At 43.7% G+C, this 72089-nt stretch overlaps 1 protein-coding gene across 2 annotated transcripts; it reads right to left on the minus strand.

The window, feature by feature from the left end:
* Nucleotides 1–4835: 4835 nt before the first annotated feature.
* LOC125543966 (transducin family protein / WD-40 repeat family protein) lies at nt 4836–28875 on the minus strand. Of its 2 annotated transcripts, none has more exons than XM_048707482.2 (16): nt 28392–28875; nt 25704–28301; nt 21110–21560; nt 20724–20952; nt 19677–19841; nt 18830–19102; nt 18467–18712; nt 18012–18383; nt 16581–17918; nt 16427–16483; nt 14882–15310; nt 12504–12727; nt 12286–12395; nt 5931–6131; nt 5675–5853; nt 4836–5583 (listed from the first exon to the last, which is right to left on the minus strand). In XM_048707482.2, exons 1-16 carry the CDS (start codon nt 28735–28737, stop codon nt 5470–5472), a joined length of 7332 nt encoding a protein of 2443 aa, XP_048563439.2. In that variant the 5' UTR covers nt 28738–28875; the 3' UTR covers nt 4836–5469. The 2 variants fall into 2 exon arrangements, with proteins under 2 accessions (XP_048563439.2, XP_048563438.2); XM_048707481.2 differs by having other exon boundaries at nt 12286–12419.
* Nucleotides 28876–72089: the final 43214 nt, after the last annotated feature.

The raw sequence follows: 72089 nt of genomic DNA on the forward strand, positions 1-72089 counted from the left end.
GACTCAAATCACAACTCAAGTAACCACAAATGCAATGGGGAACAAAATGGGTTAATTTGCAGAAAGCAATGGTGGTAATGTGGATGATATAGTCGAAGTCCTAGGCAAAGATGCCAAATTTCCAAAAATCTGATGGAGTCAGATGATGTTGCTGGTATTTTTGTGGGATGGGGGATGTCAATAGCTACAAAACGAGCTAAAGAACATCAAAACGGACTCCGAATGAATTAGTTATGCCCAAAACAAAAATTCAGCACATTCGGTTTCAGGGGTATCCGAACATCCGGGCGTAGGTCCGGATGATCCGGGTAACTGTACCAGATTAGGGTGCATGGGGTGTCTGGATGTCTGGGAGAGGGTCCAGCTGATCTGGGTTGGTCCGGATGATCTGGGACCTTGTCCGGATGATTCGGGCAGGTCAATCCACTTGGGATTTCCTCTTGGGGACGATTTTTTTGGCGGAATTTTCGATCTTATGGGTCAAGATTGTGAAGATTTCATGGATGGAAGGTGGGGAAACTTGTGGAGAAGATAGATCTATCTACAACACATCAAATCCATGGATCAAATCCAACAAAACATCATCAAACCAATAAATCACAAAAAAATGAGGCTATTCTTTGGTGGGGATTTTCGAATTTAGGACAAAATCAACCAAAATAGGCTAGAAAATGAGGGGTAGGGACTCCAAATTCGTGATCAACCATGGCTCTGATACCAAGATGATGTAGAGTGGAACCCTAGGGCCGATCTTTCATGATGTGGAGGGGGATTCCCAAAGAACACACAAGGGGGAAATAGTCAAATTGACTTGATCCAATCACACATGTGCTAGATCCAAACACACAAAGAGAGATACAAAGGTCCAAATCCAACACAAGAAGATACAAGAGGTAACTAGTTCATCCAATCCTTGGAAGGAGTTGAGGTCTTGAATCCTAGAAGGATCTTCCCTAAGATGGGGTCTTGAATCCACTATGGGATCTTCTCCAAAGGAGGTCTTGAAATCCAATGGAGTGTATCAATCTCACTCGCTCAAGAGGAGATGGGGTAAGGAGCAAAGCTCACATACAAATGAGCTATCCTATTTGCTAACCTAGAAAAGAGGGGGAGCAGGTCTATTTATAGTCTAAGCCACGAAGGGGTAAGTGAGGTGGTGAAACGGGTACATGGGCCTCGGCCCGGAGACATGCACGCAAGCAAGGCCGGATGATCCAGACGGGGGTCCGGATGATCCAGGCATCTTCCGAATGATCCAGGACCTGGTCCAGATGATCCGGCTCCAATGAGGGGCTTCTGCATGGTTCGGTCGTCAAGGCTGGGGGTTTACCCCGATGATCCGGGGGGCCGTCCGGATGATCCAGCTGAGCCCTGATGATCCGGCTCTGCGTCTGGATGTCTGGCTCCAGCTCAGCAGCCGTGAAGCCTTCTTCTCCTTTCTTCCGTCTTCTCTTCCACGCTTCCCTCGCGAACGTTGTAGTTGTTCCTTGGCGCTTGCACTCCTCCTCGACATTCGTGAAGCTCCGACAATACCTATGCATGCACGATGGAGGGTCAAGTAGTATACCATCCTCGAAGGGGTCAAGCGAGCACGTGTAAAGGAGATGATTCACCTTTGTGAATGTGAAGTAGATGTCGCATGTGTCACTTGCCAAACGGAATCTTGACATGGTGATGTACATAGGATGCTCTGCATCACATTATCTCTGTGAAAAGTATATCGTTAATATAATTACATCTACTACTAACACTCCACCTAAAAAGTGCTATCCATCATACATCTCAAGGTATTAAGTTTGCAAGAAGCAGAGTATTGCAATAAGCAAGATGACATAATGTAGATAGGAAGACGTCAATCAATATGACAAAACTCCGTCATTTTATCGTTAGTGGCAACAATACAATGCGTGCCTTAGCCCCTTTTGTCACTAGGTTAGAGCACTGCAATATTGAACCCACTACAAAGCACTGCTCCCTCTAAAGAAAAACACATCAAACCTGGCCAAAGAAGATAGATAGATCAGAGAGCATGCAAAGCTATTTAATTATACAACAAGAAAACCTCAAAATATTCAATTGGTTACAATGAACAATCTGAGCATGCATAAAGTGACAATTCAACATATCCCAACAAAAAACACCAGTGATTACATTGAATTGATCCCAATCATGTGAGGCAGCTCACGGGAACATGATATTGAAGATGAGAGAGAGAGAGAGAGAGATCCATCTAGCTGCTACTATGGACCCTAAGGTCCTAATGGAACTACTCACACATAATCACGGAGGCAGCAAGGTTGATGAAGAAGACTCTGACAATGGATTCCACCTTCGGGAGAGCTCTAGAACATACCTCCAGATTGGATCTTTGAGAAACAAGAACTTGCGACGGCGATAAAATTCTTCTAAAAATACGACTAAGGATTATGGTATTTATAGGGATTTATGGCGGTGGAATCGAGGTAAGGCGGTATCTATGGGCCCCACATGTCCTGGTGGCGTGCCCTAGGGCCAGGGCATGCCACCTGGCCGTGTGGGCCCATGGTGGGTTGTCTTGTCCTCCCACAGAGCATCTAGGGTCCTTCATTGTCCTGAAAAATCGTCAAAAATTGGCATCATGTTTTGACCTTCCTAGATGTTGATTTCCTGCTAAACCAAAAAAACATGCAGAAAATAGGAACTGCGTTGGGCACTAAATTAATAGGTTAGTCCAAAAAATTTGGTATAAAAATATATACAAGTTATACTATAATAGCATGAAATAATAATAAAAATTATAGATGTTTGAGACGTATCAGCCTCCCCAAACTTAATTCATGCTCGTCCTCGAGCAGGTAAATGATAAACAAAGATAAAGTGCGATGTTGAAGGATATCTAACATAAGCTTGATCAAATGATGTAGGGTGGTATGAACTTAAGATAAAAGTTATTGAAGGCAATAGTTTATCAATTTGATATAAAAACAATGATACACAAGCATGCAAATAAACAGTCATTGCCTTTCAAGAATACAAATGCTAAATATCTGATTCCGTACCAATTATTAGTCAAGTGTATCACAAGAACATAGCAGGCTTGGGACAGGCATAGAAGCTACACCTGCCTTGAGACAACTAGGGCGTGTTTGGTAGCCCAACCAGGCCCGCGCAAAGAAGAAAATGGCCTGTTTGGTTGCCTGGGCTGCATCTGCTTCTTGGGCCGCATGGAACTTAAAGCATCCTGAGGCCTATCCACGAAAGAACGGCCGAATCGGCAGTTTTTTGCGAGACAGGCTCACTACGGCCACACGTGCCTCTTCACTACATGCCTCGGGAGCGTGGGAGACGGACGGGACGTCTCATAACTCCCCTTCCTCTCTTGTGTCACCACTCACTCCTTCATTCACACCACTCCCTCTCACTCTCCTCACAGCCCCTTGCTCTCCTCCGATGGTTCGCCCACCACCGCGCCGCCCCCTGACCCGCATCATTGCCGGGAGTAACAACGTCCATGACCGGTGGGTGGCCGGCCTCACCAACTCAGGCATTGACCTAATGGCAGCCATCCGCGCGCCCTCGCCCTTCTGCACAGGGCCCCTCGTCATGCCGATGAGGTGTCGGCCGCTCCAGCTCCGCATTGTGGTCCTGGGTTCGGTTGCGTCGTCGGAGGGGGACATTGGGTGCGCTGCTACTCGAAACCCCAGTGGGCGGAGGTTTTTTTTAACCCCATTCGAGGGTTTTCTCCGGGCAGTGCAACAAGGCCACGGACAACGCCCTCTTCCTCGACCTCCCGCGTGACCAGGAGCATTGGCGCATCACTGATGGCCCTCGGCATTGTCGGCTCGTCCTCTTTGGCCGACCCCTCCTTCTCGTCGAGGTTTTCTCCTCGGCCAGCGTATGCTCCAACGTCACCCGCTCCGGTAAGTTGCATTTTCCCCCTTTGCTCATAGATGTAGATTAGGGTTTGCTATACTAGGCATGGCTTGGCTTGGATTAGATTCAACTCGATTCAATCCACTTCCTATCGAATCGATTTGAATCCAATTGGTTGCTTCTTGACTATTACTGTAGATTAGTGCACTGCCCCGTCGTTGTTAGATTGGTAGACTAGTGCACTGCCTTGATGAAAACTAGGTGTTGTTGTAGATTTGTGCTTGCAAGTGACATTGGATTGATGTTCATGCTAGGTTGGTACTGAGATTTGCTTGATGTTCATGACAATTGCTTGATGGTCATGCTGCATGATTCCACTTGTAAGTTGTGTTAATTTTGTCCCCAAAGAGAAAGGGATGATGCAGTACAGTAGAGGTAGGTATCTTCTTCCGTTAGAAACCAAGCTTATCAATCCAGTAGGAGAACTAAGCAACAACTTGTTAGCAACACCTACAACAAAATAACAAATACTTGCACCCAAATAATTCACAGCCAAATCTACGGTTTCACAGTTGTTTCAACCAAACTGCTTCTAGCTTTTCCACAACTGGAAGTTTACAGCAGCTTTGTCGTAGCTTACAGGCAGCTTTTTCAGAATCTAGCAGCATACAATGACTTGAATATGTAGAGCTGAGGAGTAATCAGGAGTACTGCTGTTTCAGAATCTAGCAGCATACAATGACTTGAATATGTAGAGCCGAGGAGTAATCAGGAGTACCGCTTCGGCAGGAACAACTAAGCAGCAACATAATCAACTAAGGTTTGATTTGTCACCACATCAATTTCCTCAGTAAGCACCAAATTAGTTGAATAGAGCACAGAAAAACACATCAAACACATCCAGCAATATAACATGACAATTACCAGAAATTGTAGAAGCGTGATGGTAAAAAATAATTATATGGAACACCAGCAGGAGGGAATGATGGAAAATAGTACCAGGTACAATAAACAATAATGATTGGACCAGCTACATGTCAGATCATATGATAATTACACACAGAAGACTTTAATATCTTAGCCATACAAATATACAGAGTAACCTGATGTCCAGTTGCCACATTGATTTATGTCATGAATCGGGCAGAGAATTCAGCACTTCTATATTGGGCGAACAGACAACCAAAGAGAAGATTTTGTAGTTGGATGTCACTCTACACTTCACAATTTTACACCCTTCCTGTTGTGCTTTCCTTATAGAGTATATTCACCATGGTCAATAAGTCAAGACAACTCTGCTGCCCTGGTATACAGAAACTCTGCTTGCAACATGTGATGCAAAGTACAAAGAGTATAATTGCCTGAAAACAAACACCAAAGTGACCCACGGTATATACAGCTTGAGAATTGCCCTGTGCCAGGTAGGTAACGAGGAACCGGGGACTACTTGAGGTTCATATAGCTTCCACTAAACTATTCATATTTTTCTCACCGCTTAATTATGGCATCATGTTGATGTGCATCTCATGAAACAAACAATGCATCACGACATTAAATCAACAAGCACTTTCACCAGGACAAACCATGCATAACAACACATCTCCTGTCTTGCTTGTTCTAGTCCTGATGTACTGTGGCAAACTCATTCTTTATCTGCACAAGCTTCACAGAACCATCGCCACCACACGAAACGAAACCATTAGTCAAGACATGGATATCTGTTACAGCAGCCTGCAATAAACATGCAGACATGGATATCTGTTACAGCAGCCTGCAATAAACAAGGTTGTTAAAATTTATCTAATCTATTGATATAGCATACCCTAACAACACCACCAAAGCCCCTGGAGGTTGGTTGAAAAAAAGTGTGCCGCTCATGCAACTTCGGCCAATGAAAGACTAGCTGGGAATTTTTAGCATCCCAAAGCTTTACATCTCCATCTTTGCTTCCAGTCAAGAATAAGGTGGTATCTGGAATGGTCGATAGACTGGTGACACTCCCTGCAGATACAAGACAAGTGATAAGACAGAAAATCAACTTTAGAATTGATGAGTGTCATGGCAACGTGAGAGCTTACCTAAATGAGCCTTCGGTATATGCCAAATCATCCCACGGGAGCTACCCCCAGCAGAAGTTTTGTGATGCTTACTCTTTCCAGTAGAAACGAACCGGAAATCATGCAATGCCACATCTCCACTTTTCCCACCAGTTACAATCAGCGGTGAGATGGATCCACAGCCTATGTTGTTGTCGAACACAGTAAGAGAACGGGCTCCTCCTACAAGATGAAGTCCATGGTCAGCCATCCCTACTATATCTATAGAAAAAAGTGCACCATAACCTTCAACTATTGCGAGTAAACCTGGGAATAGTTTGTAATCCAGATTAAACCCAGCCCAATCCATACAAGTATAAGTCCAACAATCAGACCAGACCAGACCAAACTGCAAATGCTATAATCCAAACCAATCCAAACTGTACATATTTTCAAGCCAAACCCATCCAACCCAGTCCCCACATACAATTTCAATCTGAAGTTTCAAACCAAGGGCGTGTCCAATTACTATGGGAAGAGAGGCGTTGGAAGGGTGATTAGCTGCTGCTGCATGTTACTCACCACCACAACGTACGTACATAGAACAAGCTATAATGCTAGATACTATATATGACTAGCTGCACTCCGTCCATCACGGTATAAGACGATCTTGTTCGCACTGTCCGACCTCGTCGGCCAACTCGCCGGCGCCGTCGAGCGGGAAGAAGGGGCACCTTGTAGGGCGCCATGTGACTGTTGTATATCACACTGTCTGGCAGTAGTTGAGCAGTTCGGCCACGGCCTGCGCCACACACAGCCTGCAGTTCGCCACCGCCTCCGCCGCCACCGAGCTGCGCCATGTCCATCGCCAGCCCCTTGTTCGCACCGTCGCCAGAGTCGTTGGACATGAGCTTCATTGCGCTTGGTTGAATGCGACCAGATACATCAGCCCATGCCGGTGGCGTTCTGGGTGTTGAGAAGGCTGAGCATGTAGCCTGTGTCCGCACCGCCACGGCCAACCAGAGCATGCAGTCCTACCGCAGGACGTCGCTGCGGCACTGCGCAAGGCTCCATGTCGCCAAGGAGGAGCGGCCGGCGGTGGCCATGGCGTAGCAGGCGGAGGCGTGCGGTGTTAGACCTTTGAACCTGAGCATTGATAGTTGTGAATGACACTAGGAGAGTTTGGGACAATTTTCGTTGGTTTATTTCTCACACAATGCCATACCAACCTGAGGGGTTGGGGTTACATACTTATAGGCTGCTAGCCAGCCAAGCATATGCTGAGATGCTACTAAGATGCCAGTCTAAGATGCTAGTCTAAGATGCCAGTCTAAGATGCTATCCTAACTGCCAGTCCTTGATGGTCAGGAACTCTATCCTAACTGCCACAAGGACCATGTGCTGCAGCCCCACAAGGACCATGTGCTGCAGCCCCACAACGACCCTAGTACACAGACTTATCCAACATGCGGGACAAGGCCGCCAGAACCTGGTCGATGCTGGTTTGTGTCTCTACTAGAGCATGGACGTGCCATGGCGAGCAGGAGCATCATCATCGGCACCAGTAGTGGAGACGACAAGGAAGACGTTGCCAATGGGTGATTGCTTTTCCCGGCAAAAAAAAGGGTGATTGCTTTGATCGGGACCCTAACCTGGTCCCTGATTTAGTTCTCCGTCCATGGGTTAGAATGGTTTGAGACTGTTTGTTCTGTGACCAGACCGAACCGATAATAGGAAAAGCCCAAACCAAACCAGCTTACATTAGGAGCTCAGCCCATTTAATCCAAACCAAAAGAGACCAATAGGAAAACCGATTTGAAATTGTGGTTTGTGTCCAAACTGTTCCCAGGTTTAATTGCGAGTTCACATTCAACCTTTAATTCATAAACCGTTTATTTAAACCCTGGTCTATGAAATCTAGTCACTTCACCCTCTTGATCCAACCTTAGGTGGTTTCTTGCTGACCTGAATGCCTCGTGGCAGAGAGCACAACTTATCCACATGATCCTCCCTCCCAGTCACTTTACCCCCTTGATCCCTTCTCAGGTGGTTTGGTGCTGACGCGAATGCGGCGTGGCAGACAGACAGCCTCCCTCCCATGGCACCATCTCTCTTCTCACTTTCTCCCAGTTGTCTCTTGAAAACAAAAACTTTCTCCCAGTTGATGTCTCTTGAAAACAAAAAAATTTCCCCCAGTTGAGCCTCAAATCCCTAACACTGGGAGACCTGATGAGCGCGAGGGGTCGAGGGGTCTGCACCTCCAATTCTTCCGTGATGAGCGCAAGGTGTTCTCCGCATCCACCAGCATGGTGGTTGGTGACGGAGCATCTGCCTTATTCTGGGAGAAATGTTGGTTGGATGGTCGTGACATTCTTGTTTGGGCATGAGCTCCTTCTGGTGTCCAGGCGCACTAGGAAACGTTGGACCGTCAGGAAGGTCTTGACCGACCGTCGTACGATATTGGACATCCGGTGTGTGTGTGTGTGTGGGGGGGGAGGGGGGGGGGGCTAAGCCCGCTGGCTATGGTGAGCGGCGGGGTGCTGCTTTCGGCCTCGCCGGACGTCCTCCTGTGGCGTTGGACCCTGGACGGATAGTACACCAAGAGCTGATACAATACTCTTGAACTGGAAGCCTTGGCTCCCCCCAGGGTCAACTTCTTCGTGTGGCTTGCCTGTCAAGATCGTTGCTGGACCGCTGAGGGACTGGTAAGACGGCTTGCAAGATGCACCTAGCTGTGTGCTTTGCGACCAGTCGGAGGAGGCGATGGCGCACCTTCTCACTGGTTGCTCTTTTTGACGCACCATGTGGCATTAGGTGCTCTCTTGGATCCGATCAACGACCTCCCCACCCCCAGCAGGTGATGATTTTGTGGACTCGTGGCAACAAGCGTGCTAGGAAGGGCACATCCTCGACCATCATGTTGGTGGCATGGTGCGTCTGGAAGCATGGTAACGTGGTCATCTTCGACAACACTCAGCTCAGCATAGCCCGCCTCCTTGACACTATCAAGGCAGAGACTAGGCAATGGGCAACGGCAGGTGTGAGAGGTCTTGCGGCGTTGCTACCATTGGGGGCGGTACCTACCGTTTATTGGCGGGGTGTTGTAATTAGGGGAGTCGCCCATCTTTGGGTCCCAGGGTTATTGAAGCAACACAAGGTTGTGGAGGAACAATTCCATCTTGCTGCTACAAAGTGTAAAACACTGGTTTTGAAGGAACTATTTCAACGTGTTGCCCCAGATATCACTCTAGAGGCGAAAATAGGCCGACATGGCAGCAGGAGTTCAATCCAAAACTCCTAAAGCACAAGATCTAGTCCAAGATCTTAGATAAGAACACCAAGTTCTATTATGGGTACATAGGCTGAGTTACAAACTAGAGGTGCAGACCTGTATTTATAGGGCTTTGGGAAGCCATCACATCTCAACTTCTACTTATAGCTAGAAGACTCTAGAAAACATTATTAAGGTTCAGCTTCTACTCATAGCTAGAAGACTCAAGAAAGCAACTGCAACCTCTGAATTAAGGACCAACTTATCTAGAATGGAGTAGAAGTGTGTAGAATAACTCGAAACGAATTTGACTTCTGATTTCTGTATTATTCCTCGTCACCCATGACGCCACCTCCGTGTCTCGGGCCTTCCTTCCCAGCGACGGCATGCCCTCGGTGCATCCACTCACCAACAGCACATACGGTACCCCCTTCTCCAGCGGGGTAATCGCCACCATACCCGTCGGCGGACCTCCACTGCCCAGCAGATTGCCCCACTCCCCCCCCCCCCCACCCCCTCCCCCCTAGCTTTCCTGCCTTCCACGGCCTACCTGTCATCACACCATGGCCAACCCCCCCCCCCACCACCACCACCACCACCACCACCTCCAGCCATCTCCTTACTCGCCGCAGGCACCCACTAGCATCAACCTAGGCCACTTTGCACCCTAGCATACAGCCCAATCGCCACCCACCCGCCTACCAGCAGCAGCAACCACAAATCACTGCCCCCTTTGTCGTCTTCACAACCCCACCTGCCAACTTCACACGCCGTTATGACCGCACCCTCTTCGCAACCCATCTATGGATCCACCCTGCCCATCACCTCCCTTCAGCCCCTGCCTAACCATCACCACAGCTCAAGTTACGGTTCCATCGTGCCCCGCTTCCACAAGCTCGACTTCCCAACAAGTGATGGCTTGGTTGGCCCTCTCGGTTGGCTCAATAGGTGCGAGCAATTTTTTCGTGGGCTGCGCACGGACAAGGCTGACAAGGTCTGGACGGCAGCCTGCCACCTCACCGATGACGCTCAATTCTGGTACTTACAGCTTGAGCACAACTTCGGCATGCTGACATGGTAGTGGTTCAACTTGGGCAGTTCGCGCATCTGCCGTTCACTTCCTCAGTTGCTGACTACAGCAGCAGATTTCTAGCCCTCATGTGCCACAACAATGAGCCGTTAACATTGACCCAGTTTCTCTGCATAGCAAGGCGGCTCGAGGGTCTTCATGTTGACATCGAGCTTCAACGATCGTCTGACCTCATGAGCAGTGGCATTTCCTTCCAACGACGTCTGGACACCAGCCTCATGTGGTCAACGCAACTCTGGCACCTTCCACGACAGCACCACTAGCAACTGTTCTGCCGTCAACCACTCCAGCACCAACCCTGCCACAGCACGTTCATCACCTCAACCCATCGTTGGGGCCTTTGCTTCAACTACTACGAGATTTATGTCCGGGGTCACCGGTGCGCACGACTCTTCTTCATCGATGCAGGCGACTTCGACCAGGACCAGGACAGATCCGCAACTGCTAGCACCAAAGACCCATGGGAGTCAGTTGAACAGTTACAGCTTGCAGAAGCTGTTTCTCGAGAAGGGGGGAGATGTTATGTGGGCCAACCCATCAAACCTGGAGTCTTAGAGCATCTCCACTCGCCCCCCCCCCCCCCCCCCCCCCGCCCCCCAGGGCTCTTTTTTAGCGCTGGCGCCGAAAAATCGGCCCAGTCGTGCCCCCAGGACCTTGTTTATCGCCAGTTTGGGCCGAAATAACAGCCGGGAACGGCCGAAGCAAAAAGGCGCGTGGGTCCACTCTATCGGCGAGAGACGGCACTTTTTCCCGCCGATCCCTCGCTTTTCCCCTCCATTCCCCCCTTCTGCCCCTCTTCTCCCGCCATTCTCCTCCCTCTCCCCGCCATCCGGCTGCCATGCCGCCGGAGAAGTATACGGCCCCTCGCGCCGCTGCCATTGTCGATGCCACCCAGCCGAAGCAGAGGAAGCCGAGGGTGCCGCCGGCAAAACCACCAGACATGTCGAACGTCGACTGGAAGGCGGAGGTTCAGCGCCGGGAGGCTGTCACCACCGACCGGCGGAACAGGCTCAACGCCAAGAGGGCCCGGGACAGGGCAGCGGCGGCAGAGCAGGCAGAGGCGTCTCGCGCGGGGATGACGAATCGACCCGGCGGCCACAGCCCGCAAGCTGCCCGGAGCCAGCAGAGCGTCGGGTCGCCAGCCAGCTTCTCGCCGTCGCCGCAGCCCTAGGGGTGCGCACCCTCGCCTGGCTACGCCGAACGAGTGGAGATGCTCTTATGGCTTCAGAGTCCTCGTTGATTAAGTAAGTTTGTTAGGAAAGGGTCCAGCCAGTTTAGAGATCGTATTAGAGTTTGAATAGACTTACCGGCTTGTCGGTCAAGTCTTGTCTATTATATATAGGGGCCGACCCCTCTCAATAAAGTAGACGAATATTGTCGTTTACTTTTATCTACTTTGCAGTAATTAGGGTTATCTCACTAGTAGATCCTATCAGTAACTTAGAAAAGATTTTTGTCATTTTGTCATGCTCTTTTTCTTTTCTTGGTGTTTTATTTGTTTTCACCCTTTGTGGTGTTGTGCACTTTTGTGCCTTCTCAGCGTTTTTTAAATTTAAAATGACATGGATTATGGTGCATTCTCAATTAAAAAATTAATGGTGTCCAGTTCAGCGGTTCTTTTTACAGATTTACGAGATCAATAGTACTATTTTTGTAGATGGCCATTTCTTAGTATGTGCTCCATTTCTACTTTCTATAATAAAAAGGGCAGCCCGGTACACGTAGCTCTCGCTTGCGCAGGGTCCAGGGAAGGGTCCGACCACTTTGGGTCTATAGTACGCAGCCTTTCCCTACATTTCTGCAAGAGGCTGCTTCTAGGACTCGAACTCGTGACCACCTCATGGTCACAAGGCAACAGCTTTACCGCTGCGCCAAGGCTCCCCTTCTCTACTTTCTAGACTAGTATTAATATTTTTTAACTTCAACACTTAGGACAGATGTCGTATTTTTTTTAAACTTAGGACTGCTATAGATGTTAGTATTCTACTATAAAAATATTCCAAGTAAAAAGCTAGAATGGACTTGTTTTAATTCACCTTCATGACACACAATAGAAGTTTGACAAGTGGCTGGTGGAGCTAGCATATCCAAGATAACAACATTTGCGCCATTTGAATTGCATCCAGCTGCAGTAAGAACAGATCCGCTTGCATCCACATACACAACATCACTGTCATCAATAAAAAAAATAAGATACAGCATAACTGTATCAAGTCGTTGCAAGTAGTTACATGAACAAGTTCAGTCCACATACGAAGCATGGCTGTCAAAGCACAAGGATGACTCTGTAGGATGGACATTGCTTCTTCCACCCACCTCAACTTGCCATGTACAAATTGTACCATCTAATGCAGCAGTTGCAAACCGCTGCCCGTAATAATCAAATTGAACAGCCGATATGGAAGCAAGTGCATAAGGTGGTGGAATATTAGCAGCAGGGAGAACACCATATGTAGCTCTTGCACTATCTTTACCAAACTGTAACAGCCAAAGCACAAAAGTTATCAGTGGATAATTAAACACGGGACGATATCTAGTTCAAACCACTACAGGTAATGATATGATAACCCTTTCAATCGACCCAGCAAAATAGTGAAATATCTAGCTATTCAGCAAAGTCAACCATTTTGTTTCTTTATCCTCATGTTTGGAAACAAAATTATATTTATTGAGCGAGATCTCTTTATGTATAATATAAGGGTGGGTATACATTAAAGAATCTGAAAATTTATATAGCAAAATAGCAGACAAAGTGCGTAGTGGGCACAATCTCCAAAGGTACAGTGCTTATAATGTACTCCCTCCGATCCAAAAAAAAAAGTGTTGCGGTTTTAGTTTAAATTTGAACTAAAACCACGACACTTTTTTTTGGATCGGAGGGAGTAGTAAATATATGTTTTTACATTCTACAGAAAGTCTACATACAAAATTCTCCATTTGTACCCTCCCATTGTGCCTTATAAAATATTTGTTCCTTCGTGGACAGCTAAAAGCTTTCCTCTAATCAAGATATGGGAGTGGGTGGGGGGGGTGGTACTTTTTGAACTAAGGAAAGTAGATTTAACCAAAAATGGCAAAGAGTCGTATTTATAATAAGATTTTGTTTTAAAATGTTCCAGACATACATTTCTCAATTTAAATTACTGCAAGATGTACTAACTACAGATCTAGATAACATCAAATGCCAGGCAGTCTATACAAAAGCCTTATCGAAATAACTAACGTGGTTTTAGTTCAATTGAACTAAAACCACATCAGTTATTTCCGAACGGAGGGAATACATGTTATGTCTCCAAGATAATATAAAAAAAATCTCGAACACGCAGGAGAGCTACGCATTATTATATTTATATTAAGAAAAAGGAGTCTTAGAAGACTCATAAGGCCCGTTAGGGCAGGGACAAAAGATCACCAAGAAAGATAAAACTATGAGCACGACCCATAACAGAACTCTGGCCAAATTTCCCAGAGCCCTTTGGGCCTCGTCCCTAATGTTCTGTATAATCGAAATAAGGCTAATTAGGGCGCCCTCAAAAACACATTCATTCCTATGCTTCCATATCCACCAAGCTACCAACACAACCGAAGTGCCAAAACCCCTGCGGTATTGTCTATCAACTTGCTTGTTGCTTGGCGCCACCAAACAGTAAAAACAAGATCATCTGGCCCTCGTGTACGCTGTTGCAGAGCAACCAAGGACAACACAGAGAACCATACTTCTCTTGAGAACACACACGCAGTGAGCAGATGTTGTATGGTTTTCCTCCTGATCACAGAGCGCATTTTTCCGGGTGGTCAAGACCACGGCGAGTCAAAAAAATCAGCAGTCCAGAAACGATTTAGTGAGGCCAACCAAATAAAGAATCTGCAGCGAGTGGAGCCCAAGTTTTCAAAATTTTCATCCATGGCTCAAAATCAGCATCCCCTAAGAGGAAACGATAGGCTGATTTGGTCGTGAGCTTTCCCGAAGATGGCGGCCAAATATGCTGATCCTAAAACCCAGAAGATTAACATCAGATAAGATTTCCCATAACTGAAGATATTCCAACGACGCCTCCGTTGACAGACCACCTCTAATGTCATGGATCCTAGTAGCATCAGTTAGTGCTTCATGTACTGTTCTTCTACTTATCACTATAATGTGGTGCAAGATCTGACAGGGATTGACAATGCAACCATGTGTCACACCAAAAGAGCATTATGCTGCTATCACCAACAATAGAAATGACCAAGATGGAGAACATTGCAACCGAATTAGGATGTACTTGAAGTTCAAGATCAGCCCATGGACGATCAGGTTGTCTTTTCAAGCCATAGCCACCTCATTTTCAGTGCTCATCCAAGCACCTCCAAATCAAGACTCCACAACCCTCCAAGATAATATAGATTCTTGAATGAACATTTGTGGTTGTGTTAGCTATTTAATTTCATGATCCTTAGCCCATAAGATTTACATCATATAAAGAAAAAAGAGAAATATAAAATCGCTGATTGCGTGCGGACAAATGACTAGAAGAAAGAAAAAAGGGAGAACTAACTGCCATGCCCATAAAACCAAGCATTCATAGACCCACACTGGCAAGTAATAACCAATCAAGCGTGGCGTAATTGACAATTTCCCGTAATACTTACCTCCCATAAATACACATGTGTATTGCTTGACCCCACTAGCAACAATGGCAAAGAGGGATGGCGTGATAGTGCTCTTGAATGGATATTCTCAAGGGTTGCTGGAGGATCAACAAAATCCTCAAATTCATCGGGTTCGCCCCACCCAAACCCTGATGCCCCAATACCAGCATAACCTGGAATTCCAAATGCTCCACCCCCAGTTAAGTCTCTTCCGGGTTTCACCAAAGAACCTACCCCAATATTTGCCCCATCTGAACCAAGATGAGATCCTCTTCTTCTGCCAGGACCAACACTAGGTGAAATAAGAGTTGCAGCAGGTGTAGTTTCAGGACAAGCCCAACCATCTGATGGCCACTCAGATCCTGACCAAATATACTCTGCTGATTTCTTGTCCTGTTGATTACCATACCAGTTGAAAAAAACAAGACCCTGACAAATGGATGACCTTAGTCAAACAAAATTGATGCGGTGACGCAACTACACATGACTTAAGGAGACAAAAAGTCCACATACAACATTACAAATAATAATGTCGAACATCTTGGGACCAGTTGTTACTTGCAGCCCAGCTCTTACAATAGGTTTGAAGATATACATTTAGTTCAAAAAATACTAGAAAAATAATACAAGAACCAAAATATTATTATTTTATAACAATACATCATATCGGGGAGGCAAATAAGGTCAGCAATCATAGCATCATGACTAAGGAATGAGAAAAAGGTTGAGCAATTGCTCAAAATTTGAAAAGAGAGGTTGTAAAGGGCAATTAGCAATGTGTAATTAAGGGACTAAATGTGCAACGCAGTTGTTATACATTCAACTTAATTTGTTTGTCATCAGATTATATCGGATGGCTAAGATGGTTTGTGTCAAACCTGACCCATATTTTTTATTGATATAAGAATATACTCCCTCCATTCCAAAATAGATGACCCAACTTTGTACTAACTTTGTACTAGAGTTAGTACAAAGTTGGGTCATCTATTTTGGAACGGAGGGAGTAGATATTAAAGAGTACTCATTAATTGCAGTCTAAGGAGATCATAGAGATAAAAGCATCATCAAGAACATGTTTTCTGCATCATCTGTAAAAAAATCCTAGTCCTCATCCACAAAACGAAAGAAACACCTGCTAGTTTGGCTCATTCAGATCAAAGCACAAAAGCTAGGCATGACCTGTTTTGATTATGTTGCAATATTATCATGTTTGACAATTCAACATAAAGAAAAAAATTACAATATTCACACATAATTAGGAAAATACTCCCTCCGTTCCAAATTAATTGAAGCTGTAGTTTTGTCTTAAGTCAAGCTTCTTTAAGTTTGACCAAGTCTTTAGAAAAATTTAGTAACATCTAGAAAACCAAGTTAGTCTCATGAGATTCTTAAAAAAATGTATGTTCATACTAATATGTATTTGGTGTTGTATAGATCTACCATTTTTATAGAGTTGCTCAAAATTAAACAAGTTTGACTTAGGACAAACCTAGAACTTCAACTAATTTGGAACAGATGGAGTAGTGAATGGTTCAAAAACAATACCTTTCGGTTGGTAGCAATAGCAGCATGTTGCTCATTGGTTGAGTTGAGACATATTGCCTGCACCATTGCAAAAGATTAAAATGCAGTGCACAAAAGAAAGCAAAGAATGAGTCATCTCAAGGAAAAAAAAGTCATTAGGCTTGACAGTGAATACCTCAAGAAGTTCCCCATTTCTCCTTAGAAGTTCCTTTGGGCTTTGAAAGCCTTTTTCTTCGATCAGGCATTTCCTTTTAGGTTCAAGAGAGGTTTCCACATCAGAAGAAGCCTTGTCAACAAATCCACGCCCTTTCTCATTGTCCTTGGAGCTAACATTGCATTTATTTTCTCCTCCATTACTTTGAGTAGAATCGTTTTCACACTCGATTTTTGTACTTTCAACCATATTCTTCCAAGATCTACTGAGCTTTGTGTTGTTTAACGGAAAGCAATTCACGTCTTCATTCACAAATGCTGCACATATATCCAGAGAGTTAGCAGATATTTCCCATAAAACATGAAACAACACCTCCATGTTCTCAGTGTTTGTGCCCTGAGCTATATATGCGAGCTGATCACGGCTAGTCTTGTTGGACCTTGGCTGAGACGACATATATTCTAACCAGAAAAGCACACTCGGATGTAAATTATTTGATAATTTCTCTCTGAAAAATGATGCATGGAGTCTTACTAATGAAGACGACACAAATTGCAGGGAATCAATAACAAACTTTGCAGCAACTGAAGAGGCAAGACCCTTAAATTCCTTCACGTCACTTGTACAAGCTTCACATTCAAGTTTCTCGTTTCCAATGAACTCTTTTAAGTGATGTTTCATAAAGGATGACAATCCAATCCACAAGGAAGCACCTATCAAATGCCACTTTTCATCAATTGAAAGACTTGAATCCTCGCTTCCTCCTGGTTGTCTCTTGTCCAATGAACCATTGGGCATTACCGCCTCTGTGTTAATTGATATACCATGACTTTTATGGTGCGCAGCTTGCATCAATCGGCCTAATAATACTTGACATGACTCATCATTCGCAGAAGCACCTAACACTGGATTGCTCATGATAAGTAATGCCTTTATGTCATGGCATAGCCAAGAAACAGAAAAGCCTATGTTGTAATCAAGGAGATCAATAACAGTAGATATGGCTGATGTCTTGTCCAATGCAGAAGTTCTACTGAGGTCATGTTTCAGGAGTAGCCTGCTAGTACTCTGATAATGTGATAAAGTTGCTATAATGTATTTCATGTTTTCCAAAGGTGTACATGCAGTAATATTGGTGAGGTCTGTATTAAGAACAGAACAGATGAAGCAGCAGGAGACAACATATCGAGTAAGAAATTTAAAACTCTCCTTGCATGACACCAACAACAGATAGTCAATCGAACAGGAAGCGCAACCTTCAAGACAATGACTATTAGTTCCACCATCTGGTGATCTACAAACTGATAGCAGAACATGTGCAAGAAATAATAAACCATCATGGGAACAGGAGGTAAGGATCTGCAATGTAACAGAAGTGGAATTTAGGATGGTTTGTACGAAAGGCTCTGTAAAAATAAAAAAGTAAAAGAAGCTGCTATCTCCTGATGTTACCTTCTCAGCTACATCATAAAACTGAAGTGAGAACCTTTTATGAAATATGGATATTGCAGCACTAACATCATGCGCAAGTTCCTCGATGCCATGGCTGTTGTGCTCTTTAAGGACCTTATCTTTAGCTAATGGTAGACCGCAATGTGCACAGAGAAAGTGATTTCTCAGCATGCGTGACAAATAATTTGAAGCCATGGTTACTTTGAGTTCTGATTCAACATCATTAACGACAGATGATGAAAGCCAATTGGAAGAAGCATTGAAAGGGTTTAGTATTCCATCAAGAATCTTGTCATCTGCACCATGTTGTGAGCTGGTGCCGTCCTTCTCAACTATGCTTGATTTACTAGATAGGCATTCAAGTGCTTCAAGCTAATGAGCAAAAAAAATAACAAGATTAAGTGTAATGCAAAACAGCAGCAAGGACAACTCAGCTGCTAAGAGATTATACTTACAGGTAGTCCACATCTGTTTAAGGCACATGCAGCCAGTGCAAATGAAAGCTTAGATAATTTTGCAGATAGAGCTTCACCAGCACAGTTTCTGAAACTATTTTTCGTTGATAGGATTGCACAATACTGACCCAATTCTGGGTCTGCAAACACATTCTGACCACCATGAGTGTCGGATTCATCAAACAGTAACTTGGGATGGCAGCCAAATAATTTACTGACAGACTGGGAGTAGTTCCCTAGCATCCACTGAAGATTTAAATGAAAATTTAGTTAAGAAGCTTAAGGGTCCATTCTGTGCTCGTATAAACTATTTTGATTTTCAAAATAAAAAAGGGAAAAGAAAAAGGCAGACATATAACATACTTCAAGCAGGCTTGAAAGCCAGTGGTCTCCTTTCTCAACTGCATCAGGGAGCAGCACATTTGAAATGAGGTTACGCTCCAAGGGCCCTCCAGATCCCTCAACAAGCCGACAAATTACCATAGCAAGCTGTTCATCTTGAAGGTTCTTCGCACAAACATTGATGGCAGAGGAAGTATCACCTCCAAGCAGGAAAAATGCTATAGCAAGCTCCCATTGATGCCTTCCCAGTAGTACATAAGCATTTTTAAGGGCAGCGGCTTTGTTTTTTTCTTCCTAGATAAATTTATCTGAATAAGTACGATGTAGTGATATAATTCACTTTGCAACACAAAGCATTACTGTAAAATGCATGAAATTCCTTCTGGCCATGTTTGATGCGCATTTCTCTTAAAAATATGGCACTGCCAGTATAGTGATAAAGATATTAAGTGTGGCAAAAACTGATCATTTGAGATGTCAGGACTAGCAACTACTCCATCAGTCCTAAAATTCAAGGCATATTTTGATTCGTTACACAAATTTGAACTATTGAACTAAAACCACGACAAGAATTATGGAACGGAGGGAGTACTTTGTTATATGTGGTTTATGTGACATGAAATTGACACCACTGGAATTGTATTAAAATACTTATGATGTGATTTTTAATCTCATAAACCATATATTAATAGAGTAATCATTGATCAAAACCTTATGATACTGAATCAACATACGCCTTACATGTTGGAGTATTACTTCCTGAAAGACTTCAGTATGTGCAAGTTCACATTTGCAACTATTGTATTAATAGGCATGACCGCATAGTTGAAGCTGTCAATAGATTGAACCATACTATACACTGATGTACCTGGAAGTTCCTGCAGAGAAACTCATACAGACGTTTATCCTTCTCATTTCTGCTGACCTTGAAAAGGCCAACTAATACTTTTATTCTGTTTAATGCTATATAGAGCAGAGCACAATCCTTGGGATCCTTGCTTTTAAGATACTGCAACCTTGCCAACTTCTCCATCTACAATTTCAGACATGTCACATTACCTAATAAGTACAGGTGATTATCCAGATAACAGCAAATGTAAACAATGTTCATTATGGTGTCCATACATATGGCAGGAAAAAAAATAGACAGAAGATCCGTTAATACTTGTTAACTAGAATCTGGACGCAGAACACTACAACAATGACAATGTTTAAACAGTAGAGAACATCAGCCATCAAATGTGCCACATTTGATGCCTTGGTCAAAAAGAATATCGGGTTTAAATATAAACCGCAACACTGAATATATTCTTTTGAAAAAACATAGGGAATCATCTTGTGTAGGATACTACTATTGGTCAAAAGAAGAATCTATGTTAACTCGAAGTCCCAAACTTTGTAAATGCAATCAGTTCTAGCTGAGCAGTGCTTTGCTACTAACATGCTGCCCTAGAAAGTCAAGTTAACATCGTCCTGGGATCAACCGTTTGATGCTCTCGGTTGAGCTCCTTCCAAGCATGTGTGACACCTTCATGTGGTCGCGATCAGCCTGCAACCTGAGCTCGGCTCCTAAGCCACGCTTGGTTGAGCTTCTTTGAGACCCGCGTCATATTCCATTCTTGTTAAAAAAAATATTATGAAAAATTAAGTTATTTATATTTAGTATTCATTTTATTTGGATTGTTTCTATTTAAATCCAAACTGTTTGTTTTGTTGACAGAGGATTTTTAGGGATGTAAGAGGGAGATACACTACATACTGGTAAACAGAACTTTCAGTGATTGACAGAATGATACCGTAACTACATCCTATCATTGCCTTGTTAGTCAACTGTGACATTTGCTGTTAGTGAAACTTATGAGAACCTAAATACTAGTTCTGAATTATCTGATTGCTGAGAAAGATATTTCCATACCCTGATCCTTAGCTGGGACACATTCGTATACCATAATCCCATACCAAGGTTTTGCATCTCTAACCAAGTTGATTCTGCTGGAAGAACATAATCAAGTAGATCATCCTGACAATCAGATTGGAAGGCCCATGCAATGGAAGCAGAATCAAGATGGCACCCTTCAGCACTAGATGAATCTCCAGATCTCCTAAGCACATATAGGCGTTGGAACTGCACAGCAATCCAGAACCTTAAGAGAAATGCAATCATCAATTAACATGACTTCTCAACAACAACAAAAGCGGAAAAGGTAGCGGCATTTTTTTTGTCTAACTTTTGACAATGCCTAGATTGTAGTAAATAGAAAAATATACCAACACAATTTTACAAGATAGGAGTTATCTTACCTTCGCCCTGCTTCATCAAGGGTTTTATAGGGAGAAGCACGGTTCTGATCAGTAATTTCACCCAAAAGATCAGAAACTGTATGTATCTGTATTTTTTCAGTGTCACTTATTGCAAACATGCCAAAGTTCTTATCAAGGAGCTGACTTATCTCTGACCTTTCAGATGCACTAGTGGTGGTATTGATACCTAAATTACTCGTCATGTAAGAAAATGAATTTGATGGTGACAGCAAGTTGAAGGCTGTGCTACTTCCGTTCTCACCCCACAGTAACCCTTTGCTAGAAATATCGCTTGACGGTGTATGCGTAAAGTACCGCGACAAAGGAAGTTCAGGGATATTATGGCATGATTTACTGCATGAACTACAGTCCAACAAGGTGTTTAATGTTGTACTTGCTTTCATGGATTCAACAAGATGCTGCAGAATGCCATCTGCACGTTTCCATTCACCTGTGCACAAACAACAATAAAGAGTTAATTCCATTGCCTAATTTCATAAAGTTAAAAAGATGGTGTGGTTCAATTGAAAAATAAAATTCTGCAAGTTTACTGAAAATACTGTGAGCAGAAATCAGGAATGAACGTGGACTTCTATCAGGGCAAATCATTAGGGCATCTCCGCCGCGGATCACCAAATCGCCCGTAAATGTTCGGACCGGTCCGAATGTCCGAAATCCCGCAGACCGGCATGGCGGCACCAAACGAACCGGAGACTTGCGGGAATCCGGACGTCCGCCACGTCAAACTCTGACACGCCCGACCCACCCAAAACCAAGGCGAAGCCCGCGCATTTGGGAATTCCCAGTTTCCCACCACTATTTCCGCACAAAAGCCCGCCCTTTCCACTGCCTCCACCCCGATCTACACCCTCCCCACCGTTCGGTCGTCCGCCGCCGGAGGAGTTGACTGGAACAATAGACATTTCACCGAAGCCAGAGGATCTGAGGGTGGTGGCCGCCCGCAAGGCCGCTCCCGCGGAACACAACGCCCGCCGCTACAAGGCGAAGAAGAAGGCGATCAGGGCAGACCTCTCCGGCAAAGCGTGCTGCCAGGCTGGTGCCGCCTGGACAATCGCTGCCCTAGCCATCCCAGCTGAATACGCCCTACTACTACGCCTCCCACCATCTCGGTCCGGCCGACATGCAGCAGTCGCCGCACCAATCCGCGTCTTCCTTCACCTCCGGCCATCGAGTCCCGTTCACCATCGACCTCAACACCGATTACACCTTCACGGAGTCGCAGTCGTCGAGGCTTGTCCAGTTGCAGATGCCGGTTGTGGAGTGTTCGTCCGTCGGTGCCCGGTCACTGTTTGGCAGAATGTCCCAACAAAGCGTGATCACGGCAAACGAGCAGATGATGAACATGATCCACGACGAAGGCGGCTACGAAGACAAACAAGTGGAGGACTCCCAGCCGGACAGCCGGACAACCAGCAGACATGCACCCAGCAGCCGAACATGGATCCGGACAACCACTGGCCGCCATGTGCCAACCCAAAGAAGAAGAGGGACTAAATTCCTCCCCAAAGAAGGATGAATTGTTGTGTGAGGCGTGGTTGGCCGCTAGTCTCAATGCGTTTCAGGGCACGGAGCAAAGGGGCATGGCGTTTTGGCAAAGCACGCATAATTGGTTTCCCGAGCAGAAAGCACTACAATCCCTACCGCACGAAGTGATCCATGAGCGCAATCCGAAGCCACTCAACCATCAATTGCAAAACATTCAAGAGGTCGTCAACAAGTTTTGCGGCTTCTACAAACAAAGTGCAAAAAACGGTGGCCAAGTGGTGCAACAATCCAAGATCTCGTAAGTTTTGTGGCTTGTTACTCTATGTGTTGGCTTTCATTGATTTGCTCGACGTTGCAATTTGTTGACCATCCATTGTCTTCCTTTGCTAGCTCGTACGTGCTAGCACATTATACCACAAGATGGAGAAGAAGCACTTCATCTATATGCATTGTTGGTTGTAGGGATGCAAATTTGGAACCTATGGGGTACCCTCCGACCCTTCTTAGTTCAACCAAATGAACTAAAATTTCAGAAGTGATGTGAATTCTGAAAATTTAGTTCAATTAGTTGAACTAAGGAGGGTAGGAGGGTACCCCCTCAAGGTTCAAAATATGTATAACTAGTTGGTTGAAGTTGAATGGGAAAAGCAAGCGGATCACCTACATTCCCAATTCCGTCAAGACGGCATGGTCGATGAAGATGAAGGTGGTGATCCAGCCGTTCCAACACAAGAAGGGCTTGCTCCAACCAAGAAGGTAATTAGGAGCCGGGGAGGAAGTGGGAAGAGAAGGAGAAGTGAGAAGGCATGGCGGCCAAGATGACGGAGAAGTTCGAGGACATCATGACGAAGGAGGAGGCAAGTGTCGCGCGCAATGAGGTGAAGGAGGGAACGAAGGTGGAGATCAAACTCCAAGAGAAGAGGTTTTGCACCTTCATGGACATGCAAGAAAAGAAAATCAAACTCCAAAAGAAGAAGCTTGAGATCAAGGCCGCTTCAGAGGACTCCAAAATGTGTTTTGTGAAGACGTCGGACTTGGATCTTTATGCGGCAAAGGTTTTCCAAGCCTACCGTGCGAGCATATTGCAACGCTTTGCGCAAACTGAGGAGGCCAAACCAGCCGAAGAGTGAGGTTTCTGCCACGGACAGACGAACTGGGAGCCCAAGGAGGGCTTTGGCACAGACAGTCGGACTGGCAACTTTTGGGATCGATTGGATGTAAAACTTATTGAACATCCAATGCTTTTTGGTTGTGATTGCATATGTTTGCAATTATTAAATGTATGCTTAAATTGCTACTGATCTAGATATGCATGTCAAATGGAGTAGGCCGGAACAGGGGCGGACATTTGGTTCCTACAGTTGGATGGCCGTCGGACCAGGGGTGGACATTTGGTGCCTACGGTTAGATGGCCGCCACCCCTAAAACTGTGTGTGGACATTTGGTGATGTCCATTTTGGTGATCCGCGTTGGAGTTGCCCTTAAGACGGAAAATGCAATTGGTTAGCAGTTACAACATAAGTAATTGTGCTTGCCATTGTAGAACTTAGCAACATAGTTACAACCCAGTTTGAAGAAAGCACAGGCGCACATAGCTCAAAGAATGGCAAACCAACAAACAGCCAAAGAATATTTATCATGATGTTATATGTCATATCTTTCTCAATTTGACCCCTTAAAATTGAAATTAAAATGTCAAAATTAAATCTAGCAAGATCTAATTTGTATTGAGATACTACCTTTGTCTCATATAAGACGTTTTTGTAGGCTAAACTAACCTACAAAACGTCTTACATTTTGAGTCGGAGGTAGTACTTAATAAAAATTTCTCTAAGTCTACAATACTGAAACAGAAATTCACCCAAATCGTGTTACACACTCATACAAACAGCAGTTCCGCCGTAAAAGGCACCATTTTATCACAATATCAAAAATGCAACTAAAATAGGTTTGCAGATGGAAGGGTTCAAAAGACTTAGGCAGACATTTCAGGGAACCAACTATTCTCACCAAGGTCGTTTTGGCAAACCAGAGTGGACCAGTTCTTAACTGAATGGTTTTCTAACCCTGGGTGGAATTGATGCAAGTAATACAGTTGGCCAAGTTTATCCACTGTTTCAAATATCGGCCTACATTTAAGTTAACTGCTACTCGGCACCTGACCGAATCGAATACCCCCTATTCGGCCAATTAACTAGGCCAGCCGATTAATCGGTCTGACAGCTGATAAAAGGCCGAAATTTTAGGTGGGGCCGATTAACTTGCAGAGGAGGCAAAGCTTATTTTGGCCTAAAATCTAGCATGTTTCCCTCCCTTCTCTCAGTCTCCTGCTCCTGCTCGGCTCCCTGCTACTGATTAGCTATATCCGCATTGCTGCTGTCCTCTCCTCTGCCTAGGCTTCTACCACTGCAAGTGCTCCATCTTTGAAAAGAAATTCGGGTGATATGGAGTGGCCTAGGATATAAAGATATGTAAAACTTTTCCTTGTTACATTAGCGTGTACATTGGCATATTTAGACATTTAGTACATTACATGTTGCTATGTAGCCTAGGATATATAGCTATGGCCCTGGTTAACTAACGATAAATGGGTCACTGATAAATTCAGTTAATAGACCGATTCGCCAATTAATCCCTACTCACCCGACCGAGCAGCTACCAGTTACCAATATCCTGAACACTGAGTTTATCATTACAGTGGCTTTCAGTATGCAGTTTTATTTCAGCATTTTGGCATACTAACTAGTGCATAACCATTTTTAAGAGTCATAGCATGAATGTTTTAATAGAAATGGTAAAGTTCTCTTGATTAACTATATTTCGTACCACACCACACATTAAATGGCCTAAATCATAAATAACTACAGCCAAACTTTAAAAACATCTTGGAACCTACGAGGCATAGTAAGCATAAGAGCATGTAGGTGTAGCATATTTCCACTTACACAATCTCACTCTAACTCTCACAGGACACTGAGGATAGTTAAAGTTAACAATGGAAGCCAGTAATGGTTAACTTAGCAAGGCCTTGTGCAACAAATGTAGAATCCAGAGAAAAACATTAGAAATAAATTAGAATAGTCGACACCTGAATAAAGATGATGGATAAGTGCTCTTGGGTGATATGGCGCCAAAGGTCCACTCAGATTACTAGATATATCCAACAAGCTCCACAAACCATTAGAACAATGACTATTGTGTTGGCCTGGTAACAGCGTGCTATTGTTCTCAGTGGCCTCCGCGTTGCTGTAATTTTCAGATAGCCCAGATTTACCAAAGATAGTTTCATTAACATGCACAGTACATGGCAACTTATCATGCACATCTGTGGCAGAACAAACGCCTTTCTGGGTAATACGTTCATTTGCTCCTCTTACTAACCATGAACTGAACAGTGAAAGATGATTGTTATGAACAAGCGCTATTGACGCCTTTGGCCCCCAGCAGAAGCTGGCAACATCATGATGAGAATGAGCTAATGCAATACAACTCCAAAGATGCTTCTCTTCCAAATTTGCAGTGTGCAGCACATTTTGAAAGGAAGGATGCTTATGGGAATATATATGCAACTTATTACGAAAACAGACCGCAAGTAAAAATCTACCATTGCCTAAAGATAGCCAATCTAAACCAACAACAGCGCTTTGAATCATTAGTGCATCTTCCAGGAGAAAACACCCATCTCCCATGAGTTTTACTGCTTCCCAGATATGAATGGATGTATTATTCTTCTGAACATTTCTGCCAACAGTAGCAACTCTACCACATCTGGATAGTGAAATTGCACTAATTGGTCCTGGATGAGCACCAAACATGCCAACTAGCTCCCAGCTGTTGCTCCATCTCCCAGTCTGCAAAGGGTTATCTGCACCAGACATCTTCCAAAGTTTCACAGTGCCATCAGAGTACCCAGTAGCAATATGATAACCTGGGGAAGTTGCAAAAGGTACATGCTGTTGTAGAGGTAATACAGTATTGTCCAGAGACATAACCGAAATGCAGGTGGGATATTCTCCATCCACGACAGTAGGGAAAACCGTAGAACCTTCATAAATAGCAGCTGCAAACATTTCACCATGGACGTAAGTAACATGTCTCCCTTGATCTGCAGTGGAAAGTGAGTTGGCAGAAAATTCACATAAACACCCCCTTCCTTCATGATGATTTTTTGAATGCAGGACTACTTTCCATGATAAAACTTGAAACCTCTTCCTCCATACGCACACAATTAGGAAACTGTTGTTTAAAAATGACTTGTTACAGTTAGAAGCTAAAGGTATGGTATGAATGCTATCAGGTGGTTCTTCTGCATTGCTCCCTCCAAGGAAAGGAACTGTGAACATCTTGTGACATGAAACAACACCTCCATTTGGAATTCTGGCGACAACTAAATCAGCTCCATTTTCACCTCCCAGGACAAGAAACCTGTTATCATGGAAAACTGAAGGAGCCCAACAAAGACATGAATATTGCGCATCTGAAGAAATGTCATGCAGATCAAATTTGCACAGGAGCTTCCATGAAGGATAAGTGGGTGCATGCAAGGTCGATATGAGAGTTGATAAGGTTGAAAGAGACCATACAAATAGCATTCTGCTAGAATCCATAGAAACAGCTAGCTCTATCTCGCAGCTATATGGATGGACAGACACCTCTATGATACTACCCTTATGTCCAACTTGATTAATAGTCTTGGTTGAACAGCATGAGATGCTCTTAGAAGAATCGCTTGAAACATGACTCCCAGAATCTGATGATAATCCAAAAGCCAGGCGAGACCAAATGAATGAATTATCAGGCAGCAAATGAAGCAAAGAGCATCTTGTGGGTGGGCCAGAACATATACTTCGTGATATTACAGTCTCAACAAAAATTGGTTGTACTGTAGATTTTGGGTTAATAGCAGATTCCTCCCAAGCCTGTGGTTCGCTCTGCTTCCATAGTGTAATCCGAGGGTACCTTGGTGGAGATACATCATCAAGACAATGAGCAGCCCAAAAATTGGTACAACGCCCAGGGCCAACACTGACCAGCCACTCACATTTGCCAACCTTGTTCTGCCAGGAATGACCTGAAAACAACTTGAACTTAGCTTCTTCATCTCGTGATACAACACTGCCAGTTTCTACTGCCCATCTCACAGATATGTCAACTCCAAGCACTCCATTTAGAATGTTGTCCAACTCAATCACTGCAATGACGCTGAAAGATCTTCGCGAAGTAGGCTGCTTCTTCGACCTGGTCACCTCAGCCCCAGTCCATAGCCGAGCAGTTCCATCCAAGCAGCAGGTCATGAGGATCTCTCTCCTCACTTCAGATGGATCACCGACAGATAACGTCAAAGGCCTCCACTGGATCATGGAAACAGGCTGAGGATGCAGAAGCTCAGCAGTCTCCAGACCCAATTTGGCATCATTCAGAAATACCAGGACAGGCACATTGCCCTCCACAGGAGCAGCAGCTGACGCCGCCACGACAGGGGCGTGGACGAAGTGGGTAGCAGAGACGAGGGACTGCGGCACCTGTGGTGTGGACCTCCAAGCAAGCTGCCAGGAGGATTGCACCCTGGCCCACATGGCAACGCCACCACCGACCACCACGATGCCGTCGCCGGAACCCGTCCAGGCGATGGCGGTGACCGTGAACATCTCGGTGATGACCCATCTCAGGAGCCAACTGAATGAACCTGCCAGTTCCAATCTCCAAACAGTGAGCCGTGTGGCAACCACCTAAGTTAGTCAACGACGAGAACTGGACACGAGCCAGATGGACAAACCTGAGGAAGGTGCGGGCTGGAAAACGGAGACGGAGTTGCCGGACGCGGCTGCGAGCTCGCCTCTCCCGCGGCCGCACCAGGCGACTGCGGACACGGGGGTGTGGAGGTCGATGACTTGGCAGAAGAATGGGGATTCGTCTTCCACGGTGTCGCTTCCGCTGGTACGGGGAGGGGAGGGGAGGTGGGAGACGACGAGGAGGGAGCCCGCGGCGTAGGCGACCCAGGGGAGGCCGCCGAAGTCGGGAAGGAACGAGAGAGCGCGGTGGTCGGGGGTGGGCGCCGGAGGGATCAGATGCGGTGGATGGAGGGCGAGCGGGAGCTGCGGCAGCGGGTCGTGCTCCCTCATCGTGCAGGCTACTGCATGAGCATCGGCGCTGCTGGTGGTGGTGTAGAGTTTGGATCCTCACCGGTTGCCGCGGCTGATTTGCCCTTTTGCAGCCGGCGGCCGCAGGGTGAGCAAATCCTATTGACAGAAGGCTAATACAATGGGAGGTGGTTAAGGGAGGTGCTTAGGCCTTGTACAACGGAAGATGCTTAGGGGAGGTGCTTAAGGTCACCGTCCACATTCGTTTAAGGGTAAACGGACAAAACAGGTCTTTCAACGCACGGCCTCAAAGGGATCGTCGTCTGTTCTCTGTCTGCTTTTGACTCATTCGTAGCCCAAGTTTGCGGCCGAACAGACATGCGCGGACGCGAGCAGCGTGTGCCCTTGTCCTGCCCCTGGCCCGCCCGTCAGGAACACCCATTTTCTTTTCTTCTACCTTCCTCTGCGCCCCGACATTGCCGCCACCATCACCCTTCCCATCTGCGTCGTCTTCCACAAGGGTCGTCCCAACCAGTACCGCGCCATGTCATAGCTGTCTCTGCATCGGCTTACCGAAAAGCATTTCGCCGGCATTCTCCTTGTTGCCGGTAGGAGAGAATCTACGGCCGTCGGCGTCGCCCGTCGTCCCCAACCTCTTCCGGCCGGCCGTTCGTTGACGCAGGGCGCCCTCCAGCACCACCGACCCCAAAACCTTGCTTTGCTGCTTGCGAGGGGAGCAGGGCATGCACTATCCGGCCGCTTCCCCAGCACGACCGCAAGGTGTTCGACGGATTGCTCACAAGGTACAATGGATGGTGGTGATGAGTTTTTCTTTCACAACATCATTTACTCATCGGATGATTCATCCTCGGATGATGAAGAGCTGGTGGCTGTGTTGGTCGTACATGAACACATTAGTAGGAAGCAGCCTCGGTACAAGGGATCAATCCCCGGCCATGCTCCGGCCTTGGATTGTAATAGGGAGTAAGGGCACACCCTTCTCATGCTGATTACTTTAAGGATTACGCACTCTTCAGGCCAAATCAATGTCGTCATCGATTCCGAATGAGAAGGCATGTGTTCAATTGTATTCGCGAGGGAGTGGTCGCGCATGACCCATACTTTGAGTGCAAAGAGGATGCCCTAGGCAAGCTTGGTTTCTCTTCATACCATAAATGGACTACGGCTATCTGCATGCTTGCATATGGAATTCCTGGTGATCTTGGGGATGAGTATGTTCGTACGAGTGAGTCCACATGTCTTCTCTCATTAGTTTTTGCATGGCCGTGGTGGAAGTGTTCGGCTCGGAGTACCTCAAAGAGCCAACCGTCGTTGATACAGAGAGGTTGTTGGCGATCAATGCCGAGAGGGGCTTTCCGGGCATGCTTGATAGTATAGATTGTATGCACTGAAAGTGGAAGAACTATCCATTTGCTTGGCTGGGGCAGTATAAGGGGCATGTGAAAGGTGCCACTGTTATACTTGAAGTTGTGGCTTCACAAGATCTCTGGATATTGCATTTTTTCTTTGGCATGGCTGGTTATCAGAATGATATTAGTGTTCTTTAGTAGTCTCCGGTGTTTGCAAGGCTTGCGGAAGGGCACTCCCCAGAGGTCAACTTTGAGGTCAATGGCCACCATTACAACAAGGGATATTACTTAGCTGATGGCATCTATCCTCAGCGGTCCACTCTTGTGAAGACCATACCCAATTCACGAGGAGAGAAGAGACAGAGATTTGCCCAAATGCAAGAGAGTGCTAGAAAGTGATGAGGACATGACTACCTTGGATACGACCAAAAATATTGCATACATGCATATTTGTCAGGTGATTTCTAATGCAAACTATTCAATAATCTATTTATGTTATCCAGAACAAAAATACTTCACACACTTTTGTGTTTTGTCTAATTGCAGGTGTATGGGACATTTGTATAATCCACATATGAAGACAAGGGAAAAGGAGAAGTTTAGGTTGTGTTCAAAAAGTCCTCTCACGTCACTTTTGGGCCAAGAGAAGATAGAGTCCAAGTCTCTCACGTTTTGGATTCAGATTCGGACTGCACAGACATACCTGACTCAAAACGCCAACAACTTTTTCATACGGACTCCGAATTGGGTGATTCTTTTTTTGTTGGAAACTAGATTTCGTGCTCTTTCCAACCCAATTGGATTCACCTTCAAATTCATCCGGAGCGTTGAGTTACGGACGAAACAATCTGACGTTGCAGCAGAATCCGAGTCAAACTACAAGCCCAAAGGTGTTGCATCACCTCCACTTGGGCCCATGAGCCTTGTACGACCTAGGGTTAGTTTTAGGCTGCCTTGGGACGTCCTCCCACCTCCTTGGCCGCCACCTCTTGCTCCTATATAAGTAGATCCATCTAGTAGCTTTTTCCTTGGGATTTGTTTAGTTAAAAGTTAGCCATTGCAACTTCGTGTACTTCGTTTGTGTCCAACGACCAGACCAAGACCGCTTCCGGATCCCCACCATTATCAATACTTCATATTTATTTGCAATATTCAGATTGCTTTATCATATTCTTGCTCGTTCTTCGATTGCTTGCAGGAATAGACCTTCGTGGTCAGGCTGACCGTGCTTCCAGCATCGTCAGTAACCTCAGGAGATTGGTTTAGCGATTGTTAAGGCGCAACGTCGTGCACGTTTGTAGTCGGATCGTCAAAGTCGTCTCCACCAAATCGATAGTTATCATCTCATCGAAAGATCGGGACCCTCGCCTATATCATGCAAGAGAGTGCTAGAAAGGATGTGGAGCGTGCTTTTGGTGTGCTCCAGTCTCGGTGGGGTATCGTTTGTAACCCTGCATTGACATGAAGCACGAAAAAGCTTTGGGAGGATGACTGCTTGTGTGACCATGCACAACATGATCATGGAGGATGAACGCGGTGATAGCATCTACAACCAAGGGTTTGATTTTTCAGGATGGAAATGTTGAGCCTGAGCATGCACCTCCTGCAACCTTTGAACAGTTTGTCGAGTTTCATCGGGAATTGCGTGATTGACATACTCATATCCAGCTCCAGGATGACTTGGTCGAGCACGTGTGGACTCACATTGGTAACCAGTAGATCAATCAGTTTAATTTCTTATCATGCAAACAAATTGTGATTGGGTTGTAAGACTATTTGATATTGTTTTCCATGATCAAACATCGCAATTTGTTATACAAATTCTCGTTTGTAACCCTGCATTGACATGAAGCACGAAGAAGCTTTGGGAGGATGACTGCTTGTGTGACCATGCACAACATGATCATGGAGGATGAACGCGGTGATAGCATCTACAACCAAGGGTTTGATTTTTCAAGATGGAAATGTTGAGCCTGAGCATGCACCTCCTGCAACCTTTGAACAGTTTGTCGAGTTTCATCGGGAATTGCGTGATTGACATACTCATATCCAGCTCCAGGATGACTTGGTCGAGCACATGTGGACTCACATTGGTAACCAGTAGATCAATCAATTTAATTTCTTATCATGCAAACAAATTGTGATTGGGTTGTAAGACTATTTGATATTGTTTTCCATGATCAAACATCGCAATTTGTTATACAAATTCTCGTTTGTAACCCTGCATTGACATGAAGCACGAAGAAGCTTTGGGAGGATGACTGCTTGTGTGACCATGCACAACATGACCATGGAGGATGAACGCGGTGATAGCATCTACAACCAAGGGTTTGATTTTTCATGATGAAAATGTTGAGCCTGAGCATGCACCTCCTGCAACCTTTGAACAGTTTGTCGAGTTTCATCGGGAATTGCATGATTGACATACTCATATCCAGCTCCAAGATGACTTGCTTGAGCACGTGTGGACTCACATTGGCAACCAGTAGATCTATCAGTTTAATTTCTTATCCTGCAAACAAATTGTGATTGGGTTGTAAGACTATTTGATATTGTTTTCTTGTGATGCAAACAAATTTCGATTGGCTTGTAAGACTATTTAATTTGTATAACAATTTGCGATGTTTGATTTGAACCATTTCATATGCATCATTTTCATTTTAATGTGTTAGTGAATAGACGAGATGTGGCCAAAATGTGGCCGTGCATTGGGCGTACAACAGTCTTATCCATAAATCTGGACGGACATGGTCCCATTACCATCCGCAAATGGAGGAAAAGCGAATGAAACGAACGTTCGGTTGAGGTCGTGTCAAAACTTTCACAATTGGGCCATGTCACCGGTTACTTTTCAAAACACCACTCCCCCCTCCCAAAAAAGAACGATTACTTTTCACGCCCTCAACTCAAAAGGTGTTAATTTTCAGAACAAGACAAAACACCATACATAGACACACTGCTCTTGTTCGATTACTTAGACTAGTCACAATAAGGAGTAACTTAGACTAGTAACATCATATTTTACTAGGCTATGTTACTACCTTCACAGTGGATAGTAACAGATGTGTGATGTCAGGTCATGATTCATTTATTAGCATATAGACTCATATTATCTTAATATGTATGATATTACAATAACTAGCTAAATTACCACCATCACTTCTCTCGTCATTAAATATGTGCCACATAAACAAAGTTATCTTAAAAAATATGATGTTACTAATGATGTTACTCCCACTGTGGCAACCTTATTCCGAGAAGCTTTTCAGCGAGACCGCCGCCTCCACCTTGCCGCTTCAGGCAACGCTCCACCGTGAGACGCACCTCCACCTTGCTGCTCTTGGGGTCCCGCCACTATTGAGCCACACCAAACGTTGCTGCTCCCAGTGCTACATCTGCCCCGACAACGAAGCCCCTGACTCGTCCAGCATTGTGGCGATCAAGTTATTTCGGTTGTCGCATGCATGAGCTAGCAACCGGCTATCGACCAAAGTAAGAATCAAAATGCGAGAATTATATTCTCTCCATCCCATAATATAAGAATGTTTTTGCACTACATTGTCAAAAACGTTCTTATATTATGGGACACTAGCAAAAAGGCTCGTGCGTTTTAATGGGAGAAAAAAATACCATACACTCTTAATTTATAAAAGATGGTCTATAATCTAGAATTTGTAGCTATGGCCCAAACAAAGATGGTCTTAATCCTATAAAAGCGTAGTTTAAGATTCTACAGGTGTTCTACTTCAACACAGCTTGCAGGAAGATTTAATTCATACAAAGAAACGAGCAAGTGATCATGCATATATTCATGTCATGTTTAGGATGAGGTGTTTTTACGAGTGAGTAAACAAAAACGACAAAAACAAACTATCTTGTGATGCGCATCGTCCAACAGGCCGACCCCATTTCAGGCGGCGGAGGACGATGCGGCATTGCGGCTCGTCTTGATGTGGCCAGAACTCGCTGCCTATAGGGAAGAGCGGCTTAGCAAAGGTTGTGGTGTGCGTCGTCTAACAGGTCGATGGTGGCGCACCGGTAGGCTACTAGGTCATTTGCTGATGTTGGCACCGCGCCTACTGAGAAAAGGTAGAGGATCGTACCGCCGCCGGAGATGGTAAACGACGCGATAGGTTGATGGCCAAAGGCGAGGAGAAGCATTGGTGTGGGTATTAACATTGCAGCCTAGATATTATATTTTAAATTGTTAACAGGTAAAATAAATCATATTCAGATTCTATGTATTTTTCTATAAATTTGGAGTTACGGTTTAGAAGATATGAGTATTTTAAAAAATATTTGATATGTATTGCGGGTTTAATGTCAGAAACATTAGGAGGGTTTCCATAAAATAACATGACGAACTAAGCATACCTATTTTTTTTATTAGTAGGTATACTACCTGCCTTGCGATGTTGCTTAGTATGTATGGTTCAACCAACTTCAATCCTATGATCGTTTGACTGCGTGCCTATTGCATCCAGCGAGAATGTCATGCCGGGTAGTGTATTATCCGAACTAACCTATGTATGAACAATATATGTGCAGCGAAATCAATGAAGAAGGCCAAATCGAGGGGCCGCTCTGATGTATTTCAATGAATCTATTTAGGGTTCATTGCCCATGTACATGAATGGGGGAATAGCATAAAGCCCACCCAGCCGCAGCACGACTTGGACATTAACTTACAGAGCGCGATAAAACTGTTTAACCATCAATACTTAAGTTAAAGTGATCCTAGCGATTGAGCGAGAAGTGATAACTCCGAGTGAGTACAACTGTCCGACATGATTGTAGTAGTTGTCGAACGCTAAACAGTTAACTGAAGAATTAACAGGGCGCCGGTTTTAGAGATGGCTTTGGTCTTGCATTGCTCCCTCCTTAGAAATGGCGTGCCCTCATGACATTGAAGAGAGACGATTCCCCGCCATGCCTCGCTCGTCGTCTTGAAAAATGTAGGGAATGTGTTTTTGATGAATCAGTGTCTTCCCAAGTGGCATCTCCAACGCCTTTTCCCATTGAACTCGCCATTGCACAGGAATATTGTGGCGAGGAATTTGTCATACCGAGAGTACCAACACTGGGGATGCATTGAGAGTGCATCTGCATTTACCATCGATAGGTTTGAACTAGGGATTGATTTTGGACCCCAAGTGCTTCTTGAGCTGACTGTCGTGGAACATTGGGTGAATTTTGATGTGGTCTGCGAACTATTGTTTATAAGCTACTGATGAGTCTAAATTTTACATTAATTTACACCTCATGTTTTGTTCCGTAGTGTTAGGATTCTTCGGATTTTAGTGCGGTCGCGCATCTCTTTTATCTATTTTCACTAGGTTGCCACTTGTGGAAGCATTTGCGAGTTTAAGGAAAGACCGCCAATATATGGTGGTAAAATCACGTCAAATAATGTGATAGGATATTGTCATAAAAGAATAAAGCACTGGGAAGAAGAGATGAGTAACACAGAGGTGTCTAGAGCGCAAGATGGCGCACGATACGAGCACACGCGCTTGTACTACCAGTCATACTCCACACTCTCGTCTTTGCTTGGTCAATTACTTTAACCTCATGCAATCGGATCATAAATGAGGCACACACAGAGACACTGAAATATCGTCCACAACAAAGTACCCTAGCCTCCAGAAGGATTCCAGAGGGGGAAGTGATAGAGGGACTCCGCCACCGCATCACCGCATCGAGAGGGCATCATCACCATCTGTCTACATCATCATCATCCCATCTCAATCTCTTTGTAATACACTAGATAGTGTGGGTCCATTTTTTTATTACTTCGATACTTCATCCATGTTTACCATGATTTATTCCGCGATGTCCATGATCTTGATGTGCGAGTAATTTCCCTAGTTCTTGGCGAGATGGAAGAAACTTACTATGTTTAGGATTGAATGTTTATAGGATTTGACATCCTCTTTGTATGTTTATGCTAATGGTCTTCTCGATGTTGGGTGAAGTCAACCATCCAACATATGTCTCCTTTGGACAAAAGGTCATTATTATTGTTGTGAATTAAGGTGAGATGTGGAGGTCGGTACTAACAATGCTCACCTCCCTCATTCCCGGATCATTGCAATAGGGGATAAACGAAGACCAATTACCTACGTCCACCGGAAACCCTTAATTACCATTTGGTAACCGAAATGGGGATGAAATGCAGTGGCGTATGGAATATGGAGTGCATGTACACATGTATTTTTACTTGGCTCCGCCCACTTGTAGAAACATATAAAGTGTCTTAGGAATCTGAAGTTCAAATTATGCTTAGGCATAGGTCACGATTAAACACATACTAGTGGGTAATCCGGACTCCCTGAAAACGCTTTAGCCCTCTTGGTTCCAAAAACCGTTACTTTACATCCTGCACTTCTTTTATTTTAATCTTGCATTTTATTATCGTGTTCATGACAACCTCACAATATTTCAAACATCTATTTCGGCTTTGCTTTGGATTTCAACTAACTTCCACGCCCGATATCATAAACCATCACAAGAGACTAAGTTCATTTCCTGTGCTCCCAATAAGATCAATACTCTTACTTCGAAAAGGTTACAACTAAACCCTATGAACTTGTGGGAAGAAATTTTCTAGCGGTGTTGTCGAAGAGCTAAGCATTTTTTTGCCTTTGTTCTGAGTTTGATTTATTTTTGTCTACTAAGTTATTTGCATGTAGTAAGCAACCATGGACAAGTTTGGGCACTATTACCAACTTGCCGCAATGAAGATCTCGAGGCCACCTATCAAAAATATCTTTAAAGCATTAGACCCGAAACCAGATGGTGTATCCTATGAGATTAATCTGGGCCTACTAGAATTATTGCACGAAAACAATTCAAAGGTAATGATGAAGAGGGCATTTACCGACACTTGCAATTATTTGATGAAATATGTGGACCATTTAAACATCATGTTTTTCACTTATGATGATATGAAACTTAAATTGTTTGGAAAAACAATAACAGCCGAGGCGAAAGCATGGCTAAATTCTCACCCCTATAGGTATTTTTGACACTTGGGATACATTATGCTAGCCCTTCTTGGCTCATTATTATCCAGAAAGAAAAGCTTATAAAGCCAAACATTGGATCATAAATTTTGCTTAGAGACCAGATGAGAGCCTAGTAAAGGCTACCAAAGATACATATTCTATTTGATAATTGCACCCATCATAATATACCAGCTTGGCTAGTTATAAACTTCTTTTATGGAGGACTTAGAGATGAATGCAAATCTTAATTAGACCTAGCCTTTGGGGGCGCTTTTACTAATAATGAAGTACCTAAAGCTTGGGAATTGTTAGATAACATGAAGGCCAATTACGGAGCTTGGGGGAGTGATGAAGGTGGATAAGGAGGAGTTGAGATAGATTTTGATTGCGTAAAAACTTATCTTAAGTCGGGAAGAGTTGGTAAATTAAGTGGAAACAGTTATCTTGACCCAGACATTATGTTGCGGGTCATCAAGGTATGCTGAGGTTTGCAGGTTCCAAAAGAAATATGGGAATGTTACACTGATGAAGACCATGAGGAAGATGTTGTAGAGACCTCTGAAATAGCAAGATTACTTCTTTTGGTGATCCGAAAATAGAGCAGAAAGGATTCTCGCCTTTTTCCCCATAGGTGACTGATACGTCTCCAACGTATCTACTTTTTCAAACACTTTTGCTCTTGTTTTGAACTATAATTTGCATGATTAATGAAACTAACTCGTAGTGATGTTGTTTTTAGCAGAAGTACTTTGGTGTTGTTTTTGTGCAAAAATAAAAAGTTCTCGAAATTGGACGGGTTTTTTTACGGAGAATTATTTCAGAATTGATAAAAAATATGGACGCAAAGAGTTACCAAAAGGTGTTGGGGAACGCAGTAATTTCAAAAAAAAATCCTACGCACACGCAAGATCTATCTAGGTGATGCATAACAACGAGAGGGGAGAGTGTTGTCTATGTACCATCGTAGACTGTAAGTGGAAGCGTTATGACAACGCGGTTCATGTAGTCATACGTCTTCACGATCCGACCGATCCTAGCACCGAAGGTACGACACCTCCGCGATCTGCACACATTCAGCTCGGTGACGTCCCGCGAACTCTAGATCCAGCGAGAAGGTACTATGAAGACCCCTCTCCTAGGCTCCCCCTCCTAGGCTCCCCCTAGGCGATCACCGCCGGTGGCCACCCCGGCCCCGGCGGCCACCCTTCTTACCGCCGGTTGCCACTCCGGCGCCGGTGGCCACTGCCCTCCTGCCACTTGTCACCCCGAGGGTGGCAACCACCAACCAAACTCTGGTTTCTTTGTGGGAAGAGTTGCTGCTAGGATGGCCATGGATCCTCCTTCACTCAACTTTGCTTGAGGTAAAGATTTTCAAATCTCAATGAGGCAAAAGTTTGGTCATCCAGTGGTGTTTTCGCCTGGTTTTCGTCAACGTGAGTTCACTTTGGTGGTTTCCTTCTGCCGTGCTCGTTTTCGGTTGGATTGTCACACTGTTAGTATCACGTTGCAATCATGTTTTGGTAGTTATCCTCAAGGTTTCTGTGTACTTCACCTCAAGGACAGAAAGTTCAAGTTCTCTGTTGCCTCAAAAGCAGTGGGTTTTGAGATCTATAATCATGGCCGGGTAGTTGAAAAGGATTTTGAGTTAGTTTTCAATCTTTGGGGCTTTGGAGGACCTAATTGGCTACGTGAAGAACAACTTTTCTATCGTGAGGAAGAAGCTTCTTGGACTAGAGTCGCTAGTGGATCGCGTCCGTGATCAGTCGCCGGCAGAGTCTCCGGCGATCAACTCGGGCAGCCAGTTTTTGCTCGTCTGGCGAATATTCCGACCACCAGCAATAATGTGGCAACAGACTTTAATGTGCCCTTAATGCCCAATATTACCCCCTCAGGAGAGGATCACGCAGTGACTGCAGCGGGCGGGAATCTGGGTCGTTCAAATAACTCGTTTCAATGCTATGCGTGTGGCAAGATGGGCCACTTTGCTCGGGAGTGTCACGACACTCACCTTCCTAGGCTCTTCCCTTCTCTAAGGTTTGCTACATTCCCCAGCCCTCCAAATGAGGCCTGGGACTTGGATGTGGTCCAGGACTGCTTCAAGTCCATTGGCCATGCCCGCGACCCTTCGCTAGTTTCCTCTTTTCGCGAGCTATGTATGGGATCTTTTCCTAATTTTCAGCCTCGTCTTGCACTTTCCTCCTCAACTTCTCCGCATTGCTCCTCTGTTTCACCACATTGCTCAAACTCTGCTCCCGTCACCTTGAGCTTGACTACGCCGGTGAGTGCTCGTTCTGCGGCTCCGATTGCCAACATTCCGATCGACCCGCATCCTTTTGTGCCCCATGGCTTCGACATTCAGCAGGTCCCTGGCTGCAATGGGGTGGCTAGGGTGGTGCTGTCGCAATGTCCTCGTCGCCATGAAGGTTGGGCGATTGCGACCATCCATCCTCTCCCCGCCGATGCTCCATTCCCCAATGTAAGAGATGTTCTTGAGGAGTTTATTGTTGAACATAGGCAGTTGGGGTTGAGAGACATTCAGCGCTGCCCGTTCGGAGAGGCCTATGTTCGGCTCACCGGGGTTAGGGACAGGGATAAGTTGGTGCTAGATAGTCCTCATGAATTTGGTGATGTGTTTATTACTTGTGAAGCATGATGAGGGCAGAAACCACAGAAGGGTTCACTTCAATAGAACTGTTTGGTTGCTTATGATGGGAGTTCCGTTTGATTTCCGTAACACTAAAGATTTGGCCTATGCTGTCAGTAAGTTTGGCCGCATGATATCCTGGTACAAGGAGGATGATCACATTGTGCGTATTGTAGTCAAGGCAAGAGTTATAAATTTAGATATCATCCCAAAAAGTATGCGTTGGTCTGAAGGGGATGAATTTGAGGAAGATGGCTGGTCTTCCTTCATTGAAGTGCTAGCAAGTGCGCTCCTTGGTGGAGGCCCTGCAGATGAGGATCCTATTCTTCCTGCTAATGTGGACCCACATCCTTTACCTGAAGATGCTGAGCCTGCTCATGGTTTTCATGATGATGCTGTCAACAACAATGATATGGATGTTCAGATTGCAGAGAATTGGGATAACTGGGAAGAGAATCACCAGAATCACCAGAATGCTGATCTTGAGGATCTATTGGATGATGTGCAGCAGGAAGAAATGGCCTGGGCAGATGGAAAAGAACTGCTTCCTGCACCTAGCAATAGTAGTTTATCTTCAGACATGTCTTTCTCTGAAGGAGACAACACAAATATGCTTTTGCCCTCTGTTGCAGTGGAGGTTATTCCTCCTAGGGATGCAATGCCTGCTATTCTTCATCCCCCTGCCATGGTGATTGCTAATGGGCTGCAGAACATAATTCAAGCCTATCAGTCAGATGATGAGGAACCTCCTTTATTGCAAGAGAACATCCAGGATGATGCTTTGGTTGGTGCTGTTATGCATGATCAAGTTCATGTACAAGTTGTTGCAGACCAACTGCAACATGTTGCTTCCACTACTCATGAAACAGATGCTCTTGCTGAGTCTCTGCATCTATTTATGTGGATCCTGCCCCACATGTACTGCTGGAAGTTATATTGGAGCCTCCTTTGGTTTCTGATCCACCTTTGGATGTTGTGTCAACTGATGAGCAAACTAAATCTTCACTTGCTAGTGGATCTTCAAATGAAGTCCTGGCCTGCAGTCCTGAACATGTTAATACTGATAGAGGAAGCTTGCAGCCAGTGGAGAACCTTGAGGATCTTCAGTCAGGGCTACAAGGTAACTGGGTTAATCAAATAAATGAACACTTTAGCATGGCACCTTCTCTTCTTGGTTTGAAACGTATTCAGATGGATGTTGCTGCTAACAATGATCATTCTGTTTCTGAAGAAGGCATGCTACTGTGGAAACATCACTTTAAAGAGCAATCTTTGAAAGCAGGAGCTCTTTCTCTACCAACATTCCTGTAAGTTGGTTTAACTTTATTGTTCACCTGCTTCTGTCCCCTGATAAGTTTGCCTGAACTGTCAATATGTTAAAATCTGGAATGTGGGAACTGTTCACTGCCGTGGAGAATATGGATCAAGCCATTATGTTTCATATACCTGACAAGTGTCCTACCTCTCATGCACCTATTTGTCAGGCCATGGAGGAAGGTACCTAGGTCAAGGGCAAAGAAAATATTGGAGTGGCTGCCAATATGCAGGATGTGGAGTCCCAGGCCCTGCTGCAGCCTTTTGGTCAAGATAACTTGAGGAAGAGAAGAAATGGAAAGACTCCACTAGTGGAAACAGAGGTAAGGAGAAGTGATAGAATTAAGAAAGACAATGTTGGTTACAAGAGAAACTCCTGCTCTAATAATAATTGTCTACCTTGCAATGTTGTCCCTCCCATCATACAAAAATCAGTCGTTAAAAATCTCACTGCCTCTTTCTGTAAGGTTGCTGAGGGGGAGCTGGAGGACAAGCTGGCCAAGAAGCCCAAGAGAAGGCAAGAGGATGTTTTGGACAAGCTGCCCTTGGCCAAAGGAGAAGGACATACCTCCAACTCTTCATAATGTTTATGTCCCTTAATTAGAGTACTGTGTGGAGGGTGTGTGTATGTGGTTTCCCACCTAGTTTGGAACCGCTTTTGAATGATGTAAGACTTGGATATTGGCACTTTATGAACCCTGTATGTCTGGTGATGTACTCTCTTTTTACTACCTCTATGCTTTATGATTGGCTGCTCTGTTGGATATGTGATGTGCTGTGGATCAGGGCATTATGCAAGTTTCTTTTATGTTTGGATGATCAAGTGCTAGTGCTTGACCTTTGGTACAAAACAATTATGTGTTTCCATGAATAACACAAGCAGAAGCTGGAATATTCTCAATTGGAACATTAGAGGAATAAATTCTAAGGACAAATGGTTGGCCTTAAGGCAGAAAATTGATTAGAGTGACTGCAATATTTTGTGTCTTCAAGAAACCAAGAGAGAGACTTTTGACACAACTTACATAAAAAATTTCTGCCCTTCCAGACTTAATAAATTTGCTTTCCTGCCCTCTGTTGGAGCTTCTGGGGGTCTCCTTGTGGCTTGGAATGGCTCTCAGTTCTCTGGAGAAGTCATTGCACAAAATAGGTTTTCACTTTCAATATAATTTACCAGTCTGCTCTCTAATCAGTCTTGGATTCTTTCTAATATTTATGGGCCATGTGATCCACAAGACAAAATTGAGTTTATTAACTAGTTCCTGAATATTCACATGCCTGATGATGTTGACTGGATTCTAATGGGAGATTTCAACCTTATGAGGGTACCATCAGATAGGAATAGACCTGGTGGAGATGTTAATGATATGCTTATGTTTAATGAGGCAATCAGTAATCAAGGTTTAGTTGAATTACCTTTGCATGGCCAAAAGTTCAGCTGGAGTAACATGCAGCATGATCCTCTGTTGGTAAAACTTGATTGGTTTTTCACTTCTGCTTCTTGGATGACTACTTTTCCAAACACAATTGTGCTACCTCTTGCAAAGCCTATATCAGATCATCTGCCCTGTGTAATAAAAGTTGGTACTTCTATCCCAAAGGCAAGAGTGTTCAAGTTTGAAAACTATTGGCTCCAACATTCTGACTTTAAGCAGGTAGTTGCCAATGCTTGGAATATTCTAGTTGGAAATCTTGATGCTGTCAAAACTTTGAATGCTAAGTTTAAAAACTTAAGAAGAGCTTTGAAGCTGTGGGCTAAATCCTTGTCATGTCTGAAAACTCAAATTGCAAAGCTAAATGAGCTCATCTTCCTGTGGGATCTCTTTGAAGAATTTAGAGAGTTGGACATTCAATAATGGAATTGCAGGGCTATTCTTAAAGAACATTTGCTTATTTTGTTGAGGAATCAAAAGATTTATTGGAAGCAAAGAGGGAAAAACAAGGGGGTGAAGTTTGGAGATGAGAACATAAATTTTTTTCACACTAAAGCCTCAATTAACTACAAGCATAATCATATTGTTGTACTCCAAAATGATGACCAAGTTGAGATATCTGATCATGCTGGGAAAGCTGCAATTCTACTGGAAACTTACAAAAAAGAATGGGCACATCTCAAAAAACCTCAATGCATTTTGATCTGGTTTCCTTGTTTGGGCAGAGACAAGATTCAGATATTTTTGATAAACTTGAATTACTTTTTACTGAAGAGGAAATTGATGTTGTGGTCAAAGATCTTCCAACAGACAAATCACCAGGCCCTAATGGTTTTAACAATGAATTTCTCAAGTCTTGCTGGGACATTATTAAGGGATATGTGCTCAAATTCATGTATGATTTTCATGCAGGGCAAATTTCTCTTGAGAGCTTAAATACTTCATACATTACCCTCATTCCAAAGGGGAGTACTCCCTTGACAGCAAATGATTTTAGGCCAATCTCTTTACTAAACTGCTGTCTGAAGCTTGTCACTAAGCTGCTGGCAAATAGGTTGCAAAAGGTGATTCTCAAGTTGGTTCACATCAACCAATATGGTTTTCTTAAAGAAAGATCTATACATGATTGTTTGGGTTGGGCATATGAATATCTACACCAATGTCATAAGTCTAAAGATGAAATTATTGTACTTAAACTGGACTTTGAAAAGGCTTTTGACACAATTGAGCACCAGGCAATGCTGGATATTTTAAAGGCCAAAGGTTTTGGGGACAGATGGATTTCATGGATCAAAATGCTCTTCACTTCTGCTTCATCTGCTATCTTGCTAAATGGTGTCCCTGGAAAAAAGTTTTATTGTCTTAGAGGTGTCAGGCAGGGGGACCCTCTATCCCCTCTCCTGTTTGTGCTTGCTGCAGACCTTCTTCAGTCAGTTCTCAACAAGGCAATGCACCTGGGATTGTTATCTGCTCCCTTGCAAGTGGAGTCATGCCCTGATTTTCCAATTGTCCAGTATGCTGATGACACCCTGGTTATTCTACAAGCAGATGCCAAGCAACTACATTGCCTCAAAGCCCTCCTCAATACTTTTGCAGATGCCACTGGCCTTAAAGTAAACTACAATAAATCCAGTATGATTCCAATAAATGTGTCAGAAGAGAAGGTGGAGATTTTGATAAATACTTTTCATTGCAAGAAGGAATCTTTTCCAATCCAATATTTGGGAGCACCCTTAGGCCTTCATAAGCCTACTGTTGAGCAATGTTTTCCTCTTGTCACAAGACTGCAAAGGAAACTTGTGGGTTTGTCCTCCTTTATGACAATGGTTGGAAGATTACTGTTGGTGAAATCTGTCCTAAATTCTTTGTTGATCTATCTCATGGGATGCCTTGATGTGCTTGTCACCATCAAAACCCAAGCCATAAAGTATTTGAGACATTGCCTGTGGAGAGGCCCTGATCTGGAGGACCACAGACTTGCCATGGTGGCATGGAGCACTGTGTGTAGACCTAAAAATCAGGGAGGTTTGGGAGTCATGGATATCTTTGTTCAGAATAAGGCCCTGCTACTTAAGAATCTGCACAAGTTCTATAACAGACACAATATTCCCTGCGTCAGCTTGATCTGGGAATCATATTACAACAATGATTCACTGCCTGGTAATAGCTGGATTGGATCATTTTAGTGGAAGGCAAACCTTAAGCTTATTGATAATTATAAGTCTTTGGCCAGATGCAACATAGGCGATGGCAAGAGTGCTTTATTTTGGACTGATCTTTGGCACTCAGCTTGTTTGCAAGACATGTTCCCTCATTTATTCTCTTTTGTGAAGAACAAGGATGCTAATGTCCACACCATTCTCCAAGCAGAATACTTAGAGGATCTATTCCATCTACCCCTGACCGTGCAAGCTTTCCAGGAATTTGAGGCTATGGAGGACATTTGCATTGCTTTAAGGGCTTCTGATGCACTAGATTGCACTGACACTTGGAGTTACATTTGGGGAAATGAACAATTCTCAGTTGGTAAGGCATATAAAGTTATGATGGGAGTTAAAATTGTGCCACAACAGTTCAACTGGATCTGGAACAGCTCCTGTCAACCAAAACACAAGGTATTTTTTTGGAGACTACTTCATGACAGGCTCAATACTAGAAATCTTCTGAGAAGGAAAACTTTTCATTTGGCCAACTACAACTATGCTTTCAACAATTGTCCACAGGAAGAAACTCTTCAGCACCTTTTCTGGACCTGTCCTTTTGCAGCTCAATGTTGGGACTTGATTTGCCCTTCAAGACAGGCAAATGTTTCAATTCTGGAAGCTTTTCTTGATCTCAAACAGAAGCTTCATGTACCTTTTTTCATGGAAATAATCATCCTTGATTTCTTGGGCTATCTGGATCTCAAGGAACAATTTGATCTTCCAAGCAATTCAACCTAGCATTCAGAGGTGGAAAGCTATCTTCCTGGAGGAGCTCAATCTTCTAAGATTTAGAATTAAGAAGAGTTATGCTGGAGCCTACTATTCTTGGCTTGACAATCTTGTGCTCTAATCCTAGTTCCTAGTTTTCTCCCTTGTTATTTATTTTTTTGCTCTTCTGGCTTATCTCAAGCCTTATGTACATTAGAACCTCTTTGTCTTTTTACCCTTTAATTATAAAAATTGCAGTGGGGTTTTGCCCTACTATGTACAGTCAAAAAAACTCTAGATCTAGCTGAGTGTCGAGGGAGAGTTTGATCAGCACGACGACGTGATGACGGTGATGATGAAGCTACCGACGCAGGGCTTCGCCTCAGCACTGCAATGATATGACCGAGGTGAAAATCTGTGGGGGGGCACCGCACACGGCTAAGAGGTCAACTTGTGTGTCTATGGGGTGATCCTTGAAGGAAATATGACCTAGAGGCAATAATAAAGTTATTATTTATTTCCTTATATCATGATAAATGTTTATTATTCATGCTAGAATTGTATTAACCAGAAACATAATACATGTGTGAATACATAGACAAACAGAGTGTCACTAGTATGCCTCTACTTGACTAGCTCGTTGATCAAAGATGGTTAAGTTTCCTAACCATTGACATGGGTTGTCATTTGATTAACGGGATCACATCATTAGGATAATGATGTGATTGACTTGACCCATTCCGTTAGCTTAGCACTTGATCGTTTAGTTTGTTGCTATTGCTTTCTTCATGACTATACATGTTCCTATGACTATGAGATTATGCAACTCCCGTTTACCGGAGGAACACTTTGTGTGCTACCAAACGTCACAACGTAACTGGGTGATTATAAAGGTGCTCTACAGGTGTCCCCAAAGGTACTTGTTGGGTTGGCGTATTTCGAGATTAGGATTTGTCACTCTGATTGTCGGAGAGGTATCTTTGGGCCCTCTCGGTAATGCACATCACTTAAGCCTTGCAAGCATTGCAACTAATGAGTTAGTTGCGGGATGATGTATTACAGAACAAGTAAAGAGACTTGCCGGTAACGAGATTGAACTAGGTATTGAGATACCGACGATCGAATCTCGGGCAAGTAACATACCGATGACAAAGGGAACAATGTATGTTGTTATGCGGTTTGACCGATAAAGATCTTCGTAGAATATGTAGGAGCCAATATGAGCATCCAGGTTCCGCTATTGGTTATTGACCGGAGACGTGTCTCGGTCATGTCTACATAGTTCTTGAACCCGTAGGGTCCGCACGCTTAACGTTATGATGACAGTTATATTATGAGTTTATATGTTTTGATGTACCTAAGGTTGTCCGGAGTCCCGGATGTGATCAAGGACACGACGAGGAGTCTCGAAATGGTCGATACATAAAGATCGATATATTGGAAGCCTATATTTGGATGTTGGAAGTGTTCCGGGTGAAATCAGGATTTTTCCGGAGTAGCGAGAGGTTACTGGAACCCCCCGGGGGCTTAATGGGCCTACATGGGCCTTAGTAAAAATAGAGGGCAGCAAGGGAAGTGTGGGGCGCGCCCCTCCAAGGCCCAAACCGAATTGGTTTAGGGCAAGGGGGCCGGCCCCCTCTTTCCTTCTTCCCCTCTTTCTTTCCTTCTCCCGAATCCTATTCCGACTAGGAAAGGGGGGAGTCCTACTCCCGGTGGGAGTAGGACTCCTCCTGGCACGTCCTCTCCCTGGCCGGCCGCACCCCCTTGCTCCTTTATATACGGGGGCAGGGGGCACCCCAAAGACACAACAATTGATCTCTTGATCTCTTAGCCGTGTGCGGTGCCCCCTCCACCATAGTCCACCTCGATAAATACTGTAGCGGTGCTTAGGCGAAGCCCTGCGTCGGTAGAACATCAACATCGTCACCACGCCGTCGTGCTGACGAAACTCTCCCTCAACACTCGGCTGGATCGGAGTTCGAGGGACGTCATCGGGCTGAACGTGTGCTGAACTCGGAGGTGCCGTACATTCGGTACTTGATCGGTCGGATCGTGAAGATGTACGACTACATCAACTGTGTTGTGCTAACGCTTCCGCTTTCGGTCTATGAGGGGGTACGTGGACAACACTCTCCCATCTCGTTGCTATGCGTCATCATGATCTTGCGTGTGTGTAGGATTTTTTTGAAATTACTACGTTCCCCAACAGTGGTATCAAAGCCTGGTTTTATGCGTAGATGTCATATGCACGAGTAGAACATAAGTGAGTTGTGGGCGATATAAGTCATACTGCTCACCAGCATGTCATACTTTGGTTCGGCGGTATTGTTGGATGAAGCGGCCCGGACCGACATTACGCATATGCTTACGCGAGACTGGTTCTACCGACGTGCTTTGCACACAGATGGCTGGCGGGTGTCAGTTTCTCCAACTTTAGTTGAACCAAGTGTGGCTACGCCCGGTCCTTGCGAAGGTTAAAATAGCACCAACTTGACAAACTATCGTTGTGGTTTTGATGCGTAGGTAAGAACGGTTCTTGCTAAGCCCGTAGCAGCCACGTAAAACTTGCAACAACAAAGTAGAGGACGTCTAACTTGTTTTTGCAGGGCATGTTGTGATGTGATATGGTCAAGACATGATGCTAAATTTTATTGTATGAGATGATCATGTTTTGTAACCGAGTTATCGGCAACTGGCAGGAGCCATATGGTTGTCGCTTTATTGTATGCAATGCAATCGCGCTGTAATGCTTTACTTTATCACTAAGCGGTAGCGATAGTCGTGGAAGCATAAGATTGGCGAGACGACAACGATGCTACAATGGAGATCAAGGTGTCGCGCCGGTGACGATGGTGATCATGACGGTGCTTCGGAGATGGAGATCACAAGTACAAGATGATGATGGCCATATCATATCACTTATATTGATTTCATGTGATGTTTATCTTTTATGCATCTTATCTTGCTTTGATTGATGGTAGCATTATAAGATGATCCCTCACTAAATTATCAAAGTATAAATGTTCTCCCTGAGTATGCACCGTTGCGAAAGTTCTTCGTGCTGAGACACCACGTGATGATCGGGTGTGATAGGCTCTACGTTCAAATACAACGGGTGCAAAACAGTTGCACACGCGGAATACTCAGGTTAAACTTGACGAGCCTAGCATATAACAGATATGGCCTCGGAACACGGAGACCGAAAGGTCGAGCGTGAATCATATAGTAGATATGATCAACATAGTGATGTTCACCATTGAAACTACTCCATCTCACGTGATGATCGGACATGGTTTAGTTGATTTGGATCACGTGATCACTTAGAGGATTAGAGGGATGTCTATCTAAGTGGGAGTTCTTAGGTAATATGATTAATAGAACTTAAATTTATCATGAACTTAGTACCTGATAGTATCTTGCTTGTCTATGTTGATTGTAGATAGATGGCCCGTGTTGTTGTTCCGTTGAATTTTAATGCGTCCCTTGAGAAAGCAAAGTTGAAAGATGATGGTAGCAATTACACGGACTGGGTCCGTAACTTGAGGATTATCCTCATTGCTGCACAGAAGAATTACGTCCTGGAAGCACCGCTAAGTGCCAAGCCTGCCGCAGGAGCAACACCAGATGTTATGAACGTCCGGCAGAGCAAAGCTGATGACTACTCGATAGTTCAGTGTGCCATGCTTTACGGCTTAGAACCGGGTCTTCAACGATGTTTTGAACGTCACAGAGCATATGAGATGTTCCAGGAGTTGAAGTTAATATTTCAAGCAAATGCCCGGATTGAGAGATATGAAGTCTCCAACAAGTTCTATTGCTAAAAGATGGAGGAGAATAGTTCTGTCAGTGAACATATACTCAAAATTTCTGGGTATCATAATCACTTGACTAAACTAGGAGTTAATCTTCCTGTTGATAGTGTCATTGACAGAGTTCTTCAATCACTGCCACCAAGCTACAAAAGCTTCGTGATTAACTATAACATGCAAGGGATGAATAAGACTATTCCCGAGCTCTTCGCGATGCTAAAGGTCGCGGAGGTAGAAATCAAAAAGGAGCATCAAGTGTTGATGGTCAATAAGACCACCAGTTTCAAGAAAAATGGCAAAGGGAAGAAGAAGGGGAACTTCAAGAAGAACAACAAACAAGTTGCTGCTCAGGAGAAGAAACCCAAGTCTGGACCTAAGCCTGAGACTGAGTGCTTCTACTGCAAGCAGACTGGTCACTGTAAGCGGAACTGCCCCAAGTATTTGGTGGATAAGAAGGATGGCAAAGTGCACAAAGGTATATGTGATATACATGTTATTGATGTGTACCTTACTAATGCTCGCAGTAGCACCTGGGTATTTGATACTGGTTCTGTTGCTAACATTTGCAACTCGAAACAGGGGCTACGGATTAAGCGAAGATTGGCTAAGGACGAGGTGACGATGCGCGTGGGAAATGGTTCCAAAGTCGATGTGATCGCGGTCGGCACGCTACCTCTACATCTACCTTCGGGATTAGTATTAGACCTAAATAATTGTTATTTGGTGCCAGCATTGAGCATGAACATTATATCTAGATCTTGTTTGATGCGAGACGGTTATTCATTTAAATCGGAGAATAATGGTTGTTCTATTTATATGAGTAATATCTTTTATGGTCATGCGCCCTTGAAGAATGGTCTATTTTTGTTGAATCTCGATAGTAGTGATACACATATTCATAATATTGAAACCAAAAGATGTAGAGTTGATAATGATAGTGCAACTTATTTGTGGCACTGCCGTTTAGGTCATATCGGTGTAAAGCGCATGAAGAAACTCCATACTGATGGACTTTTGGAACCACTTTGACTATAAATCACTTGGTACTTGCGAACCGTGCCTCATAGGCAAGATGAATAAAACGCCGTTCTCCGGAACAATGGAGAGAGCAACAGATTTGTTGGAAATCATACATACAGATGTATGTGGTCCGATGAATATTGAGGCTCGTGGCGGATATCGTTATTTTCTCACCTTCACAGATGATTTAAGCAGATATGGGTATATCTACTTAATGAAACATAAGTCTGAAACATTTGAAAAGTTCAAATAATTTCAGAGTGAAGTAGAAAATCATTGTAACAAGAAAATAAAGTTTCTACAATCAGATTGTGGAGGAGAATATTTGAGTTATGAGTTTGGTCTTCATTTGAAACAACGCGGAATAGTTTCGCAACTCACGCCACTCGGAACACCACAGCGTAATGGTGTGTCCGAACGTTGTAATCGTACTTTACTAGATATGGTGCGATCTATGATGTCTCTTACTGATTTACCGCTATCGTTTTGGGGTTATGCTTTAGAGACGGCCGCATTCACGTTAAATAGGGCACCATCAAAATCCGTTGAGACGACGCCTTATGAACAGTGGTTTGGTAAGAAACCAAAGTTGTCATTTCTGAAAGTTTGGGGCTGCGATGCTTATGTGAAAAAGCTTCAACCTGATAAGCTCGAACCCAAATCAGAGAAATGTGTCTTCATAGGATACCCAAAGGAGACTGTTGGGTACACCTTCTATCACAGATCTGAAGGCAAGACTTTTGTTGCTAAATTCGGAGTTTTTCTAGAGAAGGAGTTTATCTCGAAAGAAGTGAGTGGGAGGAAAGTAGAACTTGATGAGGTAAATGTACCTGCTCCCTTATTGGAAAGTAGTTCATCACAGAAACCGGTTTCTGCGACACCTACACCAATCAGTGAGGAAGTTAATGATGATGATCATGAAACTTTAGATCAAGTTATTACTGAACCTCGTAGGTCAACCAGAGTAAGATCCGCACTAGAGTGGTACAGTAATCCTATTCTGGAAGTCATGCTACTAGATCATGATGAACCTACGAACTATGAAGAAGCGATGGTGAGCCCAGATTCCGCAAAATGGCTTGAGGCCATGAAATCTGAGATGGGATCCATGTATGAGAACAAAGTATGGACTTTGGTTGACTTGCACGATGATCGGCAAGCAATTGAGAATAAATGGATCTTCAAGAAGAAGACTGACTCTGACGGTAATGTTACTGTCTACAAAGCTCGACTTGTTGCGAAAGGTTTTCGACAAGTTCAAGGGATTGGCTATGATGAGACTTTCTCACCTGTAGCGATGCTTAAGTCTGTCTGAATCATGTTATCAATTGCTGCATTTTATGATTATGAAATTTGGCAAATGGATGTCAAAACTGCATTCCTGAATGGATTTCTGGAAGAAGAGTTGTATATGATGCAACCGGAAGGTTTTGTCGATCCAAAGGGAGCTAACAAAGTGTGCAAGCTCCAGCGATCCATTTATGGACTGGTGCATGCCTCTCGGAGTTAGAATAAACGCTTTGATAGTGTGATCAAAGCATTTGGTTTTATACAGACTTTTGGAGAAGCCTGTATTTACAAGAAAGTGAGTGGGAGCTCTCTAGCATTTCTGATATTATATGTGGATGACATATTGCTGATTGGAAATGATATAGAATTTCTGGATAGCATAAAGGGATACTTGAATAAGAGTTTTTCGATGAAAGACCTCGGTGAAGCTGCTTATATATTGGGCATCAAGATCTATAGAGATAGATCAAGATGCTTAATTGGACTTTCACAAATCACACACCTTGATAAAGTTTTGAAGAAGTTCAAAATGGATCAAGCAAAGAAAGGGCTCTTGCATGTGTTACAAGGTGTGAAGTTGAGTAAGACTCAATGCCCGACCACTACAGAAGATAGAGAGAAAATGAAAGATGTTCCCTATGCTTCAGCCATATGCTCTATCATGTATGCAATGCTGTGTACCAGACCTGATGTGTGCCTTGCTATAAGTCTAGCAGGGAGGTACCAAAGTAATCCAGGAGTGGATCACTGGACAGCGGTCAGGAACATCCTGAAATACCTGAAAAGGACTAAGGATATGTTTCTCGTTTATGGAGGTGACAAAGAGCTCATCATAAACAGTTACGTTGATGCAAGCTTTGACACTGATCCAGACGATTCTAAATCGCAAACCGGATACGTGTTTACATTGAACGGTGGAGTTGTCAGTTGGTGCAGTTCTAAACAAAGCGTTGTGGCGGGATCTACGTGTGAAGCGGAATACATAGCTGCTTCGGAAGCAGCAAATGAAGGAGTCTAGATGAAGGAGTTCATATCCGATCTAGGTGTCATACCTAGTGCATCAGGTCCAATGAAAATCTTTTGTGACAATACTGGAGCGATTGCCTTGGCGAAGGAATCCAGATTTCACAAGAGAACCAAGCACATCAAGAGACGCTTCAATTCCATCCGGGATTTAGTCCAGGTGGGAGACATAGAAATTTGCAAGATACACACGGATCTGAATGTTGCAGACCCGTTGACTAAGCCTCTTCCACGAGCAAAACATGATTAGCACCAAGGCTCCATGGGTGTTAGAATCATTACTGTGTAATCTAGATTATTGACTCTAGTGCAAGTGGGAGACTGCAGGAAAAATGCCCTAGAGGCAATAATAAAGTTATTATTTATTTCCTTATATCATGATAAATGTTTATTATTCATGCTAGAATTGTATTAACCGGAAACATAATACATGTGTGAATACATAGACAAATAGAGTGTCACTAGTATGCCTCTACTTGACTAGCTCGTTGATCAAAGATGGTTAAGTTTCCTAACCATTGACATGGGTTGTCATTTGATTAACGGGATCACATCATTAGGAGAATGATGTGATTGACTTGACCCATTCCGTTAGCTTAGCACTTGATCATTTAGTTTGTTGCTATTGCTTTCTTCATGACTTATACATGTTCCTATGACTATGAGATTATGCAACTTCCGTTTACTGTAGGAACACTTTGTGTGCTACCAAACGTCACAACATAACTGGGTGATTATAAAGGTGCTCTACAGGTGTCTCCAAAGGTACTTGTTGGGTTGGCGTATTTCGAGATTAGGATTTGTCACTCCGATTGTCGGAGAGGTATCTCTGGGCCCTCTCGGTAATGCACATCACTTAAGCCTTGCAAGCATTGCAACTAATGAGTTAGTTGCGGGATGATGTATTATGGAATGAGTAAAGAGACTTGCCGGTAACGAGATTGAACTAGGTATTGAAATAACGACGATCGAATCTTGGGCAAGTAACATACCGATGACAAAGGGAACAACGTATGTTGTTATGCGGTTTGACCGATAAAGATCTTCGTAGAATATGTAGGAGCCAATATGAGCATCCAGGTTCCGCTATTGGTTATTGAACGGAGATGTGTCTCGGTCATGTCTACATAGTTCTCGAACCCGTAGGGTCCGCACGCTTAACGTTATGATGGCAGTTATATTATGAGTTTATATGTTTTGATGTACCGAAGTTTGTCCGGAGTCCCGGATGTGATCAAGGACATGACGAGGAGTCTCGAAATGGTCGATACATAAAGATCGATATATTGGAAGCCTATATTTGGATGTCAAAAGTGTTCCGGGTGAAATCGGGATTTTACCGGAGTACTGGGAGGTTACTGGAACCCCCCGGGGGCTTAATGGGCCTACATGGGCCTTAGTGGAAACAGAGGGCAGCAAGGGAAGTGTGGGGTGCGCCCCCCAAGGCCCAAACCGAATTGGTTTAGGGCAAGGGGGACCGGCCCCCTATTTCCTTCTTCCCCTCTTTCTTCCCTTCTCCCGAATCCTATTCCAACTAGGAAAGGGGGGGGGGTCCTACTCCCGGTGGGAGTAGGACTGCTCCTGGCGCGCCCTCTCCCTGGCCGGCCGCACCCCCCTTGCTCCTTTATATACGGGGGCAGGGGGCTCCCCAAAGACACAACAATTGATCTCTTGGTCTCTTAGCCATGTGCGGTGCCCCCCTCCACCATAGTCCACCTCGATAATACTGTAGTGGTGCTTAGGCGAAGCCCTGCGTCGGTAGAACATCAACATCGTCACCACGCCGTCGTGCTGATGAAACTCTCCCTCAACACTCGGCTGGATCGGAGTTCGAGGGACGTCATCGGGCTGAACGTGTGCTGAACTCGGAGGTGCCGTACGTTCGGTACTTGATCGGTCGGATCATGAAGACGTACGACTACATCAACCACGTTGTGCTAACACTTCTGCTTTCGGTCTACGAGGGTACGTGGACAACACTCTCCCATCTCATTGCTATGCATCACCATGATCTTGCGTGTGCGTAGGGAATTTTTTGAAATTACTACGTTCCCCAACAATCCCATCCCCCGTATATAAAGGAGTGGAGGAGGGGAGGGCCGGCCCTCTCTATGGCGCGCCCTAGGGGGAGTCCTACTCCCACCGGGAGTAGGATTCGCCCTTTCCCTAGTAGTAGGATAGAAGGAAGGGGGAGAGAGAAGGAAGGAAGGGGGGGGGGCACCCAATTCAGAGTGGGCTAGGGGGGCGCGCCCTCCACCTTTCCCTTCATCTCTTCTTTTCCACTAAGGCCCAATAAGGCCCATATACTCCCGGGGAGGGGGGGGGGGTTCCGGTAACCTCCTGGTACTCCGGTAAATGCCCGAACTGATCCGGAACCATTCCGATGTCCAAACATAGGCTTCCAATATATCGATCTTTATGTCTCGACCATTCCGAGACTCCTCGTCATGTCCGTGATCATATCCGGGACTTCGAACTACCTTCGGTACATCAAAACACATAAACTCATAATACCGATCATCACCGAATGTTAAGCGTGCGGACCCTGCGGGTTCGAGAACTATGTAGACATGATCGAGACTCATCTCCGGTCAATAACCAATAGCGGAACCTGGATGCTCATATTGGTTCCGACATATTCAACGAAGATCTTTATCGGTCAAACCGCATAACAACATACATTGTTCCCTTTGTCATCGGTATGTTACTTGCCCGAGATCCGATCGTCGGTATCTCAATACCTTGTACAATCTCGTTACCGGCAAGTCTCTTTACTTGTTCCGTAATGCAACATCCCGTAACAAACTCATTAGTCACATTGCTTGCAAGGCTTATAGTGATGTGCATTACCGAGAGGGCCCAGAGATACCTCTCCGATACATGGAGTGACAAATCCTAATCTCGATCTATGCCAACTCAACAAACACCATTGGAGACACCTGTAGAGCATCTTTATAGTCACCTAGTTATGTTGTGACGTTTGATAGCACACTAAGTGTTCCTTCGGTATTCGGGAGTTGCATAATATCATAGTCATAGGAACACGTATAAGTTATGGAGAAAGCAATAGCAATAAACTAAATGATCATAGTCCTAAGCTAACGGATGGGTCAAGTCAATCACATCATTCTCTAATGATGTGATCCCGTTTATCAAATGACAACTTTTTGTACTTGGCTGGGAAACTTAACCATCTTTGATTAACGAGCTAGTCAAGTAGAGGCATACTAGTGACACTCAGTTTGTCTATGTATTCACACATGTACTAAGTTTCCGGTTAATACAATTCTAGCATGAATAATAAACATTTATCATGATATAAGGAAATATAAATAACAACTTTATTATTGCCTCTAGGGCATATTTCCTTCAGTCTCCCACTTGTACTAGAGTCAATAATCTAGATTACATTGTGATGATTCTAACACCCATGGAGTCTTGGTGCTGATCATGTTTTGCTCGTGAGAGAGACTTAGTCAACGGGTCTGCAACATTCAGATCCGTATGTATCTTGCAAATCTCTATGTCTCCGTCCTTGACTTGATCGTGGATGGAATTGAAGCGTCTCTTGATGTGCTTGGTTCTCTTGTGAAATCTGGATTCCTTTGCCAAGGCAAGTGCACCAGTATTGTCAAAAAACATTTTCATTGGACCCAATGCACTAGGTATGAAACCTAGATGGGATATGAACTCCTTCATCCAGACTCCTTCATTTGCTGCTTCCGAAGCAGCTATGTACTCTGCTTCACACGTAGATCCCGCTACGATGCTCTGCTTGGAACTGCACTAACTGACAGCTCCACCATTCTATAAAAATACGTATCCGGTTTGTTACTTAGAGTCATCTGGATCAGTGTCAAAGCTTGCATCGACGTAACCGTTTACGATGAGCTCTTTGTCACCTCCATAAACGAGAAACATATCCTTAGTCCTTTTTAGGTATTTTAGGATGTTCTTGACCGTTGTCTAGTGATCCACTCCTGGATTACTTTGGTACCTCCCTCCTAAACTAGTAGCAAGGCACACATCAGGTCTGGTACACAGCATTGCATACATGATAGAACCTATGGCTGAAGCATAGGGAATGACTTCCATTTTCTCTCTATCTTCTACAGTGGTCGGGCATTGAGTCTGGCTCAACTTCACACCTTGTAACACAGGCAAGAACCCTTTCTTTGCTTGATCCATTTTGAACTTCTTCAAAACTTTATCAAGGTGTGTGCTTTGTGAAAGTCCAATTAAGCATCTTGATCTATCTCTATAGATCTTGATGCCCAATATATAAGCAACTTCACCGAGGTCTTTCATTGAAAAATTCTTATTCAAGTATCCTTTTATGCTATTCAAAAATTCAGTATCATTTCCAATCAACAATATGTCATCCACATATAATATCAGAAATGATATAGAGCTCCCACTCACTTTCTTGTAAATATAGGCTTCTCCAAAAGTATGTATAAAACCATATGCTTTGATCACACTATCAAAGCGTATATTCCAACTCCGAGAGGCTTGCACCAGTCCATAAACTTTGTTAGCACCTTTTGGATCAACAAAACCTTTTGGTTGCATCATATATAATTCTTCTTTAAGATATCCATGAAGGAATGCAGTTTTGACATCCATTTGCCAAATTTCATAATCATAGAATGCGGCAATTGCTAACATGATTCGGACGAACTTAAGCATCACTACGGGTGAGAAGGTCCCATCATAGTCAACTCCTTCAACTTGTCGAAAACCTTTTGCAACAAGTTGAGCTTTGTAGACAGTAACATTACCGTCAGCGTCAATCTTCTTCTTGAAGATCCATTTATTCTCTATGGCCTGCCGATCATCGGGCAAGTCAACCAAAGTCCACACTTTGTTCTCATACATGGATCCCATCTCAGATTTCATGGCCTCAAGCCATTTTGCGGAATCTGGGCTCATCATTGCTTCCTCATAGTTCGTAGGTTCGTCAAGGTCAAGTAACATGACCTCCAGAACAGGATTACCGTACCACTCTGGTGCGGATCTTACTCTGGTTGACCTACGAGGTTCGGTAGTAACTTGATCAGAAGTTTCATGATCATCATCATTAGCTTCCTCACTTACTGGTGTAGGAATCACTAGAACTGATTTCTGTGATGGACTACTTTCCAATAAGGGAGTAGGTACAATTACCTTGTCAAGTTCTACTTTCCTCCCACTCACTTCTTTCGAGAGAAACTCCTTCTCTAGAAAGGATCCATTCTTAGCAACAAATATCTTGCCTTCAGATCTGTGATAGAAGGTGTACCCAACAGTTTCCTTTGGGTATCCTATGAAGACACATTTCTCCGATTTGAGTTTGAGCTTATCAGGTTGATGCTTTTTCACATAAGCATCGCAGCCCCAAACTTTAAGAAACGACAACTTGGGTTTGTTGCCAAACCACAGTTCATAAGGTGTCGTCTCAACGGATTTTGATGGTGCCCTATTTAACGTGAATGCAGCCGTCTCTAAAGCATGACCCCAAAATGATAGCAGTAAATCAGTGAGAGACATCATAGATCGCACTATATCTAATAAAGTGCGGTTACGACGTTCGGACACACCATTACGCCGTGGTGTTCCAGGTGGCGTGAGTTGCGAAACTATTCCGCATTGTTTCAAATGAAGACAAAACTCATAACTCAAATATTCACTTCCACGATCAGACCCTAGAAACTTAATTTTCTTATTACGATGATTTTCCACTTCACTCTGAAATTCTTTGAACTTTTCAAATGTTTCAGACTTATGTTTCATTAAGTAGATATACCCATATCTGCTCAAATCATCTGTGAAGGTAAGAAAATAATGATACCCGCCGCGAGCATCAACACTCATCGGACCGCATACATCAGTATGTATTATTTCCAACAAGTCTATCGCTCGCTCCATTGTTCCAGAGAACAGAGTCTTAGTCATCTTGCCCATGAGGCATGGTTCGCAAGCATCAAGTGATTCATAATCAAGTGATTCCAAAAGTCCATCATAATGGAGTTTCTTCATGCGCTTTACACCAATATGACCTAAACGACAGTGCCACAAATAAGTTGCACTATCATTATTAAACTTATATCTTTTGGCTTCAATACTATGAACATGGGTATCACTACTATCAAGATTTAGTAAAAACAGACCACTCATCAAGGGTGCATGACCATAAAAGATATTATTCATATAAATAGAACAACCATTATTCTCTGATTTAAATGAATAACCATCTCGCATCAAACAAGATCCAGATATAATGTTCATGCTCAACGCTGGCACCAAATAACAATTATTTAGGTCTAAAACTAATCTCGAAGGTAGATGTAGAGGTAGCGTGCCGACGGCGATCACATCGACTTTGGAACCATTTCCCACCCGCATCGTCACCTTGTCCTTAGCCAATCTTCGCTTAATCCATAGCCCCTATTTCGAGTTGCAAATATTAGCAACGGAACCAGTATTAAATACCCAGGCGCTACTGCGAGCATTAGTAAGGTACACATCAATAACATGTATATAAAATATACCTTTCACTTTGCCATCCTTCTTCGCCAAATACTTGGGGCAGTTCCGCTTCCAGTGACCAATCCCTTTGCAGTAGAAGAACTCAATCTCAGGCTTAGGTCAGACTTGGGCTTCTTCACTTGAGCAGCAACTTGCTTGCCGTTCTTCTTGAAGTTCCCCTTCTTCCTTTTACCCTTTTTCTTGAAACTGGTGGTCTTGTTGACCATCAACACTTGATGCTCCTTCTTGATTTCTACCTCCATAGCCTTTAGCATTGTGAAGAGCTCGGGAATCGTCTTATCCATCCCTTGCATATTATAGTTCATCACGAAGCTCTTATAGCTTGGTGGCAGTGATTGAAGAACTTTGTCAATGACACTATCATCAGGAACATTAACTCCGAGCCGAGTCAAGTGGTTGTGGTACCCAGACACTCTGAGTATATGTTCACTGACATAACTATTCTCCTCCATTTTGCAGCTGTAGAACTTATTGGAGACTTCATATCTCTCAATCCGGGCATTTGCTTGAAATATTAACTTCAACTCCTGGAACATCTCATATGCTCCATGGCGTTCAGAACGTCGTTGAAGTCCCGGTTCTAAGACGTAAAGCATGGCACACTGAACTATCGAGAAGTCATCAGCTTTGCTCTGCCAGGTGTTCACAACATCTGGCGTTGCTCCTGCAGCGGGTTTGTCACCTAGCGGTGCTTCCAGGACGTAATTCTTCTGTGCAGCAATGAGGATAATCCTCAAGTTACGGACCGAGACCGTGTAATTGCTACCATCATCTTTCAACTTAGCTTTCTCTAGGAACGCATTAAAATTCAACGAAACAACAACACGTGCCATCTATCTACAACAACATAGACATGCAAAACACTATCAGGTACTAAGTTCATGATAAATTGAAGTTCAATTAATCAAATTACTTAAGAACTCCCACTTAGATAGACATCCCTCTAATCATCTAAGTGATCATGTGATCCATATCAACTAAACTATGTCTGATCATCACGTGAGATGGAGTAGTTTTCAATGGTGAACATCACTATGTTGATCATATCTACTATATGATTCATGCTCGACCTTTCGGTCTCAGTGTTCCGAGGCCATATCTGCATATGCTAGGCTCGTCAAGTTTAACCTGAGTATTCCGTGTGTGCAAAACTGGCTTGCATCCGTTGTATGTGAACGTAGAGCTTATCACACCCGATCATCATGTGGTGTCTCGGCACGACGAACTGTAGCAACGGTGCATACTCAGGGAGAACACTTATACCTTGAAATTTCGTGAGAGATCATCTTATAATGCTACCGCCGAACTAAGCAAAATAATATGCATAAGGGATAAACATCACATGCAATCAATATAAGTGATATGATATGGCCATCATCATCTTGTGCCTTTGATCTCCATCTCCAAAGCACCGTCATGATCACCATCGTCACCGGCTTGACACCTTGATCTCCATCGAAGCATCGTTGTCGTCTCGCCAACTATTGCTTCTACGACTATCGCTACCGCTTAGTGATAAAGTAAAGCAATTACATGGCGATTGCATTTCATACAATAAAGCGACAACCATATGGCTCCTACCAGTTGCCGATAACTGTGTTACAAAACATGATCATCTCATACAACAATTTATACAATCACGTCTTGACCATATCACATCACAACATGCCCTGCAAAAACAAGTTAGACGTCCTCTACTTTGTTGTTGCAAGTTTTACGTGGCTGCTACGGGCTTAGCAAGAACCGTTCTTACCTACGCATCAAAAACCACAACACGGTATAGTGATTGCTTTTTGATCTCCAGAGAGAACCGTGTTCATTGAATTCGATTCAACTAAAGTTGGAGAAACTGCACCCACCAGCCACCTGTGTGCGAAGCACATCTGTAGAACCAGTCTCGCGTAAGCATACGCATAATGTCGGTCTGAGCCGCTTCATCCAACAATGCCGCTGAATCAAGAATCAACTAGTGACGGTAGGCAATATGTATATACCCACGCCCACAACTCCTTTGTGTTCTACTCGTGCATATAACATCTACGCATAAACCTGGCTCAGATGCCACTGTTGGGGAACGTAGTAATTTTAAAAAAATTCCTACGCACACGCAAGATCTATCTAGGTGATGCATAACAACAAGAGGGGAGAGTGTTGTCTACGTACCCTCGTAGACCGTAAGCGGAAGCGTTATGACAACGCGGTTGATGTAGTCGTACGTCTTCACGATCCGACCGATCCTAGCACCGAAGGTACGACACCTCCGTAATCTACACACATTCAGCTCGGTGACGTCTCGCGAACTCTAGATCCAGCTGAGTGTCAAGGGAGAGTTTCATCAGCACAACGGCATGATGACGGTGATGATGAAGCTACCGGCGCAGGGCTTCGCCTAAGAACTGCAACGATATAACCGAGGTGGAAATCTGTGGAGGGGGGCACCACACATGGCTGAGAGGTCAACTTGTGTGTCTATGGGGTGCCCCTACCCCGTATATAAAGGAGTGGAAGAGGGAAGGGCCGGCCCTCTCTATGGCGCGCCCTAGGGGGAGTCCTACTCCCACCGGGAGTAGGATTCCCCCCTTTCCCTAGTAGGAGTAGGAGAGAAGGAAGGAGGAGAGAGAAGGAAGGAGGGGGGGCGGCCCCCTACCCAGTTTGGATTGGGCTAGGGGGGGGGCTCCCCTCCACCTTTACCTTCCTCTCCTATTTTCCACTAAGGACAATATACTCCCCGGGGGGTTCCGGTAACCTCCCGGTACTCTGGTAAATGCCCGAACTCATCCGGAACCATTCCGATGTCTAAACATAGGCTCCCAATATATCAATCTTTATGTCTCGACCATTCCGAGACTCCTCGTCATGTCCGTGATTATATCTGGGACTCCGAACTACCTTCGGTACATCAAAACACATAAACTCATAATACCGATCGTCACCGAACGTTAAGTGTGCGGACCCTACGGGTTCGCACACTATGTAGACATGACCGAGACTCATCTCCGGTCAATAACCAATAGCGGAACTTGGATGCTCATATTGGTTCCTACATATCCTACGAAGATCTTTATCGTTCAAACCGCATAACAACATACGTTGTTCCCTTTGTCATCGGTATGTTACTTGCCCGAGATCCAATCGTCGGTATCTCAATACCTAGTTCAATCTCGTTACCGGCAAGTCTCTTTACTCGTTCCGTAATGCAACATCCCGTAACTAACTCATTAGTCACATTGCTTGCAAGGCTTATACTGATGTGCATTACCGAGAGGGCCCATATATACCTCTCCCATACATAGAGTGACAAATCCTAATCTCGATCTATGCCAACTCAACAAACACCATCGGAGACACATGTAGAGCATCTTTATAGTCACCCAGTTACATTGTGATGTTTGATAGCACACTAAGTGTTCTTCCGATATTCGGGAGTTGCATAATCTCATAGTCATAGGAACATGTATAAGTTATGGAGAAAGCAATAGCAATAAACTAAACGATCATAGTGCTAAGCTAACAGATGGGTCAAGTCAATCACATCATTCTCTAATGATGTGATCCCGTTTATCAAATGACAACTCTTTGTCCATTGCTAGGAAACTTAACCATCTTTGATTAACGAGCTAGTCAAGTAGAGGCATACTAGTGACACTCAGTTTGTCTATGTATTCACACATGTACTAAGTTTTCGGTTAATACAATTCTAGCATGAATAATAAACATTTATCATGATATAAGGAATTATAAATAACAACTTTATTATTGCCTCTAGGGCATATTTCCTTCAAAATGGGGGCAGTTGTGAGCCACAAAGCTCAGGGGCCCCCCTAGGGCATGCCCGGTGAGCTTGTGGGCCCAACAGGCCCCCGTTTTCCCTATATCCAAGTCCATAAGTACCGTATTTCCAAGAAAATCGTAGAGAAATAATTATCTCGTTTTACGATAAGGGGCAGCCGCCACCTCCCGTTCTTCATCGGGAGGGCTGGTCTGGAGTCCGGGGCTCCGGAGAGGGGGGTTCGTCATCGTCATCGTCATCAACAACCCTTCTTCATCAACAACCTCATGATGCCCACCACCGAGAGTGAGTAATTTCATCCTAGGCATACTGGAGGTAGATGGAGATGGATGAGATTTGTGATGTAATCGAGTCAATTTGCTAGGGCTTGATCCCTAGTATCCACTATGTTCTAAGTTTGATGTTGCTATGACATTGCTATGCTTAATGCTTGTCACTAGGGCCCAAGTGCCATGATTTCAGATCTAAACCTATTATGTTTCCATGAATATATTTAAGTTCTTGATCCCATCTGCAAGTTATAATCACTTGTTATTGTTCTGAACCGTAGATCCCAAGGTGATAATAATTGGGGTACTCTTCGGGGATGACTGTAATTCAAGGAGTTCATGTATTCACTATGTGTTAATGCTTTGTTTCGGTTCTCTATTAGAAGGAGCACCGTAGTCACCCTTAGATTTCCATTAGGACCCGCTTCCATGGGAGGGTAGGACAAAAGATGTTATGCAAGTTCTTATTATAAGCACATATGACTATATATGGAATACATGCCTACATATGATCGATGAATTGGAGCTATTGTGTATTGCTCTAGGTTGTGACTATTACATGATGAATGTCATCCAAATATCCATCGCTACTCCATGCCTATGCTTCGCTCATATTTTCTTTACTAAGTTATTGTTATTACTGCTGTTGTCACAATCAATACAAAGCTACTACTATCACTGATATTGTTACTTTTGCTACTGATATCAAACCTATCATATTACTGTGCTACTAATAATTTGGTACAAGGAAATAACCTCTCAGGTGTGCTTATAAATATTCTTTGACTCCCCTTGTGTCGAATCAATAAATTGGGTGAAATACTACCCCCGAAGATTGTTGCGATCCCCTATACTTGTGGGTCATCAAGACTATTTTCTGGCGCCGTTGTCGGGAAGCATAGATCTATTTATTAACTTCACTTGGGTGTTAAATATTTTCTGCAATATTTATTCACTATGAAGAATCTGAGAGAGGCTAATACTAATATCATACCCTCTAAGACGATGGGAGGTAAGAAACTGCTATCTCAGTCTACACTTGATTCACCTTCTATTTTAAGTCAGCTTGCGACACCACCACCTGTTATTCAATCTGATATGTTGCAAGTAATTGATTATACTTCTATTATTGATGATGCTTTCTACTTTGCATGATAAATCGGTGCCACTTGGTGCTTGATGCTCGCATTGCTAAAGCTAAAGAATTTGAAATTACTGAAAACTATGAATCACCTACTACACCTAGTACTCCCACTGGAACTAAAATGTTCGATGTACCTGAGGTTTACACTATTGATGAGGAGATTTCTTGCTGAAACTGTTCGTACGTGTGAAACTGTGGCAAACGAGGTGATCACCGTGTTCCTAAAAATAATGCTAGTACATATTGTTTTGCATGTTCATCTAATGCCACTGATACAAGAATTCGAACTAATCGGACTAAATTCATTCAAAAACAGCCGAATTTCATATAAACATGCCGGATTTCATTACATTTCAGACATTCTTCAACTAAAAAGTGGTGCTCGTCGGCTCTGGAGGTATAATTAGTTAATATAATCTATGATCTCCGACGCCCATTCCCTGTGTCCGGTTGAGCCCCAAGAACTAAAGCTTCTTTTCTAGCTCCACCTCACCGCTCTCCAGCTCTGCCTCCGAAGCCACATGAAGTAAAGCTGTCTGACTCCATGTCACCGCCAAGAAGCTAATCGGCCGTCGATGTTCAAACCGCCAAGCTTGGCTTCAACCGGAGGGGAGGAGCGGTGGCCTTACTTGGACCCGAGTGGCGGTGACCTGTCTTTTTCTATTTTTCCTCGTTTTCTATGTGACGCGGCCTCGTTGCCAGCAAGGCGGGGCCTCAATGGAGCCAATGATGTCCTCTGCCTCGTTGCCAGCGGGGCGATGCCTCGGCGGAGCAGGGGAAATCCTCCATCTAGTTGTCGGGAAGGCAGGGCCTTGGCGGAACTGGCGATGTCCTCTGCCTTGTTGTCAGCGGAGCCTCAGCAGGGCGGGGCCTCAACGGAGCCGGTGAAGTCCTCCACCTCTTTGCCGGCTGATGTCTACTACACAACCTTCTTCTTGTAGACGTTGTTGGGCCTCCAAGTGCAGAGGTTTGTAGGACAGTAGCAAATTTCCCTCAAGTGGACGACCTAAGGTTTATCAATCCGTAGGAGGCGTAGGACGAAGATGGTCTCTATCAAGCAACCCTGCAACCAAATAACAAAAAGTCTCTTGTGTCCCCAACACACCCAATACAATGGTAAATTGTATAGGTGCACTAATTCGGCGAAGAGATGGTGATACAAGTGGTATATGGATAGTAGATAAAGGTATTTGTAATATGAAATTATAAAAACAGCAAGGTAACTAATGATAAAAGTGAGCGTAAACGGTATTGCAATGTGTGGAAATAAGGCCTAGGGTTCATACTTTCACTAGTGCAAGTTCCCTCAACAATACTAACATAATTGGATCACATAACTATCCCTCAACATGCAACAATGAGTCACTCCAAAGTCACCAATAGCGGAGAACGAACGAAGAGATTATGGTAGGGTACGAAACCACCTCAAAGTTATTCTTTCCAATCAATCCATTGGGCTATTCCTATAAGTGTCGCAAACAGCCCTAGAGTTCACACTGGAATAACACCTTAAGACACAAATCAACCAAAACCCTAATGTCACCTAGATACTCCAATGCCACCTCAAGTATCCGTGGGTATGATTATACGATATGCATCACACAATCTCAGATTCATCTATTCAACCAACACAAAGGAACTCAAAGAGTGCCCCAAAGTTCGTATCGGAGAATCACGATGAAAACGTGTGCCAACCCCTATGCATAGGTTCATGGGCGGAACCCGCAAGTTGATCACCAAAACATACATCAAGTGAATCACGTGATATCCCATTGTCACCACAGATATCCACGGCAAGACATACATCAAGTGTTCTCAAATCTTTAAAGACTCAATCTGATAAGATAACTTCAAAGGGGAAACTCAATCCATTACAAGAGAGTAGAGGGGGGAAGAAACATCATAGGATCCAAATATAATAGCAAAGCTCGCGATACATCAAGATCGTACCACCTCAAGAACACGAGAGAGAGAGAGATCAAACACATAGCTACTGGTACATACCCTCAGCCCCGAGGGAGAACTACTCCCTCCTCGTCATGAGAGCACCGGGATGATGAAGATGGCCACCGGAGAAGGATTGCCCCCTCCGGCAGGGTGCCGGAACGGGTCTAGATTGGCTTTCGGTGGCTACGGAGGCTTCTGGCGGCGGAACTCCTGATCTATTGTGCTCTCCGATCGTTTTAGGGTATATGGAGATATATAGGAGGAAGAAGTACGTCAGGGGGGCCACGAGGGGCCCACGAGGGTGGAGGGCGCGCCCAGGGGGGGTGGGGTGGGCGCGCCCCCTACCCCGTGGCCCCCTCGAAGGTTCCCTTACGCACACTTCAAGTCTTCTGGGCTTCTTTCCTTCCAAAAATGTGTTCCGTGAAGTTTCAGGTCAATTGGACTCCGTTTGATTTTCCTTTTCTTCGAAACCCTAAAACAAGGTAAAAACAGAAACGGGCACTGGGCTCTAGGTTAATAGGTTAGTCCCAAAAATGATATAAAGGTGTATAATAAAGCCCATAAACATCCAAAATAGTAGATAATATAGCATGGAGCAATCAAAAATTATAGATACGTTGGAGACATATCAGCATCCCCAAGCTTAATTCCTGCTCGTCCTCGAGTAGGTAAATGATAAAAACATAATTTTTGATGCGGAGTGCTACATTGCATAATTTTAATGTAAATCTTCTTAATTGTGGTATGAATATTCAGATTCAAAAGATTCAAGACAAAAGTTCATGTTGACATAAAAATAATAATACCTCAAGCATACTAACAAAGCAATTATGTCTTCTCAAAATAACATGGCCAAAGAAAGCTATCCCTACAAAATCATATAGTCTGGCTATGCTCTATCTTCACCACACAACATATTTAAATCATGCACAACCCCGATGACAAGCCAAGCAATTGTTTCATACTTTTGATGTTCTCAAACTTTTTCAATCTTCACGCAATACATGAGCGTGAGCCATGGACATAGCACTATAGGTGGAATAGAATGGTGGTTGTGGAGAAGACAAAAAGGAGAAGATAGTCTCACATCAACTAGGCGTATCAACGGGCTATGGAGATGCCCATCAATATATATTAATGTGAGTGAGTAGGGATTGCCATGCAACGGATGCACTAGAGCTATAAGTATATGAAAGCTCAAAAAGAAACTAAGTGGATGTGCATCAAACTTGCTTGCTCATGAAGACCTAGGGCAATTTGAGGAGGCCCATCATTGGAATATACAAGCCAAGTTCTATAATGAAAGATTCCCACTAGTATATGAAAGTGATAACATGAGAGACTCTCTACTATGAAGATCATGGTGCTACTTTGAAGCACAAGTGTGGTAAAAGGATAGTAACATTGTCCCTTCTCTCTTTTTCTCTCATTTTTTTATTTTTTATTTGGGCCTTTTCTCTTTTTTATGGCCTCTTTTCTTTCTCTTTTTTATTTGGGCTTCTTTGGCCTCTTGTATTTATTTTTCGTCTGCAGTCTCATCCCGACTTGTGGGGGAATCATAGTCTCCATCATCCTTTCCTCACTGGGACAATGCTCTAATAATGATGATCATCACACTTTTATTTTTCTTACAACTCAACAATTACAACTCGATACTTAGAACAAAATATGACTCTATGTGAATGCCTCCGGCGGTGTACCGGGATATGCAATGATGCATGAGTGACAAGTATGAAAGAATTATGAACGGTGGCTTTGCCACAAATACTATGTCAACCACATGATCATGCTAAGCAATATGACAATGATGAAGCGTATCATAATAAACGGAATAGTGGAAAGTTGCATGGCAATATATCTCGGAATGGCTATGGAAATGCCATAATAGGTAGGTATGGTGGCTGTTTTGAGGAAGGTATATGGTGGGTTTATGGTACCGGTGAAAGTTGTGCGGTACAAGAGAGGCTAGCAATGGTGGAAGGGTGAGAGTGCGTATAATCCATGGACTCAACATTAGTCATAAAGAACTCGCATATTTATTGCAAAAATCTATTAGTTATCGAAACAAAGTACTACGCGCATGCTCCTTGGGGGATAGATTGGTAGGAAAAGACCATCGCTCGTCCCCGACCGCCACTCATAAGGAAGACAATCAATGAATAAATCATGCTCCGACTTCATCACATAACGGTTCACCATATGTGCATGCTACGGGAATCACAAACTTCAACACAAGTATTCCTCAAATTCACAACTACTCAACTAGCATGACTCTGATATTATTACCTCCATATCTCAAAACAATCATCAAGCATCAAACTTCTCTTAGTATTCAACACACTCATAAGAAAGTTTTTACTAATCTTGTATACCTAGCATATTAGGATTTTAAGCAAATTACCATGCTATTAAGACTCTCAAAATAATCTAAGTGAATCATGAGAGTTCATCAATTTCTTCAAAATAAAACTACCACCATGCTCTAAAATATATAAGTGAAGCACTAGAGCAAACTTACTCCGAAAGATATAAGTGAAGATCAATGAGTAGTTGAATAATTATGCAACTATGTGAAGACTCTCTAAAATTTAATAATTTCAGATCTTGGTATTTTATTCAAACAGAAAGCAAAACTAAATAAAATAAAATGACGCTCCAAGCAAAACACATATCATGTGGTAAATAAAAATATAGCTCCAAGTAAAGTTACCGATGAACGAAGACGAAAGAGGGGATGCCTTCCAGGGCATCGCCAAGCTTGGACTCTTGGTTGTCCTTGAATATTACCTTGGGGTGCCTTGGGCATCCCCAAGCTTAGGCTCTTTCCACTCCTTATTCCATAGTCCATCGAATCTTTACCCAAAACTTGAAAACTTCACAACACAAAACTTAAAGTAGAAAACTCGTGAGCTCCGTTAGTATAAGAAAATAAATCACCACTTCAAGGTACTGTAATGAACTCATTCTTAATTTATATTGGTGTTAAACCTACTGTATTCCAACTTATCTATGGTTCATACCCTCCGATACTACTCATAGATTCATCAAAATAAGCAAACAACACATAGAAAACAGAATCTGTCAAAAACAGAACAGTCTGTAGTAATCTGGATCAAACGTATACTTCTGGAACCCCAAAAATTCTAAAATAAATTTCTGGACCTGAGTAATTTATATATTAATCATCTTCAAAAATAATTAACTAAATAGCACTCTCCAAATAAAAATGGCAGCAATTCTCGTGAGCGCTAAAGTTTCTGTTTTTGACAGCATGATCAACAAGACTTTCCCCAAGTCTTCCCAAAGGTTCGACTTGGCACAAACACTAATTAAAAGCATAAAACCACATATAAACAGAGGCTATATGAATTATTTATTACTGAACAGGAACAAAAAGTAAAGAACAAGAATAAAATTGGGTTGCCTCCCAACAAGCGCTATCGTTTAACGCCCCTAGCTAGGCATGATGATTTCAATGATGCTCACATAAAAGATAAGAATTGTAACATAAAGAGAGCATCATGAAGAATATGAATAGCACATTTAAGTCTAACCCACTTCCTATGCATAGGGATTTTGTGAGCAAACAACTTGTGGGAACAATAATCAACTAGCATAGGAGGGTAAAACAAGCATAACTTCAAAACTTTAAGCACATAGAAAGGAAACTTGATATTATTGCAATTCCTACAAGCATATGTTCCTCCCTCATAATAATTTTCAGTAGCATAATGAATGAATTCAAAAATATAACCAGCACCTAAAGCATTCTTTTCATGATCTACAAGCATAGAAAATTTACTACTCTCCACATAAGCAAAATTCTTCTCATGAATAATAGTGGGAGCAAACTCAACAAAATAACTATCATGTGATTGAAAATTAAGATCAAGATGACAAGGTTCATTGTTATTATTATTCTTTAAAGCATACGTGTCATCACAATAATCATCATAGATAGGAGGCATGCTTTCATCATAATAAATTTTTCTCATCAAAACTTGGGGGACAAAAAATATCATCTTCATTAAACATAGCTTCCCCAAGCTTGTGGCTTTGCATATCATTAGCATCATGGATATTCAAAGAATTCGTACTAACAACATTGCAATCATGCTCATCATTCAAAAATTTAGTGCCAAACATTTTATAGATTTCTTCTTTTAGCACTTGAGCACAATTATCCTTTCCATCATACTCACGAAAGATATTAAAAAGGTGAAGCGTATGAGACAAACTTAATTCCATTTTTTATAGTTTTCTTTTATAAACTAAACTAGTGATAAAACAAGAAACTAAAAGACTCGATTGCAAGATCTAAATATATACCTTCAAGTGGTAACCTCCCCGGCAACGGCGCCAGAAAAGAGCTTGATGTCTACTACACAACCTTCTTCTTGTAGACGTTGTTGGGCCTCCAAGTGCAGAGGTTTGTAGGACAGTAGCAAATTTCCCTCAAGTGGATGACCTAAGGTTTATCAATCCGTAGGAGGCGTAGGATGAAGATGGTCTCTCTCAAGAAACCCTGCAACCAAATAACAAAAAGTCTCTTGTGTCCCCAACACACCCAATACAATGGTAAATTGTATAGGTGCACTAGTTCGGCGAAGAGATGGTGATACAAGTGGTATATGGATAGTAGATAAAGGTATTTGTAATCTGAAATTATAAAAACAGCAAGGTAACTAATGATAAAAGTGAGCGTAAAAGGTATTGCAATGTGTGGAAATAAGGCCCAGGGTTCATACTTTCACTAGTGCAAGTTCCCTCAACAATACTAACATAATTGGATCACATAACTATCCCTCAACATGCAACAAAGAGTCACTCCAAAGTCAGTAATAGCGGAGAACGAACGAAGAGATTATGGTAGGGTACGAAACCACCTCCAAGTTATTCTTTCCAATCAATCCGTTGGGCTATTCCTATAAGTGTCACAAACAGCCCTAGAGTTTGTACTAGAATAACACCTTAAGACACAAATCAACCAAAACCCTAATGTCACCTAGATACTCCAATGTCACCTCAAGTATCCATGGGTATGATTATACGATATGCATCACACAATCTCAGATTCATCTATTCAACCAACACAAAGGACCTCAAAGAGTGCCCCAAAGTTCGTACCGGAGAATCACGATGAAAACGTGTGCCAACCCCTATGCATAGGTTCATGGGCGGAACCGCAAGTTGATCACCAAAACATACATCAAGTGAATCACGTGATATCCCATTGTCACCACAGATATCCACGGCAAGACATACATCAAGTGTTCTCAAATCTTTAAAGACTCAATCTGATAAGATAACTTCAAAGGGGAAACTCAATCCATTACAAGAGAGTAGAGGGGGGAAGAAACATCATATGATCCAAATATAATAGCAAAGCTCGCGATACATCAAGATCGTACCACCTCAAGAACACGAGAGAGAGAGAGAGAGAGATCAAACACATAGCTACTAGTACATACCCTCAGCCTCGAGGGAGAACTACTCCCTCCTCGTCATGGAGAGCACCGGGATGATGAAGATGGCCACCGGAGAAGGATTGCCCCCTCCGGCAGGGTGCCAGAACGGGTCTAGATTGGCTTTCGGTGGCTACGGAAGCTTCTGGCGGCGGAAGTCCCGATCTATTGTGCTCTCCGATTGTTTTAGGGTATATGGAGATATATAGGAGGAAGAAGTACGTCAGGGGGGCCACGACGGGCCCACGAGGGTGGAGGGCGCGCCCAAGGGGGGTGGGCGCGCCCCCTACCTCGTGGCCTCCTCGAAGGTTCCCTTACGTGCACTTCAAGTCTTCTGGGCTTCTTTCCTTCCAAAAATGTGTTTCGTGAAGTTTCAGGTCAATTGGACTCCGTTTGATTTTCCTTTTCTTCAAAACCCTAAAACAAGGT

Source organism: Triticum urartu, chromosome 3A, assembly GCF_056163025.1.
Source record: "Triticum urartu cultivar PI428250 chromosome 3A, HENAU_Tu73, whole genome shotgun sequence".
Lineage (NCBI taxonomy): Eukaryota > Viridiplantae > Streptophyta > Magnoliopsida > Poales > Poaceae > Triticum > Triticum urartu.

What these genes read in the sequence shown, in the direction of transcription:
- LOC125543966 (XM_048707481.2), bottom strand. Translation starts at nt 28,737, where the DNA reads ATGAGGGAGCACGACCCGCTGCCGCAGCTCCCGCTCGCCCTCCATCCA. An exon ending in TGTCCCAGCTAAGGATCAGG is followed by an intron (nt 19,842 to 20,723) that starts GTATGGAAATAT and finishes CTGAAATTGTAG; the next exon opens with ATGGAGAAGTTGGCAAGGTT. An exon ending in GCTTTGGTGGTGTTGTTAGG is followed by an intron (nt 5,584 to 5,674) that starts GTATGCTATATC and finishes TGTTTATTGCAG; the next exon opens with GCTGCTGTAACAGATATCCA.